This window comes from Poeciliopsis prolifica, unplaced genomic scaffold (genome assembly GCF_027474105.1).
Source record: "Poeciliopsis prolifica strain line A6 unplaced genomic scaffold, Auburn_PproV2 SCAFFOLD025, whole genome shotgun sequence".
In the NCBI taxonomy this organism is placed as follows: domain Eukaryota; kingdom Metazoa; phylum Chordata; class Actinopteri; order Cyprinodontiformes; family Poeciliidae; genus Poeciliopsis; species Poeciliopsis prolifica.
Genome location: NW_026562400.1, coordinates 3685311 through 3757399, shown reverse-complemented (window position 1 = coordinate 3757399; position 72089 = coordinate 3685311). Strand labels below are relative to the sequence as shown.

General features: G+C 36.7%; 2 protein-coding genes across 3 annotated transcripts; both read left to right on the top strand.

The window, feature by feature from the left end:
* The first annotated feature begins 13900 nt into the window (after window positions 1-13900).
* Window positions 13901-51602, top strand: LOC129370891 (ubiquitin-conjugating enzyme E2 E2). The gene is made up of 6 exons (XM_055047150.1): window positions 13901-14100; window positions 17859-18042; window positions 19764-19814; window positions 44691-44823; window positions 48966-49113; window positions 50768-51602. The coding sequence occupies exons 2-6, from the start codon at window positions 17867-17869 to the stop codon at window positions 50863-50865; spliced, it is 606 nt and encodes a 201-aa protein (XP_054903125.1). The 5' UTR covers window positions 13901-14100; window positions 17859-17866; the 3' UTR covers window positions 50866-51602.
* Window positions 51603-54727: 3125 nt separating this feature from the next.
* On the top strand, window positions 54728-69255 carry LOC129370892 (ubiquitin-conjugating enzyme E2 E1-like). Of its 2 annotated transcripts, none has more exons than XM_055047151.1 (6): window positions 54728-54860; window positions 57365-57548; window positions 60712-60762; window positions 62819-62951; window positions 68149-68296; window positions 68962-69255. In XM_055047151.1, the coding sequence occupies exons 2-6, from the start codon at window positions 57394-57396 to the stop codon at window positions 69057-69059; spliced, it is 585 nt and encodes a 194-aa protein (XP_054903126.1). In that variant the 5' UTR covers window positions 54728-54860; window positions 57365-57393; the 3' UTR covers window positions 69060-69255. The 2 variants fall into 2 exon arrangements, with proteins under 2 accessions (XP_054903126.1, XP_054903127.1); XM_055047152.1 differs by lacking the exon at window positions 54728-54860 and adding an exon at window positions 55050-55151.
* The last annotated feature ends 2834 nt before the right edge of the window (window positions 69256-72089 follow it).

Below are 72089 nucleotides of genomic sequence, written 5' to 3'. Positions count from 1 at the left end.
AAGTAATTTGAGCCTGAGAGGGTTAATATCGAAGCAAGACTCAGAGAAACTCCTGTTAGTTTATAAATTGTGGAGAACTTCTCAACCCGGAACAACTGGAACATTTAAAATGTAGTTTTTCTTTTAATGTGCTTGTGTTTCCATGTCTTTTCTAATTCATGTAAAGCACATTGAACTGCCTTGTTGCTCAAAAACTGCTACATAAATAAAACTTCTTCTTCTATTATATAATTGTACGTCTTTGAAAAGCAGAAACGGAGCCTCCCGCACAACAAACAAGAATGCAGCAAGTGGTTTCTGGATGGTTAGTCGACAATAAAACACTTGTCTGATCCAGCAGCCATTGCACAGCTCAGCTTCGGTTGCTAGCTAACGGTGCAGTGCCTGCAGAATGTGATGATGTGACAATTGGAAGGTTTTTGAAACTGTTCATTTTCCAGACATCAAAAAACATCAACTTACTGCCAAAAAACGACCGGGTGTTTTTATTTAAGCTCTTCGGCTGCTTTTAGAAGTAAACAAAATCTGCAAAATGTAAATTTATTATGTTAAAGCATAATACGTCACCTTTAAAGGGCCTTTAACATGTAAGTAACTCATGACAACAGGTGATTTATCGCCTTCTTGAAGCATTGTCACATTTCATAGACGGATCTTTTAGCCATTAATCCTCTTGGCCTCGAGGATTAAGACTTGATGACGGGTCCCCTACCCAGAGATTCATCAGAATCTCTGGGTAGGGGGCCATAAGAAATGGGATCAGGGCCATAAAAAATGGGATAAGGCCTAAATTGCTGCAGTTCAACATTACAGATGTTTTTGCTGTATTGAATGTCACTGTGGTCGGATTCCCGCTCTCAGGAGAAACATTCAGATACCACCGGCCCGTCCAAGTTAAGCACACAGGTCTGTTTCTAACAAAATATGACTTATGTGCACCATAAAGCCGCTCAGTAGACGCCTCAAGATGAGGAAGAAGAAAGAGCATCATTTACTCTGCTAATTGAGCTGCAGGGAAAAGTGGTGAAAATAATAATAATGGTTAAGAAAAACACACGTCTCCAGAGGAGGGAGTTTGGAAGTTGTTCCTCCGGTTTGAATCTTCAGTCGTGACTCAGAGGGAGTTGGACTTTGTCCAGCCCTCTGTGAAAAATGATCCCAGAAAAATCAAGAGCAGCCAAGAGAAGGACCTCCCCTGCAGGCATGGATGGGTTCGGTTCTGGTGTGAGTGGAAAGACACAGGAGTTCTCCAGTTTTCATGATTTAAATGTTTGGTTCTGAAGGGACCCGTCATCAAGTCTGTCCTTTATGGACCCAGATGTTTCAGCATCAGGAAGAAAATGTCTAACAGGCAGAGCGGCTGCTCGTAAACTCAGACTAGACTTCTTTAATTAGCTGTTTTCATTCATCGTAAAGTTGCACAAATTGGCATCACAAAAATAAATTTGTTCAATGGAAACAAACCAATTTGGAAAATAACTCGATTTCTTTGATTAAAGGTTTTTGCACCGGAATGAGGCGGTTTTCCAGCTGCGTCGAAGTTGGTGTATTTTGCAAAATTACAACAGAAACACTTTCTATCACATCACACAAGCTATGACCCAGAACTGAATGTTACTGCAGGTGGAAACAATGAAGAAGACAACAGGAAGTGAGAGGAAGATGATGTTGCAACATGTTTTCAATGACTTATTGTATGAACAAACTTATTCACACATTTCTAATTTAATGCAAAAAAAGTGAATGCAATTTGTGGACTTTAAAATTCCACAAATTGGAATTACAAAATAAAATTTGCTAAATGGAAATATGCCAATTTTGGCAAGTTTTTCTTTTAAAAGGTTTTAGGATGAAGTGGTCTTTGAGCAATATATATTTACAAAACGGCAACAGGAAAACTTCTTTAATATCACACAAGTCATGAACAAGAAACAGATGTCCCTACTGCCGGAGAAGACAAAGAAGAAGACAGGAAGTGCTGGGAGGGTGATGGCATGTGTTTTAACAACATATCGTGTGAACAAAATCATTCATGCGTGATTTTAATTGAGTTTCTCATTTAATGGAAACACTGCAATTACAAAATGTTTTGCTGCATTTCTATTTGTAGTGGAAACTCAGCAATTCCCTCCTTGTTTCATCTGTTTTCATATATTTGTAGATGTGCAGATATTTACTCTTTTTTCCCCACCATTACCTGCAAAATAAAACCACTTTCATGCCAACCTACTGTCGATTTTAAGGAGTCAATCTTTTAAAAGAAATGCCGTAAAAAGCCCATCGTGAGCAAATGCCTTCTGTGACATTTCAGGCGGACGATTACACCTGGTAAAACAATTTAAAGCCTTGAGGGATCACTGAGCATCAAACGTTTCTGGGCCAAAGGTTCATTTTTCCCTGCTTAACGGACTAAAAGGGAAGTGTTTTTAAGAAAGAAATGTCCCTCCCATGACCCACTGCTCAGCCCGTATGGCGCTGATGGATCCTGATGTGCTGAGTTTTGTCTCATCACAAGCAGCGGTCTTGTCTAAAGCAGCTGCTGCCATCTCTCTGTGTGAGAGACGGAAAACAGGACCCTCAGGAATCCACACACACGTACCCACACACCACACCAACACACACACACGCACCCACACACACTCCATCTCAGCTGGACCTTCTTCTCTTCACTGCCATGACATCAAGATGACAGCAGCACCAGAAGGCGTTCAGAAACCCAGGGAAATAAGGTGCAACAGCTCCCCCTGGTGTTCAAGCCAAGGCCAAGATATTTAGTTTTTCTCTGATCAGAAATAACATTTTCATTCCGCAACATTTTGTCATTTGTTCCCTTTCTCACTCCTTCTAAATTGCAAATCTTTTGGGAGATGCAGTTTTTGCTTTTATGCGATTATTCTCTGTTTTACAAGTCAAGTTTATTTGTAAACCACATTTTAGCAGCAAGGCAGTTCAAAGTGTTTTACTTCATAATAACTTCATAATAATAAACTTCACTTGTTTCGTGAAGTTTATCACCAAACAAGTGATAAAGTTCACATTTTTCCAAAAGTTGTCATCAAAATCACAAGCAAATGTCCATCAAAAACAGCAAAAAACTTAGTTTTGGTTTAATTTCCAGTACAAATGTTTTAGTTCACTTGAAAAAACACCAAACTAACTTACAGCAATTCATAAGAGCTCATTTTAAGTAAATGATTCCTTCAGATTTTGCATTTTTGCAGTGCAGATGCTCAGCTAAAATGTTACTTGCAAGTTTTGTTTTATTTAATAATACGTTATGGGAAAATTTACTACCAGTAAAATAATCTGTCAGTGGAATTAATACGAAACGATTCACTAAAAATAAGCTCATATATCTTACTAAAATGTTACTTGCAAGTTAGTTTGGTCTTATTTGAAGTACTCTAATTTATAAATGACTTTTTGGCAAGATACACAAGCTTATTTTAAGTAAATAATTTCTCATTACTAATAAAACAGTTTCGGTGGAAGATTCTGTGATTATTTCACTTATAATGTGGGGGAAAATTCATAAGTGAAATAGTGTCAGTATTAAGGAAAAATTTGCTTTAAATAAGCTCCTATATCTTTAGATCCAAACTGAAAACAAATTAGAACATAATGCAGAAAAATGTGATGTTCAGTGTTACTTATGTAACTTAACCAGGAAACTGAACAGAATCGGTGAATGGGAAGCTTTTTTATTTTCTGTCAAAAATGTTTGCTGGAATGTTTTGAGTTCTTTGTTTATAATTTTCACTGAAACAAATTGAAATAAAAATGTCAGAAATGTGTTTTTCATTTAGTTGTGTAATAATTAACACATGTATATGTTCTCTAAAGAAAGCCACTTTCCCTTCTTAAACACTCTTGTTTGAGGACTTTTAGCACTTTAAATTAGAAACAAGACTTGCTCAATAATTGTGTGTCTATTTATGTATCTATAATCTCCGTGGATAATCGTAAATAAATTTGTTGCCTCAGGTTTTAGTGCAGATCATATGATCTTGCAGAATAATGTGTAAAATTCCTCGGAGCACCAAACAAACATTTCTTTTTTTTATTTCCTCTGTGTCCATCTTTTTATTTTTGTTTTCAAGCAGCTGTTCTCTCTTGTATTTCGCTTCTGAAGGAAACTGCTGAATGTTTTACAGAACAAATCAGATTCTTTCTATTATTGATCACGGAACAGAGAATCCTCGGTCTGGAAGGATTTACAACACCATCCACAGTTACTGCTGCGGAAGAACGATGAAAATTTAACAGAAAATTTTTACTACAATAGTTTAACGTCACACTGTCAATTTTTCATGATAGATTATCTATTTATCTGTTCATTGAAAACCCTGCTTTCCCTATAAACAAGTTAGATTTACCACAGGAATCAAAACAAAAATGGACATTTCCCATCCTAACACAATTTGAACTCAAAAATGTCCTTCTGGTTCACGTAAATAAAAAGCTTTTGGTTTTAATTACACAAAATTCACATTTTCCATGTTTTCCATTTGGGTCTAAACTGCTTCTGAAAACATCAAGCAGTTTTTAAACAAGTTATTTTTTGTTTTTGGTGTCTGGAAAATGAGCCTTTGACCACTAAGTCACATTCAGCGGGTATTGAGCCGTTACCTAGCAACCCCAGTGGAGTCTCACCCATTACCTAGCAACCCAAGCAGAACTCCAGCATGTTTGGTCAGCTAGTTTTACTTCTGCTGGAAAAGAAGAGTGTTTTATTGTTGATTTACAGTCCAGAAACCACTTGCTGCATTTTTTTTCTTGGTTGTGCAGGAGGCTCCACTTCTGCTTTTCAAAGACGTACAGTTGTATAACTGCACATCTGTTTGCAGTCGTTACCATGTGTGAGTGTAAACATTGAGTTGGGGCCATGGTCATCAGAAGCAGATTTGGATTTATAGTAACAAGACGGTCAAAAACAGTTGAAAGGAGAGCAAAGCAGTCTGAACTGACCAGAATAAAATCTCGATATCTAATTAAATTTTTTGCGTAAAAATTGAAGTTAACATGTTTTGTGTTGCCCATAAACCCATCCTAACCTGCTCAAGTAAGAGCAACAGGTCATCTGTAAAAGTAACCAGTTACATTTACTTGAGTGACTATTTGAAAAATTGTACTTTTAGGAGTACTTTTACTACGCTGTACTTTTTACTTTTACTTGAGTAATTTTATAAGCAAGTATTTGAGTAAAATTTCTGAATTTTCTACCCACAGAATGAAAACCAAACATTTTTTTACCAAACATCCATCAGACGCAGACACACACATGCAGGTCTTCTTTAAGTTTCATAAGTTTCATATTTTTATATTAAAGAAACTGATTAGGAAACATTTTTCTTTTGCCTGTTTTTGTTTTATTTTTGTTACTTATTCAAGTTATTGTCATTTTTGTCCTTAAAATCCTTAAACTCACCCATAACTTTATATTTTGGTCCATCTGATGATGTAATTTTTTACATTTTAAATGATTGATAATTTCATCAGACTTTTACCAAATACTTTCTACTCTTATTTGAGTAATTTCTTGGACTTTTTACTCTTATTTTTTGTGTTGAAGTAATGCTAATTTTGGGGTGATTATTTCTATAGAAGTATAACATTAGAGACACATCCAGCTGTTCCAGGATCAGCTATTTGCCTCTGAACTTTCTGGATCAGAGCCGCGGTGACCCCGAGGAACTCGCCAACACGGGGCACCAAGTTTCATTTTGTTGCAGGGTTAAACTTTGTCCACAGCATTTCCATCACAAAAGCCTCCTTAGCACTGAGCAGACGTGGCCCTGAGACCAGTCAGGGACAAACTGGGGAAATGAATTCACCGACGCTTCCCCCATTCACGTGCGGGCCTAATAGGTCGCTGTCTGTCTGTCAGACCAAGAACCCGAACCGCGCCACACCTCCTGCTCCTCTCTGCAGCCGAGTCCCTTTGTTATGCTGATCTAATGACTGTGGAGGGTAATCCAAGAGATGTTCATTAAAACAAGTGGCCTGATTTTATCTGCTGCCACACCAACTGGAATGAGCGCCGGAGAAGACGAACATCATGCTGTCACTCGTTATTTTCACAATTTGCTGGTATTTTTTGTTACTGACTGGATTTCAATGTGTTTATATTAAAATTTCTGCTAATCTTCTTGATCCGGATCCAGTGACGAGCTGAGTTTGAGTTTGAGATGCTTCATTTTAATGTTTTCAGCTCCTGTCAGAGTTTCATTTTGTCCAGGTTTTCCAAGAAAACGCCTCAGAGAGTGAAAAATTCAGACTCAGAGGAAAACAAGGCTCTTTTAATTTAATTAGTACATTTTTTCAGTTGCTCAGTAAATGTAACAAGTCACTACCAAACTCTGTTAAAGGTGACCTGCTATGCTTCCTTAACCTTGTCAGGATCGGTCTGAGGCCTATTCAAAACATGTTCATTATTTTTTCCACAAAATCATTTGATAATGAGAGTCTGGTCAGTTCTGCCTCTTGTTGTATAAATCCACATAAGCTACTGCTGAGCTGTTTTACCTCTACACAATCCCACGTGAAAGTGACTCCCAATAGGTTTGCGATTATGCAGCCGAACATCTTAGAAAAGCGGAAGTAGCGCCTCCTACACACCCAACAAGTATGTGACAAGTGAGAAAACACTCGTCTTGTCCAGTAACAACTTGAGGTTGCTAGGTAACAGGGCTGTGTCTTCACATTTATTACATTACTTTCAGGAGATTTTTTCAAATGGCTCATTTTCCAGACACCAAAATATTTCAACTTACCACCAAAACAACAATAATAATAATAGCTGGGTGTTGTTGCCATTTTGCTTTTGCCATTTTTAAAAGCGGTTCAGACCCAGATGGAAGAATAAAAGCATGCAAAACGTGAACTTGGCATCAAAGATCCCCTAAAACAAAATACTGACCGACAACATACTTGGAGGAGCCATGATCAGGTGATAAAATCTACATTGTACCTCCTGCACAGGTCTGTCCCTGCTTTCGTAACGAACACAAACAGCACAAAGTGAGACATAAGTTTGAGTAGATGCAATAAAAGGAAATGGCAGAGCAGATTAATTTCCTTTGGCAAAAGGAACATGACTAGAAAGATACCAAGCTAATAGAGCTGTGGGACTGATCTGGAGTTGGTACAAATCGACCTGAGCAATATTTTCATCTGCTGCCTCCTCGTACAAATAGCATGGCCTCCAATGTGATGTTAGCACTATTATGAAAAAACCCCAGAATAGAAAAATTGGCTGATATTTAATCATATTTGCTCCAATTTGTTCTCAGTAGTTACGGCAGAATTTATAAAATAAAAGCCCAATATCCCTCTTGGACTATTAAACTGGTCCGTTTCATTGTCATTTAAAGGTTTCAATCTTATTTCAGCAACAAATGTGTGAAGAATGAATTGCTGTTGGCTGCTTGCCATGATTCTGGAGTGTTTTCATTTTCATCTGTATTTTGATTAAACTGCGTTGAGCTTATGTCTCGTCATATCAGTTTATTATTTTGCATTTTGTAAACAACTCTTTTTGCCTCCAGCTCCTCCAGTTTTGCAGTCATCTAGGATTTAAAAGTTTATATTCAAAACATGTTCATTACAGTTTCTGCACAAAGTTGTTTAGTCTGGTCAGTTATGCCTATTTTGAGCTCCTTTAAGGCGTCTTGTCACTTTAAATCCAAATAAGCTGCTGCTGGCCACGCCCCCTTAAACGTGAACATGGCTGCAAACAGATGTGCAATTATACACAAAACACCTTTGAAAAGCAGAAGTAGAGTCTCCTGCACAACGAACAAGAACAGGCAATGATTTGTGACATTACATTCCAGAGAATTTTGAAACGGCTCATTTTCCAAACACCAAATATCATTAAATTGTTGCCCAAAAACAACTGCTTGTTTTTTTGGTTTTAAGTTCTTGAACTGTTTTAGAACCAGTTGAGACTCTGACTTTAGATGAGAATATTAAAATCCTGTTTTCTGTAAATCAAACAGAGGACGGTCTCCTGGATCAGTGATTCTGTTTCATTGTTTTTGTGTGAATGGTCTGTATTCTGGTAGTCGTCCATTGTAGCTTCATTTCCATTGACAATATAATTGTGCAAATTGGAATTACAAAAATAAATTTGCTTAATGAAAATACAGCAGTGTGGAAAAAAGCTGTTTTTCTTTCTTTTTTTTTTTTTTTTGCTCCAGGATTTGACGGCTTTGCAGCTGCAATGATACAGATATAGTTTGTAAAACTACAATGAAAACACTTTTTCACATCACATGAACATCTGGATGTTACTACTGGCAGAAATGACAAAGAAGATGACAGGAAGTGGAAGGAAGATGATGGTGTGTGATGTTTTCTAATGACTTTTTTAAAAATTTTATCACATACAAACGTGTTTAATTACAACGTGTGATTGTAGTTGCATTTCTTATTTAATGGAAACTGCAAATGCAAAATTCTGTTTGTTTGTTTTTTTTCAAATTAGTGGAATATTGACAAAGTCCTGCACACATTTGTAAAGGAAACACAACTATTAACTCCCAATAATCATCCATTTATGTGGTTAAGTGGCCTTGAGACATTATTTATAAATGTGCTATATTTATAAACTCAACTGAATTGAACTGAAATAGCTTTGATAAAAACAAGAAAAACGCATTCCTGGAATGAAAATAAGAGAAAAGGCTGCAAAAGAACATTTCTGAAAGACCTTCAGACAGTCTGAAGAATTATTGATTACTCAAAGGAAAATCAGCAGTTTATCTTCTTGGGAGGAAAACACAAAGAAATCGCTATAGCAACAAAGTGCAGTTGCAACAAGTGACTTTGACTCATTCAAACAATGTTTTCCTGCAGGGATTTCATTTTGTTTACCTTTCATCTGGGCTCTTTTCAATAAAGTAATCCGACCTGTTATGCCGCCACACACCTTAGACCACAAGGCAAACACAGAGGTTGTAAATCTCAGAGAAAAAACTCTGTACTCATCAAATCTCTTTGCAAAGAAAACCTGAATGCAGCCGGTGCCTTTTTTTTGTGTTTTATTGATTTTTTTTCTCAACAATAAATCCCACAAAGATGTTTACCTGTGGAGAATTTTGAGTGATTGTGATTTATTCCTTTTTCTCTTGAGGAAACATTTGGAGCTAATGAAGTGATCTTCACCGAGGAGGACGGAGCTCCTGGTTCGGAGGCAGTTATCGTGCGATTTATGCCTGGTGGTTTCGGTGTGAGCTCGCCCTCAGGCGTTCACACTCATCTCGATGAATCGACTCTTGAAAAGCCCAGAGATAAGAGCAGAGCTCTCAATAAGTCATTTTCTTTCAGTGTGCTGTTATTAATCCAGACAATAAAGGCTGCAGTTCTTAGAAGTCTGTTTTACATTTGCTGTCTGATCCTCCAGCTGAGAGATTAAAAAGGACTCAAGATCTATTCATCTCTTTAAATGAATACATCTAATATTGGTGCCAACATTTTTAACAAGCAGTGAAAAGAAACGCACTTTTAGTTTCGACAAGAAGGTTTACAAGGGATGAAATATTTAACATTTCACTCGGGTTTGCAGTTTAATTTTTTATCATTTAAAAACACACAATGCAGTGAAACAAATTAAAGGAAAAGCAGAAAATTGATGCTAAAAAAAGACAACAACCCAACTCAACCACCGGCTCAAAATGAGCTGGATCAAAATCAAACTTTTGGGCTAATTCAGATAAAAACTGGAGCAAACTTTCTTCATATTGATTTCAGACTCTCCTGGATGTCCATAAAAAGTATTTCTGGTGTTTTTTCAGGCGCTCGACACAAGATAAACACACTTTTTGTCAGATAGAAACAAATTTCAATTGACATCTATTGTTTGATGAATTAAATAAGTTTGGGTTTTACATTTTGTTTCAGGGATGAATGGAAAAATAAAAGGTTTGACAGCATCAAACATGTTGATCCATTTATTAAGGTTCAAAATGTTAACAATTCTTTCAGAAGAACATTTATTCATAAACCACAGCAGCATTCTTTACACTCCACATACTTTACATTTTAAGCAATTATTTGGTTTCTCTTTCGATTCCTGTAATCTAAAACCACCAGACACCACACAATGAGACATCAGTATGGTTTCCCTTACTTTATATATGTGTATTTATATATTTATACTGTCTTGAAGCCATAAAGAACCAGTGTGTTATTAGAGAAACACACTGAAAAAATTTTTTTTCTGTCCGTGTCATTAATTTACAGAAGCGTTTTTTAGGTTTTTCTTCCTGGGTCCTTTTCTCACACACTGGGATGTGTTTGGCTCTGAAAGCTGAATTAATCTTTACGATGCTTCAGCTGCCAGCGTAAGGGTTTAGTTTTTTTTTTTTTTTTTTTACAAACCCAGTGAGTCAAACGGGTTTCTCCTGTGGTTTTGACAAGCACTTAAAACTATGTGGCGGCACCCATAAGCTTTAATTTTATTGTTACTAATGTGAGGTGTGCAATAGCAAAGCTTTATGGGAAAAAGTGTGAATAAGAAGCTTCTCAGATTAGGATTGTATCAATTAAGGGATATGAATCATTATAATAATTAATGCATAACCCTTATATTTTGCAGTTTGTCTGTGTTTTGTCCAATTATTTAAACATTTGTCAGAATGATTTTTTTTTTATTGTTTAAATGGTTGTGGAGCCAAACCAGCAGCAGGGATTGGTTTACACCTGTTTGCCACATAAAAACACATTGATCTGCAATGACATCAATAACCAATGAAAACACGAACCGCCATATTCAAAAACCGCCGGCTTCATTTGTATTTTAAGTAATTGAAGACAAAAACAACAGAGCAAAGAGCTTCAACAATATGGGAAAAGTCAAGTCATGTTTGTATCTATAGCATATTTATTAGCATACCAAACGCTTACACCATAAACCAATAAGCATTGCATATAGTAAAATTACATAATAAAAATCAACAACACACAAATATGTTGATCAATTTTCCACTTACTATTAATCAAAGAAAAGTCAGGTTAGCACTGGAATATTACAATATAATTTTTCCATTTTCCTGCTGTTTGTTTTATTTTCATCCCTTGTAATAAATGGTCAATGCACCACATGTAAGACAATCTGTTGTTGGGCTAATTTGTGAATTACTAGAAGGCAAATATATCTTTTAATCCATAAATAGTTTTGCTGGTGTTTAAAATAGATTTTTAAAATACAGTTTATACAGTTTATCTGCGAAAACCAAAAATTGATTTTAGAGCCAGTTATTCTTTGAAGAAGGAATATTGTGCAAAATTCATATTTTACACATTTTTGTACTTTGATTTGTGTTTCCACTGGTTCTAAAAAAAAAAAAACAACCCAGGTGCTTTAAGAGAACCCAACTGGTTTTTGACAACAACTTCAGGATTTTTGGTGCCTGGAAAACGACCAGTTTCAAAAACCTCCAGAATGTAACGTCACAAATCAGCAGGCACTGCCCCTCCCCTTCTCACCCCATGGAAACAACCCGTTACCTAGCAACCCCGTAGAAGCACCGCCCGTTACCTAGCAACCCCGTAGAAGCACCGCCCGTTACCTAGCAACCCAAGCTGAGTTCCAGGAAATTTGGTTAGTTAGTTTTACCGAAGTATATAAATGGCTCTTTTTTTTAACACAAGAGTTTAGTTACTGACTTTAATATAATACTGTTAATTTCAGTATGTTTAGATTAATTTTATACGATGTAGTTCCAGTTAGTTAAAGTTATACCCCTTAATTATCCTATTTACCTATTTCAGTTCACAAAAATGTTTTTCAATTTCAGTTTTTGTTAGTTTTAGTTAAACTATAATAGCCTTGGTGTAAATGTTGAGTTTGGGGGCGTGGCCAGCAGGAACAGCTCATTTGGATTTAAAGTGACAGTGTCCCTAAAACATGCTTGTCCTGATAGGAGTTGACAATAGGCAGAACTGGACAAACTAAAATCTCAATATAAGAAAAAAATTTCTTCAAAATATTTAATAAACATGTTTTGCATAGTTCAGACACTTATTCTACCTTTTTTAAAGAAGCCTAATAGAACAGGACATTTGTCAGCAGCAAGGATAGTAGTTTAAAAAGTGTTTTCTAAATGTGTAAATATTTATAAGAACACCTTTTTGTCATGACCACAGGACAATTATCATTTAAACGGAAGATATGTTTCAGTTAAATGAGGCACACCAATGGTCTTTTCTGTCTTTTAAGAGTTTTATGGTTGAGTGCGTTAAATATTTTACAAAGGTGCTGCAGTAACACAGACGTATCTGACCTGTGGAGAATCCCTGAACACAGTGTTTTATTCATTCATTGACCTTTTTGCAGCTGAATCAACCCAGAGCGCTGTCTCCGTTAGTAGATATTCAGCTCGGGTTAGTAGGAGAAAATTATATTCTTCTTTTAGTGGAGCCCCAGGTCCTGCCCACAAATGTTTCAGCTGCCAGCGTTGATGACAAGGGTTAATGAAGAAACAAAATCTGCCAGTAAGCCTGGTCTAAAAAAAAAAAAGCAGCTAGCTGGTAAGAATGTGAAATTCAGGCTTTTGAAAGTGTTTTGTAAATGACGCCTTGTGGCTGCCTCATGCTTCCCATTTAATGGTACCTTTCTGCAGGAATTTCAGCTTTCTCATCACAGCAGAGAAGCTGGTAGTCCTGTGAGAAAATTCAGCTTTCCTTGCCTCATAAAGAGAAAATGAAACGTTTAAAAAAAATCCCTGTAGCGCTGTGACTTTTTAAGGTTTACTGAATTGCACCTCACTGCGACCATCAGTGAACCGTCGCTTAATCTTGTCGTATTCATTTGACTACAGGGATGTTTTGCTTCTCTGCAAGCACATCATGCGCTGTGTACTGTTGACTACAACTGCAAGCGAGATACTCACCGTGAATTTCAAGCATGAATGAATGTTCGGTCTTGGTATTAGGAAACAGTGTCTGTAAGAGGATGAAATATCAACCTAATAGCTTTGCAGTTTTTACATTTCACAGACCTCTTCACTGAATCATGTAGCTGAGAGAGCCGCATGAAAGCTACTCAGTGGCTGTGCGAGTTTCTGTTTGACTTCTTTACTTGACTTTATGTAGTATTTTCTCCAATCTGCTTGTCAGTCATCTTTTTTTCTGAAATGCACTGCAAAAACTGAAAATTTTGGTCAATTTTCTTGTGCAAATATCTTAGTGTTTGACATAATACAAAACTAACTTTCAAAAATATTTTCATCAAGATGTAGGAGATTGTTGCAAGTGAATATTTTCTCACTCTTCACAGTGGTTAGATATTTCTCCCAATTCTAATCTTGACAGGTATCGGCAGACCCACTATAACTACTAAAACTACAGGCAGAATACTTTTTTAGTTTTTAAATAAACTATATTTACAAATAAAGAATATACAATTGCAGACAGTAGTATGCTCGAGGTGCTGGGGTAACAAATCCACAAGATTCCACGAGAAAATAAAAAATAAAACAATAACAATTTACAAATCAAATTTATCACTTAAAGTTATAAGTTTTATAACTTTAGAGTTGGTGCACATTTGTAAAGAATACCTCTGGTAAGAACAGGCAAAATACAATTACCAACCAGCGCAGTAAATTGAATTGCAGAAATTCTCCTGCGGGAATTCAAGTGAATGGGAGAAATGTCACAAGAAACGTCTCACAAAAGACAAAACTCCTCACTGTTTTGTTTAATCATAACTAATTAAACCTCAATGTATTCATTTCCCGTTTTCAGTCTTTTAAAGGGGGTTTTAAGAGAAGCATCGCGAAAGAGATCGATGTGTATCGGGTCTTAATCCCCTCACGCGGGCCGCTTCTTCGAGGTCTTCTTCACCCACCTCCATTCGCAGCACACGTGCACATACGGGCGCGCGCGCGCGCGGCGGGCGGGAGCGCGCGCGGACGGGAGGGAGGCGGTCCGGGGAACTGCCTCGCTTTTGCTGTAATCGCTTTCCTGCCGCTGCTACCTCCAGTTAAATAGCAAGGACGACGGGAGCGAGCAGACGGCCGAGTGAGGACATACTTTTCTCTGTACCTTGGGGATTACGACGCCGAATTGCAGCATCGACGGCCAACCGGCGAGGTAAGCTCGACAACCGCCTCCTTCTGGTGGGGGAGATGGAGAGAAAAGTAGCTAAAAAAAACCTCCCGTGGAAGAAAAGTGTCGTTTTTCCAGTGAAGGAGGAGGAGGGAAGGAGAGGGAGAGAGAGGACGGGGGAGGCAGAGGGAAGAGTCTCCCTTTGTGCCGGAGCGGGGTCACCGGAGCCCCGCCGCCGCGGACCGGACACCAACCGGACACCCACCGGACACTAACGCCTCCTCCCTCCGCCCTCCATGTGTCGTTTTATCAATTAGTTATAAAACAAAGCAGGCCTGCTCATCTTCCCTGATCAGCGGCGCAGCCCGCAGCCGTAACCCGACTTTCCGCCTCCTCCCCCGGCCTCGTCCTGTTAGCTAGCTCCCGGTCCGCTGGGCGGCAGTCCCCGGTCCGAGCCCCATTGTGTGGGCTTTACCCCGTAAACGGCTCGGTGGGGAACTTAGCGACCCGTTAAAGGGGCATTTATTCGCTTTTAGGGAATCTGAACCCCCCTTTCAGTTTCTAGATTCTTTAAATCACCGTTTCTGACTCGTAAGATGTTTGTAATTTTGGATAAAACTCATCAAAATGTCTATAAAACAACACATCTGAGGAGCAAATCATTTGCCTACTTCAATAATATCCACTTTGAAAACTACAGCATTGTTTAGTTTATTTGCTGAAACTAAAGAAAATGCATTTTTTAGTCCTAAAATAAACCTGGGTTAAGTTGTTTAGAAGTATTCACTGGAGGTAGGGAGGCACGATACATCGACACCAACATCGGTATCGGCCAATATCAGGCGATTTTCGGTCCGATAAATAAAATTGGGCCGGTATGAACTGATATTTATTTTTATAAATATTGCTTCTGTTTCAGTAGTGAAAATACATAATATTAACTATAACAGCAGTATTGCTTTTGATATCAGGCCAAATTTTTGCATCGGTTCATCCCTAATATTAAATGCGACTTGTTAAGTAAAAACATATAATTGACTTCTTTGTATAATTTTAGCTTTTTGACTACACCTTAGATGAGATCCAGATTGAGAATATGATTTAAACTACATTAATGGCAGATTTTTCAAGCTGAGTTTGTGATGTATCCATTTGTGGAGACATAATTAGGATTTTAATTGAATTTTTTAAAAATCATCTAGATGTGATACTACTTTAAAACTTTAACAAAGGAAAACATTATTCTGTACCGATAGTCTTTTAAGGACACCTTGTCATTTGATAATTGTTTGTTCTATTTGTTACCAAAAATGATGATTTCTATACTTTCTATTTATATTAAGTAAAATGTGGAAACTGTAGGCTGGTAAAACCTAAACCAGATAATCTTCAACCAATGGCGTGAAATGTGTAAAACCTTAGATTTGGAAGTGGCACTTTCAAATCACATTTAATGAATGGTGCATAATAATTCATCTGAGGTTTTTGTAGATCTTTCTTAAAAGCAGTAACATTTCTGCTCACTGGATTCTAGCTAATAATACCACAGATGTATCTTGAATTTTGTCCTCGTCCTTGTTTCGACCCTTATCTGCTGATGTCTTTCCATGAACTGCTCTTCAGGGAAAGCAAAGGGAACCTGAAACCTCATTCAGAGGAACAACCTGCTTATCAGACACTAATATATATATATCTCATCTTTTATTATGCTACAACCACAACATATTTATGTTAACCTGTCTTTTTTTGCGATAGTGATTGAAGACATGAGTTTTTCACAAATTGGGGGTCACTAATGATGCATCCGCTTTAATCAAATTCTAATTTGTTTGTCTGGAAAGTCCGGTTTGTTTTGGCGATGTGAACACGTAATAAAACTGATACGGACCAAAACATTGAATTCTGGTCCATCTTAAACCCTCGGCATCAGGTCAGTTGAAGTGAACTCTGGTGCGTATATCAATGCAAGCTGACAAGAGACTGGTCCAAAAGCAGGAAGTGAACTATAGCGCAGGGCATTCTGGGTAAAAACAACCAAGACAAACGCGAGACTTTAGCGGAGAAATGACTCCCAGTATTTTTTACCAAAGACGAAAAAAAATCCTCCAATCAGACGCCTCTCCATTTCTGGTTCCATTTGATGAGGTTTTTTTCGTTGTTTCATTTGGTGTTGCAGCGCCACCACAGGCGAGGAGGTTAACGGGTTTTTCAAAAGGTTTGGTTTGTTTGACACAGTGAGAAAGCCAACTGCACAAGCAGGAAATGTAACTAATGTAGCAATTTTGGTCCCCAGTTAAACCCAGGTTACCAGACTATCAGGTGTGAAAACACCTTGAGATCATTTGGACGTGTGTGGAGGATGAATAGTGGTTGTGTTGGACAAATGATGTTAAACAGGGAGCTGCCAAAAAGGAGAAAAGGACAGCTGAAGGGAATCATTCCTAAACGTTATTTGAAGTTGCTGAAAAAGCCATTTTATGAGTTTATTCAGATAAGAGATCAAATTGACCTTAAGTTATTCACTGTGTGTGTAAAGAAGACAAATTACAGCAGCAGCTTTGTTTGCCTTGAATCTGGGTCAGTAAAGTCATTCAGTTAAAGTCGTATCAAGGCTCATATTTACTCTTTATACCAATGTTTGCATCTGAAAATACAGTTTGTCTTTATACTTCTAGCAAATCTTTAAAAGGTGACCTATTAAGCTTCCTTGGAAAGGTTAGGATATTTTTATGGGCAATAAAAACAACTTCTGGTGTAAATTTTTATTCTGCTCAGTTCTGCCTATTTTGAGCTCCGTTCAGATGAAATGTTTTCAGGCCTCTGTCACTTTAAATCCAAATAAGCAGCAGGTGGCCACAGCTCCCAACTCAACGCTTTCACTCGCCTGTGAAAATGGTTGCAAACTGATATGCAGTTATACAACCGTACATATTTGAAAAGCATTAGTAGAGCCTCCTGGACAACCAACCGGAATGCATCCAGGCCTGTCAGGATTTAAGATAAATCAATGTGAATATATTCTACCCAGAACTCAACTGGTTCTGGGTAGGATGACAAATTTAGCAATAAATTGTCCCCGAAGTTGTTGTGATAAACAACAATATTTTTGTTTGGGAACATTTCCTGGTAATGTAATAGCATATTGGTGCATGAACACATTGTCAAAGCTCAATAAACTTTAAATTTTAATAAAAATTTATCACGAGAACTGGGAGACATTTTAATTATCCAAAATAAATGGACAAAATGACAGAAACATTAAATAAAATTAATTATGAAGTCTCTATAAACAAAATTGTGCTCGTTGAGACCAAAACACCAGACTGAACACTTTTGTCATCCAGTTTTTGGTAGAAAGGAAAGAGAAAAATGGTAAGTCGTGCAAATGGAAATTATTGAGCTCGTTTTAATTTGTTATGCTATTAATTTATTTATCTTGACAGGCCTAAATGCAGCATGTGGTTTTTGGATGGTAAGTCAAAACACTGTAAAATTAGCTGACCAAACCTGCTGGAGCTCAGCTTGGGTTGCTAGGTAACAGGGCAGCGCCTGGTGATTTGTGAAGTTACATTCAGAAGGTTTTTTTTTTCCAGACACCAACAAACATTATTTATTGCCAAAAAAACTGCTAAGCACTTGATTTGTTTTTAGAAGCAGTTGAGACCCTAATTTAAGTATGAAAAATCTCGTTTAACTCTCATTCACCTCGATGTTAAGTTAATTACTGGAAGCCTGTGATGCTCGAATCAGAAATATGGTGGCGATTTCCTCCATTCACGTTCGTTAGCTTTTTCTTTTTTTAGGGCCCACGATGTCCAGCGAAGTGCAGAGACCGGACGACAGCCCCAGCACGAGCGGAGGCAGCTCGGATATCGAACAAAGGGAATCGGTACCGCCTGAGCAGGAGCGAGAGCAGGCACAGCCCAAAAAGAAGGAGACCAAGATCTCAAGTAAAACCGCTGCTAAACTTTCAACTAGTGCCAAGAGGTAAGCCGAGGAGCTCCAAACAGAAAAAACAAACCAACAACCGTGGCATCATCATTTACAGAGGAGCTGTGTTGTTAGACCAAAGCTCTGCCTCCTCGTACCCCGGGGGTGTAAGCTGCATAAAAAGCCTCCGGTCCCCACAGCCGTTGTTGTTTCAGACGCTGCAGCTCTGAAGTGTCACTGGTGTCATCTGAAAGCGATATTCCCCATTCCCGTCTGTTTGTTCTTTAATGGATACGCCTCATGCTCTGCAACACTTACCTCCAAGTCCGCCGCTCCTTCCCAAAAAAAGACAGATGAGAGTTATGCAACCATGTGAGCGAAGAGTCTGCTGAGGACATGCAGTCTTTTCTTATAAAAGTGACTGATGCTGTGAGCGTTTTCATTTCCTGTGCTTCTCTTGAAAGCTATGAAGGGCTTTCAGCACAAAAATCAGGAAGGTGTTAATGAAACTAATGGTTAGAAAATAGCTTTTGCTCTCGCTCGCTCTTTTTTTGTCTGAAGTACGACCACAACTAGCAATTATTTTAGTGAAACAATTCTCACATTTTATAGATTTTTCACTTAAGATTTTTTATAAAGTATTTGAAATATATTAAAAATATGCAGATAAACAAAAAATGTAAGTTCCTTTTTTATTTTATTGTACAGTTTTGACCTAATTACTGCTCTGAATATATTGTTGTTCAGGAAATTGTCTCTTTTTTTACTGTATACTCCAGTTAACGATTAATCGACTTGTAAATTAGTTGATGATTATTTTAATGATTGATTAATCAGATTAATTGTTTTAACCCCAGAAATTAGAGACAGGAAAAGTTTGCAATCATGACATAAAAATGTGTAGGAAACCTAGTAAAACTTAAGGTTATTTTAGTTAGCGATTAATCTATTGATTTTGATGATTAATTGATTAATTGGAGAAGAAAAATCCCACATTCTGCAGTTTCTCTACCTGATCTTATCCTATACAGTGTTAGAAAAACATTAGGAAGGAAGGAAACAAATAATTCAATTATTTTTAAGTATGAAAACAAACATTGTCTAAAATGCAATAACACTCTTAGTGTACGTTTCGTCTTTTGTAGCAAAAGAGCTTTGAAAAATACTTTTTCAGCCCTTTCTGCTTGATGTGACTTTGAAGCAGTGTTGAGCTAATCAGTTGCTTTTAATCAATAATTGGATTGCAAAAAGTGCTTAGTAGGGATTCTTTTCTCTGAATTTGAACCAGCTGAAGCCAAACCTTTAACAATTGAGTTCTGGGTAGAATATATTTACATTGATTTATTTTAAATGCAAAATATACATGTATCTTTTGTATTTTTTTTTTAGCTTAATTACACCTCTGAGTGTTTCGTTCTTTCAGAAACTGGCCTTTCTTTGAGTCTGTATAGTCCAGTTAATAATTAATTTATTACTAAACTAGTTGATGATTATTTTGATGGTGGATTAATCATATTATTTGTGTCAGGCCTGGAAATGTGCTGTTAACGCACTGTAAGAATGTGTTAACAGCACATTTTATTCCTCTGCTTTCCCTGCAGTCAGGCAACACTAAGATCATTGATGTATAATTCATCTATAACCATGAATAAACATAACTCATAACATCTATTTTCATGTTTTCTGTGCTGTGCCTTCAAAAGACAAGGTTAAAAATATAAAAGGTGCCTTTCTGTGTGTTTGAGCCTTATATTGAATGGGAAATCTTTGCTTTCCAGGATCCAGAAAGAGCTGGCAGAAATAACACTAGACCCACCTCCAAACTGCAGGTAAGGAGTTTCTGCTTTTATTTGTGTGTAAAGCGAAGTGGGAGCACAGAGCAGTTGTAATGTGTGCAGGCAGCAGAAACATGCTCGTTTCATGGCTACGCTATAATGCTCCTCCTTTTGTCTGGGCTCCTATTCTGCTGCTGCTCGTGTGTGTGTGCGTGTGTGCATGTGTGTGTGTTTGAGGGGGTAATCTCAGGTGAAAAAGAGTGACTGCCGCCCATTCTTGCATTGTTGTTGCTGCACAAAGCAAACAGAAAAAAAACAGGGTTCCGTTGCAGTCTGGAAAAATCTGTAATGTGTTTTCCAGATCTGGATGCGTGTGGAAAATTTAGATTTCCAGACTTTATTTCTTCTACAAGGTCTTTTCATTGTCTTGTTTATTGGAGATTGAGAGCCGTAGAAATATCTGGTAAAAATTCACTGCAAGCTTAGTTTCAGTATTTAAATATCAGATAAAAGGAATGAAGGCCAAATGTGACCCAAATACGCTTTTCTGTCCTAAAGTGACCCATGTTGAGCTTCTTTACGACAATGTGAAGAGTCCAATTCTAATCTTTTCACAAAAATAATCTGATTTTTGCCACTTCCATATGTGGATCTACTTCAAATATCTTATTACTTTCAAGCCTTTTGGAGAGTGAATAGTCACTTTATTTGACTTTCATGTGATTGATGTGAGACATGTAACATAAGTCTGCACCTGAAGAAGGCAGACCAGGTAAATTCAGATGTAAACAGTGGCTGAAAATTATGATTATGAAATTAAGAAAGAATTATGGGTCACTGAAGTGCATCAGATCACAATCAGGCCTGGTTCTGAATACACATCCAAACAGGCCTTCCTGCGTCGTATTTATCGTTTCCACCAGTAGTAACATCCTGTGGTTGATCATGTGACTCGTGTTTCCATTGCAGTTTGGCGCCGTCCATTATTACTTTACAAAAGGCGGTTGTGTGACGTCAACCTTCTTTTATGTTTTTGGGTTGTTTTGGAGTCATAAATTCTCATTGCAGGCATTCACACAAAAATATATCGAATTTCAGGAAAAAATCGGAATTGAGCATCAAGACTTTTTGTGTGAATGTTGTGTAAGGGTTATTTCACAACAGCCCCGTTTAGTCTGCTTTAGTCCAACTCTAGTTCGTTTATCTGAAAAGTGCAGTTTGTTTAGATGTGAACGCATAATCAAACTCTGAGGACCAAAAACAAAGACTCTGGTTCGCCTAAAAACCTCGGTTTCAGTTCTGTTGAAGTGAACTCTTAAGTGATTCGAATGCAGATGCAGATGCCAAGCAGGAAGGATCTCCAGCGCAGTGCATTCTGGGTAAAGTCAATCAAAACAAACGCGAGAGTCTGGCAGAAGGAAAGGCTCTTTTACCAAAGACCACAACAACTAAAATCTGACGCTTTTCCATGTTTCCATTTGTGAAGAAGGAAGTTGCGCTCATGTCTTCTTTGGAGGTTTTTGTGTCATTTCCTTCAGTGGTTGGTACAGCGCCACCACAGGTGAGGAGGGGAACAGGTTTTTCAATTAGTTTGGCTTGTTTGACGCAGTGCAGTGTTAAAGTGAACCACACAAACCGAAAATGTAACAAATGTTGCAACTTTGGTCCCCAGTCGAATTTAATCTACAGGGAAATCAGATGTGAAAACATCCAAAGAACTGTAGGTTTTAGTCTGGAAAGGTTAGAAAAACACTCAGGAGTCCTGTGTTTTCTGGCAAGAGAGCTCGGTTTGTACTCGACGAGTGTTTTGGATCAGTGGAAGAAAACAAGCAGCAGTGTGACTTTAAAACCCAGTTTTGATTCTGGTGTGATTCCACCCCCCACCATTACCTCTCTGTGTGGGGACAATGGTTATTGTGTGCGAGCGCCGCGGCTCTGAGCCCTCTGAGGAAGAGCAACGCTCATGATGTGCGTCCTTCTAAAGCCAGGGTTACTCAGAAACTGGCCTTTATTAACCCAAATAACACAGACTGACACGCTGCCGCTGACCGTAGCTCTGTTTGGCGGAGAATAATGTCACTCTGCGTCTGCGCTGTGATGGAAAATGGAAGCTTTTTTTCACCTGCTTAAAATGATTAAGGAAAACGGCTTTATGTGACTCATCAGGCGGTTTGAGATGACTACACCCTAGACGGCCTTCTTTATTGCCTGAATTAATCACCCCTGCTGGCTCCCGTCGGAACCCCCGCCATCATTAACCATAAACATTGAGCTAACCTTTTCATTTGAGCTCATGGCCCAGTTTTGTTATTCTGCTGACGGCTGGAGGAGACGTTGTTTTCCTCCGCGACTCTAATCTTTATCTTTCCCACCTCCCTCAAAAACCCAGGTAGGCTCACATGGAGGATTTAGCTGGAGGACATAAGTAAGTAATTTGAAAGTAAAATAATCGCCATCGGATATTTCACAGCCGTCGTCTTGGCGGGGGAGCTAGTTGCCCGGGAAACAATTAAGCTTCTCGGGGATTATCCTTTTATTCCTGCGTGTGTTCCCTTTCCTACGCCCTAAAATGATTCCTGGATCTAACGATGTGTCTTCTGTGATGTTTCCTCCAATCGATTAATGACTACAGGGGTCAGACGCATAAAAATATCACACGGCACATTTTCCACATGCTCACATGAGCGAGCGCGGACCGCAGATGCCTGTGCACCACATGCTCGCCGTTAGGTTAGTCTGAAAGGTTATTCGTTTCATTTACTGTGACAAATGGAGACGCAATCTGTCCCCCCACCTCCCGCCCTTCCTCGAGCTGCGTTCAAGAGATGCATGCGTTTTCATTGTGCTGTTTTGGAGTATTCTGCCGCCTTGAGACAGAAAGATAACCAGAGTAAATAGAAAAATCTGTTTCAATTGTTTTTTTTTGTCATTTTGTAATGAAAAATCAACCTGCTGCCATCCAACATTTCTAGTAACTTGGTAATGGATCTTTTGGGTTGTTGTTGAGTTTTGATTCTTTATGTTTTGCAGAACGGTTTTAAATTGGCTTCGTTTGCAGGTAGGAATTCAGCGATAGAGAAGCTTCATATTGTGACAATAAAGGTAAATCTATTCAGTCTAATTCTATGCTTTGGGCTCTGAGAGTAACTTGCTACGTTACTCAATTACATTTACTTGAGTAACTTTTTCTAAAATTATTACTTTCAGGAGTATTTTTACTATGTTGTACTTTTTACATCTTCTTGAACAATTTTATTTTGAAGTATTTCTACACTTGAGTAAATTTTCTGGATTTTCTATCCACTGAATGAAAAACAGACATGTTTATTCAAACCTGCAGTTTTTGTTAAAGTTTCATCATTTTTTATTAAAAGAAACTGAGTTGGAAGAATTTTCATTTGCCTGTTTTTTTTGTCATTTTGGGCCCTAAAATTCCCAAAATTTCATGTTATGTTAACTGGTCTGTCTGATGATGTAATGTTTAAGTACTGAATGGTTGATAATTTGATCAGTTACTTGGTACTTGATGAGACTTTTTATCAAATACTTTTTTACTAGAGTAATTTCTTGGACGGCTACCTGTGGTTGTCTGTGGTTATTTCTGTCACGACAACAAATTTTGCTGAACAATTATTGTCAGATAAGTTATTTTAATAAAAGATAATATTGTTTGGAGACCAAGCATTAATGACATAATGCTAAGATCCACAAACTTTAAATTGTAATGAACAACCGGAGCTGTGAGATATTTTAAATAACCCAAATAAACAAACTAAACAACAGAAGCAACAAATAAAAATTAATCATGAAGTCCCTGGAAACAAAATTGTTCTTCAGAAAAAGAGCGAGTTAAGACCAAAACACCAGAAGAAGAACTTTTGGAAAGAGAGAAAACAGAAAAACGATAAATCATACAAATGGAAATTGTTGAGTTTGATTTAATTTATGATGCAATTAATTTATCTATTGCTTATTGCCATTGGCAAATATGCATACAGTGGTAACTGACCAGGGGTTGCTAGGTAACAAGCGAAACTTCACTGGGGTTGCTAGGTAACAAGCGGAACTTCACTGGGGTTGCTAGGTAACTGGTGGTGCCCTTATATTCTTAATGGTTTTGAAATGATTGATTTTCCAAATACCAAAAAGCCTTAAATTACTGCCAAAAACATCAGTTTTGTTTTTTGTTTTTTTATTGTTTGTGTTCAAAATGTTTAAGGTGTTTTTTTCAGAGCAGTTAAACTCAAATGGAAGCATGAAAACATGCAAAATGGGAATTTTGCGTGATGGATCCATTTCCATATTGCTAAACATAGAAGCCCACTATTTCCGTATTATTTTTAGTTTAATTTTATCACCTAAACGATATTACTGGCAACAACAAAGCATTCAAATGGAAATTAATGAGCTTGTTTTAAAGAATTATGGAATTAACTGATTTATTGCCACAGGCCTAAATGTGCTTGGAACCAAAGATTTAAAAGGGTGAAAATACTTTTTGGATGTTCTGTGCAGGTTCTCTCCTCTGAATTGAGCTGCTCTGGTTTCAGCTTCCTCATACTGTTGATAAAAGCTCTAATGAATGGAGAGTTTTGTTGATGATCTAATTTAAAGCTTGCCAGACAGGAGCTGCCAGGGTAATAAAACTCTAATGCCTTTTCATCAGGCCTCTATTTAAAGTCACTGTGATAACACTTAGCTGCATTTAAAGCCATTATTTCCTCATTACATATGCTGACTGTTTGGATAAACTGAGCACAGTAATACATTGTGTAACATTTCCAAGCATCAAGTCTGTGTAACAAAGTGTGGTGTCACTTACCTTAAAATCACAAACAGCCGTTTCCACTTGACAGCAGGTTTTATCTGCCTCTCTCGGCTTTGTGACGGCTTGCTCGTCACCTTGGCAGTTGTCACGCATCAGAAGAGCAGGAACACGCCGAAGCCCCGGAGGATTTGACACAGCAATTATTCTTTGCTGTCATACACTTCCAAGTGAATTGCACAGGCAGCTTGTGCTTCCTCGCCTGTTGAAGTGTACCAAGCTGCTTTTTAGTGCTTTTTTTTTTTTTTTTTTTTTGCTGGATGTGCAAATATTGCCACGATCTTGCAGGAAAATAAACTTTTGCAGTGTTATCTGTAGGTCTGTTGCAATAAATCAATTAATCGCTTGATGAATTAATACAAATTCAGTAATTTTCACTTGCTTGATCTGTCGTTTTTCTCTTTTTCACTTTAGTCCTTTGCTTTGGTTCCAACTAGTCCTTTTTGTAAAGAAGAATACTTTTTTGTTTCCAGAGGCTTCATATTTCATCTTATTTGCTGTTTTTGTTGTTTTGTTTGTTTATGATAATTAAAATGTATTTCAGTCCCAGTGTCAAATATTCATTAGAATTTAAAGTTTATTCATTTTTGAGAATGTGTTCTTGCATTATCATGCCATTACTGCCATGATAGTACTTTAAAATGGTCTCAAAACAACAATATTATCGATTATCACAATAACTTCTGGGACAATGTATCGTCCAGCACCATTTGTTATTGTGACAGGCCTTATCTCTATTGCTGGATGTCAACAGTTGGTTTCCCAGTATGTTATTTTAGTTTCATTCATCACGGTAGAATAAAAATTGTCTGGTTTTAATCAGGTTGAAACAGAATTTCACCTCTGGTCAAAGCGGACTTCTCTCTTCTTTATCTCTCATCTCTCTGCCATCCTCCCCTCTCCTCGGTTTGTCATAAAAATACACCTTTCCGCCTTCCAGTTTGCATTTCCTCTACTATTATCTGCGTGTATTATTTGCATGTATTTCTGCAGCGCTGTAAGAGCTCTGAATTCATCGTCTGCTGATTTGCAGACGATGACATTTCCAGGCTATGATCTAAACAGACACTTTGTTAAAATAGTAGCTAATAGTGATGTACCTTTCTGGTTTGAACTGTTTCATCTCCTGCCGCGGATGGTCAAATGAACACCCATTATGTCTGCGGAGAGGAGGAAGCAGAGTAATGTTCAGCAGCAGAGATGCGATGGTAAGTGGCAGGTTTTTGGCTCGGCTCGTCAGATTGAAAGCGGAGGGGAAAGGGCATTTCTTAGAGCTGCTTTTGTTCACTGATATTCAACACTGACAGTAGAGGAATCGCTGAATGTTTTCCAGCAGGAACTCGGAAAAATTAAATGCAACGAGGCTGCAATTTGCTCTGCGCTTTGGGAGCAAGTACAGCCTCGTTTTGTGTTTTGTCAGCTCTGGTTGAAAGTAGAGGAAACCGGTAGCTGAAGTGAAAGTAGAAAAGGGTGTGGGAAAGTTTAAGCAGCTAATTTATGTGACTTAATCAGAGAAAGGTTTTGGTTTTGCGATAAAGTCAACCAATAATGGAATTAGTATTTTATTTAGATTTGTTTTACTTTAAAATATAATAAATATTTGTGTTTGCTGTTTTAATGCTGGATTACCCCTTTCTTAATATAAGGTAAATTTTTATTAAGTGTTTTTTTTTCTGTCTAAAATATCTTTTGGAAAGAAAGTGGTAAAAATATTACTTTTGGATCAATATTTTAGGAAGGTGTCAATATTTGGTAATAACCAGAGTTTGGTCGTAACTGGTTACATTTACTCAATTACTTGAGTATTTTATTATGTATTTTTAGGAGTATTTTTACTACACTGTACTTTTTACTCTGGAGTAAAATTTCTGGATTTTCTACCCACTGAATGAAAACCAAACATGTTTTAACTAAAAAGCCACCAAACTCAGACACATACCTGTAAGTTTTTGTCAAAGTTTAATTAGTTTTTACTGAAAGAAACGTATTTGGGAAAAGGTTCTTTTGCCTGATATTTTTTTTTGTTACTTATATGAGTTATTTTCATTTTCATTCTTTCATTTCCACTTGAATTTACATTTTTGTCCATCTGATGATGTAACTTTTAAATATTAAATGATTGATAGTTTGATCAGTTACTCAATACTTGTGTAGATTTTTTACCAAATACTTTTTTACTTTGGCTTTAGTAAGACTTTTGGATACTCTGCCCACCTTTGGTCATAGCAAGACTTTTGATTTAGTGTCAATGTTTTGAAAGTGTCTTAAGCTTTCCAAAAATTCACAATTAAACGATGCATATTTAACATCTCCATTTGAATAATATATATCTTTAGAGCAGCTTCTGCTCGGTTTTTTTTATTCTGTGATGTGAAAACAAGTTGTAACATTGATAAGGTGAAGTTTTAATGTATGAAAGTCACTCATTTCTTCTTCCTCATCTAAACCTGAGGCTGTGCGGTTGAGAAAATGACCCAACTTTCAATCAGTGCAGAAATCTGTGCATAAGTTGAAATAACAGTTGATACACAGTTTTTATGACTGTGTAAATTAGAATAATTTTGTCTTTAAATGTCTTCTAAAGAACCTGGTTCTATTAGCAGTGTAAGATTCTGCCCAACAATATTTAGCATAATTCCTGCTGCGTTTGTCACTTGTTTAAATGTCAATGGAAGTTTCAACGATTTTAAAAATAGAAAATGAAAAGACTTGACGTCTTTGTGTTAGAAACCTCAACCACAAAGTCCCTTTTAAAGAGTTTCCCTTCATCTGTCATAACTCCTACTCTCAATTTTGATGTTTAAATGTTGATTCTGGTGCCACTTACTGGTGTGGCTGTAACATTTCAGCCTTTTTAATTGTTTGTGATTCATCCATACAAAGACCTCAAATTTGAAGGAAGTAAAATCTGGCAAAACGATCCCAAGTTGCTGTTTGAGTTCATGTGTTCTCCTGTCTTATTTCAGTTTTATTTTCTGGTGCAACTTTTAGAACCAGGATTAACAGCACTCATATGTTTGAAACTGGTTTTATTGTTGAATTAACCATTTTCCATTAATGTAGTGATATTAGCATTTCAGAGCTTCTTAGAGGTGCTTTTTACTTCCATTTGAGTCTCAACTGCTTTTAAAATCAGTTAGATTAAAAACCCAAAAAACTTTTAAAAAAAGCACTGCGCCATTTTTGGCAACAAGTAAATGTGTTTTGATCTGAAAAATGATCCCTTTTAAAAACCAACAAAATTTAATGTCACAAATAAGCAGGCGCTGCAGCGTTACCTAGCAACCCCAGCTGAGCTCACCCTGTTACCTGGCAACCCAGAGCATCCTGAGCTCCAGGATGTTTGATCAGCTAGTTTTACCGCTGTATCTGCTGCACAATGGCTGCTGGAAAAGACGAGTGCCTTTGCTTTACCGTCCAGAAACCACTTGTTGGTTGAGCAGGAGGCTCCACTTCTGCTTTTCAAAGATGTACAGTTGTATAATTGCACATCTGTTGGCAGCCATTTTCATGCATGAAAGTGTAATTGTTGATTTGGGGGCATAGTCAGGAGCAGCTTATTTGAATTTAAAGTGACAAAACGAGCTAAAACATCTCTATCTAAGAATGACTTTGTTGCAGAAATGACTTCCCATCATTTTTGTCTCAATGTAGTAAAATATAGCTGTTCTCCTTCAAATTTGTGCTCTGCCCGGCCCAGATTTTGCTGCTTCTCAAATTGTGTTTGTGTTTTTTTAGTTGTTGTTCCTGTTGAGTTACGTTTTTGTGAAAGCATGACTAATTTCATTAGACGGCCTTGTTTAATGTGAACAAAATGAATCAGCTTGGTACTTAGCTTGCTGCTCATGAATGATTTGTATCTCATTGAGTTTGTGCTCAGGTTTTCCATTTCATCTGGAACTGTTTGGATTAGGAGCGAATTGTCATTTTCGAAGCTGTTTGCATTTGATCCCATGAAGCCTCCTAAATGTGAGGATTTGCTCCCTGACGGTAAACTAAATAATCCTTGAGCCTTTTTCACTTTTGTTTGACAATTCATAGATTACAAGATTAACCAAAAAAGGAAATGGTCACTGATTGTGAAAATAATCCTGTCTTGGAGCGCCGCTTGGTGCTTTGTTTTCGCTCTGGTTGAAGCTTCTTTGTTTGCAGTTTCTCCTTTTGTTTGGTTACAAAATACAAACATGCTGCCAGGAAAAGTCAGGAATAAAACACAAACTGCTTTGAGTATTTCTCACGTCTGGATACATGTGGAAAAGAGAAAATATAGAACTGAAGATTTTTTTTCCCCCTAGCATGTCAATTTCCATACACCGTATATATATATCTGTTAATTTATTGATTTGTTCATCTGTTTGCCTGTCGTCCATGAATTCATCTAGTCACTGCTGATCTATATTTAAGGAATAAAAATGAGGTTGTAGGACAGAGAACACTGCAAATTATTCTGGGGAATAATCGATTAATCGCCTAAAAATTTGGCATATACTATGGATTTTTCATTTAATCGCATAAGACATTTTCACACAATGTAAAAATACATTAATTATGCAAATAAACAAATCAGTTTCTTTTAAATAACAACTATACATTTTATTGATTAAATTACAATAACACATCATTCCTTTAGTGAATTTGAACTGGGATAAATTAAATTAAAAAGTTTTGTGTTTACAAAAGTATTTTTATTTTAAATGTATATTTACTTTAATTACTGCTTTGAAGTGGCTTTTTTTTGAGTCAGTATACACTAACGATTAAACAGAGGTAATTTTATTTGTCAAGTTGTGTATTACTTATTTGATGTGATTGATTTATTTTGATGTTTTTTATGATTTTCAGCATTCTGTTTATTCATTTAGGATGGGTATTTATCGTATCGTGTATCGTTTATTGTGAGATTTCTCATGACAAGAAGTTTTTGCTGTCATGTTATATTTTTGTTATTGATGTTGAATACAAAAACTGAACTGACAGTATTTGTTTATGGCGCTACGAATGCTGTGCCATGTAATTGCAACCAGAGGTGGGTTAAGTACTCAAAACCTTTAGTCAAGTAAAAGCTGTACTACTTCAACATATTTTTACAAAAGTACAAGTAAAAAGTAGGCATCCAAGAAATTACTCAAGATTAAAAAAATATATTTGGTAAAATCTCTTCTCAAGTACTGAGTAACTGATCAATCATTTAACATTTAAAAATTACACCATTAGATGGATCAATTGAGTAATGTAATTGAGTAAATATAATTAGTTACGACCCACATGTGATCACAGCCATACAGTCACCTAAAAGTTAAGTTTTTTTTTATTTTTATGTCATAATCTGTATCGCTATCACAATAGTATCACAAAATATCATGATAAAATCGCCTCGAAACCATTCGTCTAAGACAAGCTCGCCTTCGCTCCGGCAGATTTCCAGGTGTGATGCAACGCTCTAAGAGTTGCTGCATACTGCAGGCATCGCATGCTGCAGGCATCGCATGCTAACCGACTCCTAGCGGCGACATGATACGCTTCTCTGATCTTCATCATCATCAGGAGAGAAAAGGCTCTTCTTTGTTGTAGGTTCTGACCTTCAGCTGTGATGGGATCATCTTTGTGTCTGTCATGGCTGCTTATTAGTTTTGTGCACGGCCCTGGGGGGATTATGTGTGAGTGACACAGCCGGCATCGTTTTTCACAGAGTTACCATTAAGCACAGCAGGGGGTGGAGGCCATGAATATTCATGAGGGGGGGAGGAAGAGGAAGACTTGGGGTGAGAGTCAAAAATACCTCCTGGTTGTTAAAGGTGTTTGCCGTGTTGTCAGAGGTAGAAGCTGTGAAACAAAATGAGTGAAGATGTCTGGATGAAGCCTATTTGTGCAAACATGAGCCAAAATATAAAACATTTATTTAATGTTTTTGTTCTTCCATTTGGTTCTCTTCCACACTGCAAAAACACAAAACCTTACTAAGTATTTAGGTCTGTTTTCTAGTGCAAGTACCTGGGTACACTTAAATAAAACAAGACTAACAAACTTTTCATCAAAATAAGAGCTTGTTTTAAGTGAATTATCCCTTAATAGTTATAATGAAAAATAATTATATTGGCAGATTATTTCTCCATGTTTTAAATAGAATAATCTGCTAATGGAACATTTAATTATTATTAAGGAATTATTCACTTAAAACAAGCTCCCATGTCTTACTGAACAGTTGCTTGTGAAGAATTTACATTTGAAAATAGCAAAAAAAAAAAAAAATACTATATTCCATATATATGTATATATATATGGAATATATATATAAAAAATACTTTATTCCATATTTTCTGCTTCTTTTGTTTGGGGCATGTCATTTTTGTTATGTATTTATAAGCAGTCACTAGATTTAAAGACTATTCACATATGGATTCATACAAAATCCCACTTTGCATTTAGTACGTAAAAGAAAGTGCAAAATAGGTAAATAAATAGAAACGTATCCTAATTTGGCTAACAAAAACAGTCTGAAATCAGCTGCCAAATCTAAATAAAAATATTTAACTACACAAATGAAACAAACTGTTGTGGTTGAACAGAACAAACAAGGTGTTAAAAAAGTTGCTTAACTAACACAATGAACACTGGTAAACATTTTGCCTGAAATGAAGCTAATTTTATACATTTTCCATGAATTAAATTAACCATATTCATATTCAACTGACTTAAATTTGACTCATTTCTGTTTCTCCACATCATTTTCAGAAGAAATGGTCCAGTTTTGGTACCTTTTTGTCTGTTTATGTGCATCGAACGAGTTTCTTCTCCAATAAACCGGACCAATTTTCTTCTCTCACGCCTTCCTGGATAGAAAATAAACGAATGTTCCCCGATGGAACGAAGCCGACCCGCGGACAGGAACCTGCTTTTTGATTGATCCGCAGTGATTTTTGTTGTGGCAGTGAATGCTGCCCGCCTTGATTCATGCGTGACATTGAATTCTCTGTTTTCTCGTTTGTGAGGTAGTTTTCCAGCAAACATTTGTCGGCGGCGTTATTGATGAGTCTGTGGAGAAGCGTCACTTTAAGCCCTTCTGGAGGGACTGAATGGCAACCTGAGGCAAATGTGAGAGCAAATAGTCGAGTCTTTTGGTAATCCTAATGGATTCTGACTCTTAAAGTCTTAAATCGCACTTGGGCTGAAGCGATTAATTGTGATTAATCGATTATTGAAATAATTGTCAACTAATTTAGTAAATGATTAATTGTTACCCGGAGTATACAGACTCAAAAAAAAGATGGAACAAAACATACAGCTGTTCAAATATAGAAACATTTTGCATTTAAGATTAAAAAAGCTTATTTGTCTATATACATATATTCTATCTATATTTAGCTCCCTTGATTCAACAATTCTCCTGTTAATCACATTTCTTATCCAGTTATTGATTGAGAAACTGGAGTAGCTCTTCGTTATGTTGATCATTCAAGTAGAAAGAGCTGAAATTGTTAGATATATTGTTGTTAGAATATGCAGAAAAGAAAAAAAAAAACATTTTGTTGCTCACTATGCAATAACATTTCTGTTTTTTAGTGCATTTTTACCAGATAAAGCCAAAAATTGGCCTCTTTAGGTGTTCTGTGGAAAACATATTTACACAAAAAGATGTTTTCACCTTAAATGCAAAATGTATCAACATATTGACAGCTTAATTACTGCTGTCAATATGTTTTTATTTAAGCAAATTACCTTTTTCCAGTCTGTATACTCCAGTTAACAATTAATCAATTGCAAAATTACTTGATGCTTATTTCAGTAACAGGTTAATTTGACTAATCGTGACTAATTAATTGCATTAATCATGACTATCCACCATTAATCACAATTAATCCAATTAATTGTTTCAGGCCTAATTTCTCATATTGTGTAAAAAGCCTTAAATGAAGAATCTGTAGACAGTGTGCAGTGTGTTTTTTTTATTTTTTTATCCAATTAATCGTCAGAATAATCAATAGATTAATCACTTGCAGTACTAATTCACACCTCCTTCTATAAATAGGTTTAAAAATATCTTAATTGCTCATTTACCATGTGGGGTTTGAATCATAAATGCTCTTAAATGACTGCTTTTAGTAATGTGATCAAAAATAGCCTGTGAACATCCCGGACGACCAGCCGCTTTCTGTGTCTGGCAGCTCAGGAACCTGCAAACCTTGGGGCTAATGCAGCGCCGGGGGAAAACATGCGGCGCTCTGCAGCGGATCTAGCAGCTCAGCTTGTTCTGATCACTGACCTTTTTGTTAATAAGTCCATTCCCTCGGTCACAACACCAAATGGCTGCACAGATTGCTCTTGCAGAAGCACCAGAGAGACTGAGAGGGCTGTTTGTAATTATGGTGGAGTTGACTTTCATGGAAGCCTGTAAAATTAAAAAATATTAACATCCTGCTTGTGGCTAATTTAGCTCATGAATCGTAAGAAGCTGCAGTTTTGTCTCTAAGGTATTTTGGAGGTTTTTCTGCCTCCAAAATGCAGAAAAACCAGCATTTTTCTGCATGAGGTCTGCCTCATTCTGTAAAACAGATTCCTGGTCTGTAAACCATTTAACATATCTGCACAAATACCAGCTTGTTTTACTCTAGGAAAGAAAATTTGTGCAATTACTCACTGACAGAAGCAGGTTGTTACTGCTTTCATCTTTCTACAGGAAGAAGAAAACTCTACTGTGCGCTCATTAATTATGATTTAGACCTAGAAAGCAGAGAAAAGTATCTGCCTCCTCACTTAGTTCTCCTATTTTTGCTCTTTCGTCACACCTAAATGTTTCAGATCAACAAATAAACGATAAGCGGATGTATAATGCAAAAATGTATAATTCAATGTATAATGAAATGTTTTTTAAAGGGGAAATAACATGCATATTTGCTTGATTTCTTTCCAGCAATCCAATTGTAGCCCCACAAACACAAATACTAGTCTTTGACCATTTGTATCATTTAGTTAACTAATCAGTACTTTACAAATTAACTGATATTTATTCATGCTCACTGAAAAAGCAGCTGATAAAATTGTAAAAATTAATCGTCATTAATTTGAATTTATTGTGATTGACAACGATGAATCAGAATTCCTACCATGAAAGCATTTATCGCGATAAACGATAAACTATACGATAAATGCTCACATCAAGTGGCACAGCTGATTAGATTCTGAGAGTCATTTGAAAAGAAATCATTGATCAGAAATTGGTGCGAGGGAAACTTAAAAAGATGAAGCAATTATCATGATACATGCATTTTAGATCAGTCTATCAATAATTATTGATATATATTTTTTATTTTAAATATCGAAAATACTGCCAAACTGGAATCATGACATTTCCAGTTTTATCCACATTTTTCATTCCACGCTGCTGTTTTATTTTTTTTTATCTCAGCAGTTACGGTGGGGAAATTTTAAACTGCTGTTACTCAGCAAGTTGTTGCGAGGCAACCAAAGAGTGAGAGAGTTGGTTGATTCCACCATTTACTTAGCTAGCCTAAGTGGTTGAGCGCCTAAAGCCTTTCTTCTGCCTACATCTCCCAGAATGCTGTGCGGTTCTGGATCAAAGTTCAGAGAATTTTCAATATATTGGAATATATTGAAATATATCAAATGTATTGTCTATTGATACTGATATTATCTCTGTTGTGATACATTTTTCATGCAGCTCTACGTTGATACTTCATTTTTGTTTATATTTCGTGCTCATGTTTTGTTCTGAGGCTTTTTGCGTCATTTCCTTCAGTGGTTCCTGGTGTAGCGCCACCAGAGGTGAGGGGTGGAACAGGTTTTTAAATTGGTTTGAGACAGTGCTGTGAGAAAGCAAAAACCAGCAGCTGAAAATGTAACAAATTTTGCAATTTTGGTCCCAAATGGAACCAAATCTACCAGAGTATCTGATGAGGTGAAATTCTATTATTTCTACTACATCATAATGAATAAAACATTAACAATTTCAAATTTCAAGTGCTGTTTTACCAGCTTTAGTGACTCTAATGGAGTTGTGCTTTCTTCATGCTCGCCTTGTGTATTTTTTCTTTTTTTTTATGGTAATGATGTGTATTAAATGATTAAATCCCAGGCTGGAGGCCTGCTGCATCAGACGCTGGAAGCATTCAGCTGCAGAGGAAAATGCTTACCGCAGTAAAATCTGTTGTAACTCCGAGTTGCAAAAGAAGCGCAAAGGATAACACACAGATCCTCTGCTCTATTTACAGCTTGACTTTAAACCTCTCTGAATGCAAACTTCCTCAATAAAAGGCTGCTTCTTTAAATTCTATTACAACACATTCTGCCTCAGTTCAATACACCCTGCTCTTTAGATTGACTGAGCCCAGCGCACAGCGCTTGTGGGAATGAAATTGTCTTTTCCCTTTGGCTCAGGAAGCATAAATCCACCTCTTCAGCCATTTCCCTGGAAGCTGGATAAACTTTCCGGGCTGTAATTGCGGTATTCATTGTGCTGTTTAACAGCAAAGGCCTGATAAAACAAACCGTGTCATTTCAGAGCACAAGAACAGAGGAAGGAGGTGTCACCTCAGCTGTTGGGCTGCACATTAATTGGTCTTAGGGAGAAGAAGAAGTAGAAGATTGCTTCATTAAAGTTCCTCTTTGATGGCCGCAGCTGCCGCCACACTGATCTGAGCTCTCAGAAAGACTGAAGGAAACCTGCAGGGAGCAAACTGGAATTGCAAATAATGCAGATAATGGCTTGATTTGTGCTTACAAGCTGCAGGACGTACTGATCCGCTGTATGTTTTATTTATCAGGGTGCAGTGTTTGCTCTGGCAGCTATTTACCCATTATGAACGGCTCGCTGATGAGGATTTATCAATACTGATTCCATGATCGATTTCACTTATCAATTCTCATTGAGTTAGGAAATAAACTCTTAAATTCAAAATATGTTGTATTCAATTGAAACAAAACTTAAATTAAATCTCTCGGTTAAATGAACATTTAACATGAAATGCAACTTTCAGCACTGGAAAACAAAACCGTACCGAGTAATTTTGGCCAAATTTTCACGTGAAAATTTGAAATAAGACAAAAGTAACTTAGAAGTAACGTTTTAGTAAGAGGCTTGTTTTACGAAATAAGTCTAATTTAATATATTTGTTGTGCTTTTAATATGATAATTGAGCCTCAACATAAAATATATTACAATTTGTTGACTCTAAATGTTGGAGATTATTTATGCAGTATGGCACTACTGTTGATAATAACAACCAGGAAGTGAAACAGTGCTGGAAGCTGCCCACTAAATGAAAAACAAAGATGTTTTACCCAAACAGAGACACACCTGCAGTTTTTGTTAAAGTTTATTTGTTAAAAGAAACTGATTTTGTTTTGCTTGACTTTGTTACTTGAATGAATTATTGGAATTTTCATCCTTAAAGTACCAAAATTTACTTAACTTTATGTTTTTAAGTATGTAATTTTAAAATATTAAATGGTTGATATTTTGAACAGTTACTCAGTACTTGAGTGGACTTTTACCAAATGCTTTTCTACTCCAGTAATTTGTTGGATGGATACTTTTTACCTTTACTTGAGTGAAAGTGACAGTGGTGCTCTTACTGATTCAGTACAATCTCTGCGTTCTCGACAACCTCTGGCATTTACTCCTTTTATTGTGAAGTTCTGGACATGTTGCAACTGGCCCTGGTTTGGTCTTTTCTGTGAAACATAGACATATTTTAGAACCTTTCTGTCACGACCCCATCTTGGATATTTTATAAAGCAAAAATATAAAGAGTGTTCAATATGTTATCATGTAAATATGTCGCATGTAGATTGAAGAGCGCATCAGTTGGACACTTTTAGCTTTGGTGTCTGATTAAATGAAAGTAACGCCATCGTTTTAGTGTCACTTCAGTGGCTATTTTCATTGCATTGAGACGACCTGAATGGGCACTGTTAGGATTGATGCGCATTCGGGGGAACGAAGCGGATGTAGCGAATGTAATCTGAACTGGGAATGATTCAAATGAGTCATCAGCTGTTTCTGATCAAATCTGGTGCCAACGTGGACTCGTATGACGGACTGGCCAGTTTCCAGATGCAATAAAACGTTCCTGATACCCTCAAACTGGAAAGTAAAAGCTAATGAATATGGGATTTCTGTTTTTTTTATTATACAGTTACTTTGTAGGAATGCACAACTAGCTGATTTCAGATCTTTGATTTTTGTGAAGAAATACTAGTTGCTTGTTTTTCTGACTCTGGGAGTTTTTATACGAGGATAATACCCAACAGGAAGAGGAGGAACGATGGCCTCAGGGGTTTAATCTGAATCTCCACCTTGATGAAAGTTTGGACAGTCTGTCATCCTAACTAAGCTGGCTAGTTTGGGTAAAAAATAGTTTTCTACATTTTAGAGTTAAAAATTTCCATCTGCATGGTTTATGTTTTTTCTCTTCCTACCAAAAACTGGATGATAGAAGTCTTCAGTCTGGTGCTTTGGTCTCAACTCACACTTTCTTTGAGGAACAGTTTTGTTTACATATACTTCATAATTAATTTATATATCGTTTCTGTTACTGTGTTTACTTAATTTGGACATTTAAAATGTCTTGAGATCGGACGGTTGTAGGTTCGATTCCAGCTTCCTCATGCCACATGCCTGGGCAAGGCACTTAACCCCAAATTGCCTACCAATCTGCGTATCGTTGTATAAATGTGTGAGCATTTGTGAGTGCGAACTCGGTGAGTGTGACTCCAGTGTAAAGCGCTTTGAGTGGTCAAAATGACTGGAAAAGTTCAGTCTATTTCCCATTTATAACTGTAACTAATCTCCCATAAAAACACAATTTATCCTCACTGATGGATGGTCAAAAATAAAAAATAATTTTTTTTCCTGCCATCGGCTGGTTCTTTGTCATCGCTGTTGGTTTTGTGAGGTTTCATTTTAACTTTGTATCTCAGCATTCCTAAATTGAATCATCTTTCCCCCTAAACACATTAAATTTGTCTTTTCTTTGAAAATTTGATCACAGGGAATGAATTCATCCAACCTCATGACTGCGTCCCTGCAATCGATTTAACCTGATCCGTGTTGTCTGGGGGAATTGGTTCAGGGTGACAGTAACGCTGAGATGTGTCGGCGTTGCGGCGGAGATTAGATAAAGGTTATCTTTTGGAGATCGGGCTGACAATAAAATAAGACGGCGTGGATGATTAAACGAGCGAAGGACCTTTCAGTCTGGGATACAGTACTGCATCAGGGAAAGGAAAGGTCATTTTAATATAAATGGAAATTATTACTGCTGTCTGTGATTATGGAGCATGACACGGAAAATTTAGAGACTGGAGGTAAAAAAATAACCAAATATGACAATGTGAGCCAGGTGAACAACGTTGGTGTGACATGAAATTACTTACTTCCTTTACACACACATTGTATAAAGCTGGCTGCACAAAATGATGATTCTCCTGCACATTGTTAAAAAATCTGACTTTTTTTATATCTTTCATTCACCGCAAAGCAAGTTTCACAGTCGTAGTCACAAGATCAAATCTCAAGAAGAGATAAGTAAATAAATAAGACTATTTTCATAGTGATTAATCGTGATTAACCACACTGTTGGTGTGATTAATCTGATTAAAGCTTCAAATTTATTGACAACACTTTTAAGAACTAATATAAAGTGCCTTTTATAAGAGAGGGTGTTTTTTTTAGCCTTGTCTCTAAAAATAAAATTAAGCCAAATCTGTACAAAACAAATATACATTTTGCATTTAAGATAAGAAAAACCTAAATATGTTTTAGCTAAAACTCCTCAAGCGGCAATAAAATTTTTATTTGATCAAAAATAGGAATTAAAAATTTGATTTGCATATTTTAATATATTTCTACAAAAAGCTAAAGTGATTCAATGGAAAAAAATCTGTTGAGCACAATTTTTTAATCCGATTAATCGATAGAATAACCGATGGATCATTAGTTGCACCCCTGATTCTGGATGAAGATAACAGACGTCAGAGGAAGGCGCAGAGAAAGGAGAGCAGTGTGTGTTTGTGGTTAAGCTCTATTTTTGGTGCTCTGCTGTGGAGGAGCCAGCCCAGCTGTCGAAGTGGTTTCCTGCATGAGTGTAATCTCAGAAGACAGGGTTGTGGTGAGATTCTCACAGACACCCGCGCTCTAATGCATCCCCGACCCCTGAAACAAATGACCCAAATACTGGCTGAATGAAGGCATTGGGCTGAACATGAAGCTCCATTTACACAGAGGTTATTGTCTTTTTGTTTTGAGCCGAAACCAAAGTCTTTAGTCCGCATTAATCCAGCTCATGGTGTCATGGATTTGTGAAGAAAGGAAAGCTGATGGATAATAATCATCAGTCTCCTTCAGATGGTAGATTTTTCTTTGGTGTTTGACTTTGGACAGATCTTCACTTTCAACTAGCAGAAAAAAGGACTGTAAGCGTTTAGTTTTAATTTCCCACTAAGTACGTAATCGGGAAGAGCATTTATCATATTGTTTCTTATTTATCGTGGCAAATTTCTTGTCATAATAAGAATTTAAATTTATTGTCAGGTGCTTAAATAAAACTACCCGGGTTTGTTGAGCTGGTTTTTACCGCTGTACGCATTGCGCAATGGCTGCTGGACAAGACAAGTGTTCTGTTGTTGACTTACCATCCAGAAACTACTTGGTGCATTCTTGTTGGTTGGGCAGGAGGCTCCACTTCTGCTTTTCAAAGATATATGGTTATATAATTCTGCATCTGTTTGCAGCCATTTTCACGTGTGGGTGGAAATGTTGATTTTGGAGGCGTGGCCAGCAGCAGCTTATTTGGATTTAAAGTGACAAGATGGCGTAAAACATCTAGCTCTGAAAGGAGCTCAAAGTAAGATTAAAATCTCATTTTCTAAGAATGATTTTGTGCAAAAAGTGCAACGAACATGCTTTGTAAAGCCCACACATCTATCTTAACCTGTTCAGGAAGCATAACAGGTCACTTCTAATTTTTTTTATGGGTGTTGTGTAATAGATGAACAATAAAGTATCTCATAATTATGACTAAAATAATTATCTGGCGCTAAACAGTAAAACATAACAAAACCTGGAGGCAGATAATTGGCCTGTGATTAATCATTCGATGAATCATTGCAGCCGTAATAATGATAATCGCTGCTGTTTTTTTCCGGAGGAGTGAATACTTTCAGAATGCACTGTAAATTTGTAATTTAGAAGAAATGAATGATTTTGAGGAAAGAAGGCGTGCATCAGAGTTTCATCTCCAGGAATCCTGAGCCTAAATCTTTTCCAAACATTTAGAAGGGCTGACATTTGCTCTATTTGTGCACGTCTCCCTAAACTGTGAGCCAAGTGGGAGGCCGTTGGAGCGTTAATGAGCTTTGAACCAGCTGCAACAAATCATCAGCCGGTTGCGTCTCTGAGCAACGGTTGGCGATGGCGTGAACGCTCACTTACTGACTTGGCGTTTACTCCTGTATGGCTGAGATTCCTGCAGCAGTCAGGACGTCTCCGTCTTTTCTCTGCATGTAAGTTTTAGTTTCTGTTTAGTGGTGCTGAATGTTTTAACTTCTGGCTGCGAATTGCATGTTTCAAGACAGCGAGACTGAGTCATTAGCTGTCGTTCAGGGTAGAACAAAAATGGGTAGTTTGATTTTAAAAAGTTTCCTTTCCACATAGAGAATTGGGTTGGATCAATTTTTACCAAATGAAATGAATGTTTTGAAAACTGCTTTTTGTATTTATTAAGGATATTAGAATCTGTGCAACAGATTTTAGAATTTTTTTGCAAAACTTTCAAGAATAATCGATTAAAGACAATAGATGAGTGGTAGGTAATACATAATTAAATTGATTTTGTTTTTTTTTACCAAAGACATTACAAAATTACACCAAGAATCCTTGGTCCATTTTTATCTAAAATTTTCTTACAAGTAGCTTCTCCTTAGGATAATTAAATAATTTTTTTACATTGATAGGGAAAAAAAGCTTATTATTTTTGCTTTGCACATTTTCCCATGTTATAAGAGCATTAATCTGACAGAGGAAATGGTATTTTCCTAATCAACATTTAGTAATTATTTACTTAAATCAAGCTTCTCCATCGTGCTGAAACGTTACTTATAACCTAGTTTTGTTTTATTTCAAGTTTACAAAGATATTTGTACTAGAAACCAGACAGAAACTACTTGGTAATGTTTTGTTTTCTGTGGATTTAGAAGGATTTAGTTTAACCGATTGCAGCGCCTGATGCTGCCTGGCCTGTCATCACACGCTGAAGCTGCAGTGTCTTTCCAAAGTTTGGTTTCTTCTTCTTATCTGTATTCATGGCTGCGTGCCACCAGCTTCATTTGCTGCAGCTTTATTCTTCCTGCTCTTGAACGTCTCACAGCATGTACTGTGGTATGTGGGGAGTGGCCGACGGCGCTGCAGAGGTTAGTGAGCAGTTTTCATGCATCGGTGCTGCAGGGAGACTTTGCAGCGCTTTAAAAGCCGCATGCGTCAACCATGATGGCGGCTTTTAGAGGGAAGTATTATGTAAAATCTGCTTTTTTGAGCTTTACCTGATGCTGTATTGTGATTGCCTTATCAAAAATATACCTCAAGTGTTACTTTGATTCTTCCATGCATCTTGGAGAGAAATCCTTTAATCTCCATAGCAATCATTCAGCTTTACAAAACGAGTTGTGGGACTTAGCTCCACCTTCAAGACAAAACTCCCCTTCTGAGCTGCAGCTTCCAAGCGGCCCTCCCCTGCTCCTTCAGACTAGCCATCTGCAATTAGCAAATACCTGGTGGAACTGAGCATCAGTTAAGCTCTTTATAGGAGCTACTTTTCAGGTAACACTGGTAAAAACTGTTTTTAAAGGATTAATAAAGGAGCCATGTTGTGATGACGTCCTGAAAACGGAACTTCAGAAAGACGAGAAGCTTCTTAGAGACATTTCAAGTGCATTTGTTGGTGCATTTAAGGTATTCCCATCCCTTAAACCTTTCTAAACTGTCATGTTTCAAACAAAAGAATATCAATGTATTCTGTTATGACAGAAAACCTGGTCAGTTGATGGACTGATTGTTGGATAAATACGGGACAGTTCTAGAAGAAGCTGCAACATGATGAAATACTTCGAAAATGTTGAATACCTCTTCTAAAACCAGAATAAAAATATGTTGGAGTTTGTCCTTGTAACTTAAAGTATAAAAATAAAAGCTCAGAATCAGATGTGTTTGGTCATTAAGTTTTGCGGCGTCCTGAACGTGAAGTCTGTGAAATGTTTGGTGAGGTTGAGGTAAATCAGAGAGAAAGACGCGGAGTCATGCTCAGCCTCCTTCGCCATCGTTTGTCTAAACCCAGCAGATACGGCCGACAGGAACAGCCTCCTGCTGCGAGCTGCATGCGTGAAATAGCAACTCCTGATAACACCCGAACCTCATCCTCTCTCTATTGTCCAGCATCCATGTGTGAAAACGGACAATAACAGCTGCTTTCATGTGTATCTCAGATGGGTAAAATACGCTGGAAATGAATAAAAACCAGAACCAGTTGGACTGAATACATCCGAGAAAGTTCAGTTTCCGTGTCTGAAACGTGGAGTCATCAGATATCAGAATAACGGGTAGATTTATTGTCATGGCTCCTTGAACAGGTTAGGAATGATCTATTGGCCTATTCAAAACATGTTTGCTACATTTATTTTGATAATGACGTTGTTGTCTGCTCAGTTCTGCCTGTTTTGAGAGAGCGTTTTGTTTCTTTAAATTCAAGTAAACTGCTGCTGACTACGCTCAAAAAGATCCAAAATTATACAACCTTGCATCCTTGAAAAGCAGAAGTGGAGCCTCCTGCACAACCAACAATAATACAGCAGCTGGTTTCTGAATAGTAAATCAACAACACTTTTTTTCCCCCGCGGCAGCCATTGTACAGCACATACAGCTGGAAAACCAAATGGAAGTACAAAAATCCAGATCCAGGGCTGGACAATATGGCTTAAAATTATTATTTTTGCTTTTTTACAAGATATAAGTTATTTGAATTTTTTTTCTTGCTTTCTTTTATAAAAAAAAGACTAAATGAGAGAAAATATTTTCACAAAGTGGCTTTTCTTTCAATCATTCCTTCTGTGATAGTTTTATAAACCCCATAAAACTATCACAACTGAATGTTTAACTTCAACATTCCTCGTTTTAATTTAGTTTTTTATGTTTTATTCTCCTAATATTACAACTGGACTGTGGTAATATTATGAGTTTATTCTAGTATTAGTTCAACTTTATTGTTATAGGACTTTATTTCTTGTATTATTGCGACTTTATTCTGGTAATATTATGACTTTATTTTGGTAATTAAAATAAATTGTAGGCTGGCTGTAAAATTGTGTCGTAAAGTTGACCTGGATTCAAAGTCCAAGTCAATATGGCCGCTCCAGGCATCCTGACACCAATCATTGGTAAATGTATAATCCAGACTTTCTAAAAAATTAGATCTTCAAAAACCAAAATTTGGTTTAATCGACCCAGATCCACAACGTCTTTAATCTGAATCAACCCAAAAGTATCCAAACATCTTCGGTTGCTGGGGAGGAAACTATGGCCTCCCTCTGCTAAAACCAGCAGAATCATGTAGGAACAAGAACACTAGGAGTAGCTCATGAAGCGGTTTGCTCCTACTTTATGATGTTATGACAGGCTCAAACTGCTGGCTATCAGATGTCAACATGCGCCCGCAAATCCTTTCATTCGGAGGTTCGTTTCCGTCGCTGCGCTCAGATGTTTCTCTCTGTCTGGATGACATACGGCAGCGCATGTTTGGAGGAAAAACAAAACATGCAATTATGGAGTTTATTTGGCGACTGTTCAAACAGAGTTTTGTTCTGCCAAAACAAATTAAATCTGTGATGTAAAGATCTCGTTACCCAAATAAACTTTCTAAACTCTGTGTGTTCTCGCTGTGTTCTTGGCTCAGACGTCTTTCCTCAGGCTTATGTTCACACATGCATAGTAGAAAGGAAATGCTAAGCTTTTTATGCAACACTTAAATGTCCAACTGTTAATGTTTATTAAATAAAAATAAGTGTAAAGTTTTGCTTGGAAAACTAAGTTTGCAGAATCACCTCAAGCTTTAAGACATGAAAAAAGTCGATAATTCTTGGCAACAAACAAAATTATCAGGTATTTTTGTCTCGTCTTTAGTGCAAATATCTTTGTACTCTGAAATATAACAAAACTAATTTGCAAGTAACTTTTCAGCAAGACATAGGAGCTTGTTTTAAGTCAATAATTTCTTAATATTGATGGAAAAAGTATTAATTCACTTATATTACGAGAAATGTTTGTTACAAGTGAAATAATCTGCCAGTGGATCTAGTACTTTTAAAAATCTGCTGCTTATGTTTCAGGATGGATCTAGATGATATATTTAAAGTGTTGTTTTTGTAAAGTAGATTAAATTGTAACCAATCTAAACAAGGAGACGTCTTAATTCCTGATCACAGAGGGCGATGTGTTGCCAGATGGTCTCATTCATGAAATATCACTATTGGTTGCAGTGAAGCGGGAACCTTGGCTGAAAGCAGCCCAGTGTGTCCGCACATCTGGCCACAGGCGACGCTCCGACATGAACACCAGCCGTTGTAGTTACCCGACGTCGGAGGGATTGTTTATTGTCTTGGTTTTTTTCTGGCTTTACACCAGATCAAGGTCTCACCACAAACTACAGGATGGGGGAAGAGGACATTAATTTCTCATCATATGTAGCAGATGTGGCCTTCAGCTTTACAAAGCGTTAATATTCTGTGTCATAATTTAGTAGCCAGGCAGCTTTTTAACTACTTATTGTTTTTATCTTAGTTGTTATTAGACCTACTGTAGAAAACAGCCACAAGACATTATCAATAACCGCAATAATTGATATAATAGTGAGTTGAGTCTAACTTTAGTGGTATTGTTTTGATCTTGAAAGTGTGGTTCTGCTGCTTGAATTTTATTGTGGGAAAAACCAGGAACAAACCCTGTTCCTGGTTTCATCTTTCTACAAATCTTACATTTTGTCCACACAAACCTCTGGTTCTCTTTTCTCATTAATATTAACTAATGTCTTGTTTCAATTTCACAGCGCTGGCCCCAAAGGAGACAACATCTATGAGTGGAGGTCGACCATCTTGGGCCCTCCGGGCTCGGTGTACGAGGGAGGAGTCTTCTTCCTGGACATCGCCTTCACACCTGACTACCCATTCAAACCCCCCAAGGTCAGAGGACACCGACACGTCCTTCTGTTTTTAATTACATTTAACAACTTAAACTTGTTTTATGATCTCCAGTCAATCAAACAGATGAGTTTTGTTCTTCTTGTTTTCCTTTCTACTGTCACCACATACATTGCTGCAAAGTCTGTGACTCGGTGAAGTTGACTTCCTTGAACTGGTTGGGGCTCTACAAAGCATGTTCATTACATTTTTGCACAAAATCATTCTTCCTTAATGAGATTTTAGCCCGTTCAATTCAAGAATGAGCTGTTTTAAGGCATCTTGTCACTTTAAATCTAAATAATCTGCATCCGGCTCCCAACTCCACATTAACACTCACTTGTAAAAATTGCTGTTAACTGATGGGCAATTATTGTTGCATTCTTATTGGTTATGCAGGAGTCCCCACTTCTGCTTTTCAAAGATGTGTGGTTATATATTTGCGCATCTGTCTGCAACCATTTTCACGCGGCAAGCAGCAGCTTATTTGAATTTAAAGTGACAAGACATGCTAAAACAGCTAAGTTAGTTTATTTTGTAATGTTTTGCTATTATGAAGTGATTGCAGTGGTAGATTAGCTACCGCTGCTATTAGCAAACCTAACACGGCGGTGGTTGGTTTGCTAATTTAAATACCTGCTCTACTGATGATCTGTCAAAACTGTTGTTAAGTTGCTGCCTTGTAACTGAACTGAAAACCAGCAAATTCCACAGTACATCCAAATTAAGGTTGTCAAAGTCAAGCTAGCATAACTAAACTACTTCCCCCTCCCTCACTTCTATTTTTCTTAATTAAAACTTATTTCTGACCTTGTTATCTAATTGTCATAGAGTTGACAATTAGACCCAAAGCATTGAGTGACTTTTTCCTTTAAATATCAGGCATACATTTCATATTTAGCGAGTTATATTTATAATTTAACAGTTAAAATAAATGCTAGTCATTATCAGTCCGCAGATTTTTGTCCTCCAGCAGCGAGATCTTTCTATCTCCCAAATGGTGCTGGAAAAGTTTGAAAATTTCCCTTGAAAATGCTTAAAAAGTGCTTGAATTTTACTGAGGGAAGAGTTAACAACCTCTGGTTATAGTTAACGAGGAACGTGTGAATCTGTTCGGTTTATGTTTGTAGCTTTTTGACACAGATCTGTTTCTATTAGCAAATCAAACTCCGTTTATTCTTCGTACGCTTCTGAACACATTTGCTGTCGGGGAAAGTCTCGTAGATATTTTCAATGTGCCAAAAAGAAAAACAAAAAAACCTGTCGGGAGGCTTTCCCCATACACACACACACACACACACACACACACACACACACACACACACACACACACACACACACACACACACACACACACACACACACACACACCTCCTTTTCTGTCTTTGTGCTGTGTAACCAGCAGCTCTGTGTTTGACAGAAGATTCAAACAAATCCACAGGCTCCGACCCAGCTTTCTGTGGCCAGAGGGATCGAGTGTTTCCGCCCTCTTCAATACCTCTTACCCCATCCAGCACACTGTGATCTGCAGCCAAACCCCCCTTCAAAAACACACACACACACACACACACACACAAAGCGTTTGGTGTGGTGCAGCCAAACACACCTTCATTGCAGAAATGAATGTGTTCTGACGGGAAGCTTGGTTTTAAAACGAGGAATCTAGAGTTCTTTTCTTGGGGGATGCTGGGCCTACCTCAGGGTCAGGAGGTCGGATCCTGATTTCTGTGGGAGGTGATTAGCTGGTTGAGCTCTCAGGAAGGAGTGTGTTATCCTTATGATTCACCGCTGGAGGCCGCGCCGTCACAGGAGACTGTTTACAAGTGGAAGAACTAATTGACACTTGGGTGCTGGAGTCCAGTTTTTCTAAACAGAGTGCATATTGTTGAGGAGTCATGCTTTTTAGAACACGCTGCCCTCTGGTGGTCAGGTTTTTAAACGCAACAGATTTAGTAATTCTATGATATACAGAATTTAAAGGTGACCCATTATGCTTCCTTGAACAGAACAAGTCTATTCAGAACATGCTCATTGCATTTATTACACTAAATCATTCTTAGATAATGAAATTTCAGTTTTTATTCTGCTCAGGCTCATTTCAAAATGAGCTTCTTTAGAGCTGATCGTCACTTTAAATCCAAATAATCTGCTGCTGGCCACGCCCCCAACTCCACGTTCACACTCACAGGTGAAAATGGTTAAGAAGAGATGCTCAAGTATGTAACTGTACATCTTTGAAAAGCAGAAGTAGAGCTTCATGCACAACTGACAAGAACGCAGCGAGTTCAGCTGGGGTTGCCAGGCAACAGGCTGAGCTCTGCTGGAGCTGCTTGGTAACGGAGGAGTGCCTGCTGATTTGTGACTTTAAATTTGGCAGGTTTTTGAAACGGATCTTTTTTGGCAATAAGTTGATGCTTTTTAGTGTCTTGAACTTATTTGAGTGCTTTTAAAGTGCTTGGTCTGTTTTCAGAAGCAATAAGGATCGAAAAGGAAGAACAAAAAAGTGCAAAATGTACATTTTCTGTAAACCAAAGAGGATGCAACAAGTAGTTCAGCAATAAAACACTTGTCTTTTCCACCAGCTATCGCAGCCAAAAAATCAGCTGACCAAAAGGTAACAGCGCTGTGCCTTTGGAAGGTTTTTGCAAAAGCTCATTTTCCAGATTTCAAAAAATGCATAAACGTATTGCCAAAAAAACAACTGTGTTTTTTTTTAATTGTTGCTTTTTGTCTGTTTTTAAAAAGCAGTAGCGATCCGGATTAAACCATAAAACCACACAAAATGTGAATTTTGCATCATCCCTTTTAAAGATTTAAGTCCAGATAAAACACAGTCGTTTAAAGACCTGTAAATTTGTCAGCTGCATTGACGAATGGTGCAAACGGCCCTCAGCGGAGCTCTCAATCAGCACTGATGCTGGAAAGTCAGCGGTAATGTGAAGAAGCTGAGAAGAGCTTTAAGCCGTCCCAGTTGTCTCACTTATTACTGCTGCCAATGAAAACAAAACCCTTCACCTGACAAACTACCAAGAACATGTCGCAAAATGTTGCTTAGCATTTCAGGCCTGTTGTGTTTTTCTAAGTTTTACATTTCATTGCTAAATTTAATTCCTTAATTCCTGACGGAAAATGTCGAGCAAAAATAATATGACTTCACAGATTATCTATAATGTAAAGAAAAATTTAAAATTATTTTATTAATTTATTTGACAGGGACAATGCACATAAAAATGTATCCAAATGTACCAGAATTAGCCAGAAGGTCATTTTCCGTCCGTATGACGTAATTTATCCTCCTAAAAACAAAGATTATATGAAAAAAATTAATATAATTTACTAATTTGTCAATAAAAACAATCAGTTCAAACAATAAATACAAAACAAAGGAAAGTACAACAAAATTGTCATGAAAACTATTAAATCCGAGGAATAAAAAGTTTTAAATGTATTCTTTGTTTTATTAAGTTAAGCTGCCAACTGTCATTTAGTTAAAGATGTAATCTGAACATTTATTTTGTAATGCATTGCTTAAAATTTATGACATTATTATTATATAATCATTTATTTGGTGCTGGTTTTATGCACCTTTTGCAAATCAGGTTTTTATTTACCTGGAAAATCTGTAATTTTAGGTGATTTCTGCCATTTATTTACTGTTAGTTTTTGAGTGCAATTCATCAACATTTTTTGACAATAAAATGGGATATACACAGTCTCATTTATTTAACTTTGTATTATTTCTAATGCAGATATGTTGCCTTAACAAGCTGGTGTGTCATTATGGATAATTCATATTTTACATGTTTATTTTTCTATTTCCTTTTGGGTCTCAGCTGCTTCTAAAAACAAAACGCTTAATAAAAACACCCAGCTGTTTGTTGGAAAGAGAGTTAATCATTTCTGGTGTCTGGAAATTGATCCATTTCAAAATCCTTCAGAAAGTACCGTCACAAATCGGCAGGCTCTGCCCCGTTACCAGTGAAACTCCAGGACTTCTGGTCCTCTAGTTTTACTCATTATTGAAGGATGATTTCATGCCAACAAGTGTTGGTTTTGTACAGACCATAAAATATCCTGACCTGTTCAAGGCAGCATAAAATATTTCCTTCACAAGTGTTTATTTTTCTGGGGGGTTTTTGCTGCAGGTAACGTTTCGCACTAGGATCTATCACTGCAACATCAACAGTCAGGGCGTGATCTGTCTGGACATCCTGAAGGACAACTGGAGCCCCGCCCTCACCATCTCCAAGGTGCTGCTGTCCATCTGCTCCCTGCTCACAGACTGCAACCCAGGTAACGCCACCCTCTGCACGCTAAAGTTGAAGTTAATTCACTTTCACAAAACAAACTTGTGACGAATGCAAACCTTCAGCAGAACTCTGTGGAATAAAAACGGATATTATCTTGTCCAATGGGGTAAAAATAGCTGTTTTATTGATTTCTCTGTTTGGCTTGGACTTAGGCTACATTAACTCAGCAGGCAAATGCAAACCAAATCTGCTTTTTTGGCCCAAATATGACCCATATCCAACTTTCTCACAGCAGTCTCTATGGTTTTCTAGTTCAGCCCCTTCATAAAGCCTCCATTCGTTATTACTTGTGTAAACAGTGTGCTGCTTTGTGACATCTTTGTTCTTCTGCACATCCGGTCGTAAACCGCTCACACAAAAGTGTCTTTACGCTGAGGTTTAATTATCAGTATGAACAAACACTCAAAGAAAACTGAATTAACCATCAAGACCTGCTGTGTGTGAACGTAGCTTTTGTTCTTTTCCCACAGTATTCACTGTGTTAAGGGTTTTATTCTGAAACTGCTGCAAATATAACAGGAATCGATGGGAAATGCTGCAGAACACAGCAACTCAAAAAGCAACACTCTTCAGTTTTTATGCTTCTGTAATCTGGAACCAACGTCCAGAAAACTGTATAACTGCTGGAAGACTGAGTTAATTTAAATCAAAGCTGAAAACCAGCATGTTTAGAGTTGCCTTTGATAAATGGAAAATTGATTAATACAACTTTTCATCCCTTCTATTTATTCCGCTTCAGTAATGCTCAAGTTTTCTGATCATCTGAAACACTTTGAACCTTGTTGTTGCTGTACAGGTGAACTTGACGTAAAACCTACAAAACCCTCTTCTTGAAGCAAAATGTTGTGGTTTTCTAAAAGATTTAATTTCAAAGCCCGGGTCATAAAAAAGTGCTGGCTTTAATCTCATTTTATTTGTTTCGTGAACTCATTCTTTCATAACTTCTGTACTGCTCCTGGAGGATGTCTTTGCTGAATCAATTTCCAGGCGAATTTTGATTTGATGTCGCCTGGTTTGAAACTTCCTAAACATGAACCAAATAATGATCATTTTGATTTTTCTCTGATTTGTTTCTGCCGAATCTGTTTTGGTCCATTTCCTCACTGCAGCAGCTGCAGCTCTGTGTTTCTGTTGCTCTTGTTTTGGTTAGCAGAGGCGCCTGAATGCAGGTGGATGTTTTTCTCCAAGCTGTATTTACATCTTAATGAAGTCGGGTCGCGGTGTCCGAACCCATTACAGTCATGATTTCTATTCATTTGCAGCTGCGGCGGCGTCGATTACTCTGTGAAACCGATGCAGATTCTTATCAGGCAGGGAGAAACATGCTGAGGTTAAATGGGAACACATTGCTTCAGTCAAACCAAGTTTGTTCCAACCTCTGGGTCCCTTTTGTTACATTAAATAGAACGAGTTAAAACCAAAGTACTTCCATCAATCCAACATGTTTATTTGTATCACCAATTGTGAAACCAGCAAACATTAAACATCATCAAAATCAACATCATACATCAAATATGTTTATCAGTGTTTTGTTTATATCGTTTCAAAAGCAGCTCTAAACAGTTCAGGTTTTCTTTATTTTTGCTGCACTGGTTAATAGAAACGAGTTGATTTGGTGGTTTTCTGTCTCCTTTCAGCTGACCCCCTGGTGGGAAGCATCGCCACACAGTACCTGACCAACAGAACAGAGCATGACAGAATAGCTAAACAATGGACGAAGAGATACGCTACATAGAGCTGCTGCCGCTGCTGCTGCTGCTGCTGCTGCAGCACCTGCGGCGCCCCGTCCTCCCTCCTCATCTCTGAACCTCTCTCTACCTCTCATCCTTCGTACGTCAAAGCACACTCACTAAGTGCAACGGTGAACCTGCCCTCCTGTTACCGCCCTCTTGCTCTTCCTCCCCATTTTATCTACCTTTTCTGTGCAAAAAACAAGAAAACTTTAAACAAAAAAAAATGTTCTTTGTTCCTTGTTGACTTGAAAGCTTCTTTTTTATACAAAGAGTAGATTGGGATTTTTATTTTCCAATATCTGAACGTTGGAAGTATTGTATTGGAGAAAAAACAATATTATCACTTGCATTGTCCTCTGACTATACAGTATGTATTCTCATTTTTCTTAGTGGCACCTGGAACAAAACTGCAGAGTATGCTTTTAATTTTTTATTTCTTTGCTCGTTTTTGGAAGTTTTTTTTTCATAATTGTCATCAGTGAAGTTAACTGCATGGAAGAAGTTTAGCCCCAGTCGATTCTTCTTGCTTTTAACCTCTTCTGATTTTGTTTGTACTGTATGTATTTTTTCAAAGGCTTTTGAGGCAGACCACTAAAAGTTTGGGTCTGCCTGTGAAAGAGGCAGGACTTGTATATTTACTGGCTACCCGCCACCTCTGCCATGTGCAGAGTGGTTTGTCGTGCACTTGTATATCTGAAGCACCCAATAAAACACTCCGTGGTTGGCTCGTGAGAAAAAATCTGAGTTTTTTTTTATGTGTTTAAACATTTACACACAAACACACACGGATGGTTATTATCTTAACGACCGACGTCGGGAGACGGGGTCTTATCTGTCTGATCGTCTCGGGAACTCGTGAATGGATCTCCATAAAAGACTCGGGAATAAAATGGATCTTTGTGTTTTGGCAGCGATCCATATCGGGAAAGTCTTTACTGTTATGAGGATTTACAGGACTGGAGATAAGAGGGTGGAAAATGATTCTCGACTAAGATCAGCACAACTCAGAAGTAAAATGCAGCCGTCCAAGAAATTACTGAAGAGTTAAAAAGTATTTGGTAAAAAGGCGACTAATGTTCTGAGTAACTGATCAAAACATCATTTAATATTTAAAGATTGCGTCATCAGAGGGACCAAAATTGGAAATTTTAATATTTTCAAGATAAAAATAAACAATTTATTTAAAAACAACATTTTGACGTATTTAGAGTGGAAAATTTACTCTGGAGTAGCGATACTTCATAATAAAATTAAAGACTATTCTTTTCCAAAAAGTTGCTCAAATAAATCTAACTAGTTACTAAAAAAAAATATGAAACAGTAGAAATACTATTTTTCTGTGATGACAGAAAATATTGGCCATAATAAGGATAAATAAAAGAGAAATATTGCATGAAAAAAGTCTAAATAGTACAAAAATAAAGTTCTAATAATGCGAATGAAGTAACATTTTGATAATAGTCACAAAATACCAGAAAGTCATATTTTGATTTTATTCTCTGGGTTTTTATCAATTATTTTCTTAGTGTGGTCCTAACACTCTGTTGAACCTTCAACTGAATAAATTAATTAATAAATAGGGTAATTATTACAAAACAGACCAATTAATCATATGCTTATTTATTGAGCTTATATTTATTTATTCATTTATTTATAATTATGTCAGTTTTGGCCCAATCGTTTCTTCATACAAAAAGCAGAAATCAGTTGAAAGAAAAGTTACAAAAATTATTTTAAAATATGATTCCTCCAACAGATTTAAATATTATGCTGTTTAATCTGATGCAAATCAGATTAAACTGTTTCTATCTGCTGATTCATCACATGAAACTAAAACCACACTTTCAGGATGATGAGACGCGCTTTGCTGTTTTTCCATCACATGACCTTATAATTAAACCACATGAGTAATTTTCAGATCAGTTTGCTGACATGTGGTCAGTCCTTCTGTGTACATATTTATTATTATTATTGTGGCTGAGGAGAAAAAGATAGTCATAACTGAAGATTTTTTGGGATAATTGTTATTTTTTAAGCCTTCCAGTTTCTGTTATATAGACTACCATATTTTATTGAAGGTGACATTTTAAAAAGTGAAATTAGGTTTATATTTTCTTTTCTACAAAGTTGCAAGAAGTTTACAAATATTTGTGTGAACCAGGGTGAAAATTACACATTTGAACTGGTGGCTTTTCAGGCTTTCAAGCTTAAATTTTCTCCAGCTTTCATGTCTATTTCATGTATGTTAACGTGTTTGAATTGACGTCATTAGAATATAGTGTTAAGAAATTACTACTAATTTGCGTAAGTTACAAACCACTGACTCCATTGAGATCCTCAGACCTTCCCATTGTTATGAATGTTACAAAATCCAGTAAGGATTCTCAAGTAAACCCTTTCTCTACTGGCAAAGAGAAACATTTTCTGAAACAAAATGGAGCCGTTTGACTCGGGATTTTTACCGCCACCGTGTTTTCTAACTGGTTTAAAATAATTTTCTATAATCCACTCAGATCCTGCTGTGTGATTCCTGGACAATAAATCATTAACAGTGATATATATTGTGATCAACACAGTACAATTAATATTCCATGTGTAGAATATTCACTGAACTGCAGCAAATTGGTGGAATCTACTAGCTCACTCACTCTTTGGTTACCTAGCAACGGCCTGCTGAGTAACTGGCGCAGCAACAGTTTAAGGTTTCACCACTAGGCCTCATAACTAATTAAAAATTTAAAAAATAACAGCTGGGAGTGGAAACTGTGGATAAAAAAGGAAAAGTCACACCACCAGTTTAGAAGTATTTCAGATATTTAAACCAAAAACTAATCAATAATTATTGATATCGACTGATATGAAACATTTGTAACAAGATATGTTTTTAAGTCATTTTGTCCAGACCTGATTCCAAAGATTAATTTACACCAACAGGAGGAAGCCTTGTTATTTTGGTTTGAGGGCCAACCAATCTCTTATATTTCAGTTAAACTGGAATAAAAACCAAAATATGGTGTAATAATAAAGTCCTCGAAAATTTTGGGATTTGGCCATTTTATGACTATTTATGTTCACAGTTTGATTACAAGAAGAGTACAACATGACCTCTTTTCAGAGTGGAGGTAAATTGGGAGGGAAAGGAATTAAATGAGATTATAAATGGTAAATTGACCCAGATTGAGTGAAACTAATAGCTACAGTCAATCTAAATTACTCACTAAAGGCTGACAAGTCTGATAGTTGTGCCAATGTAAGGCATTATAGAAACTTTAACACAATTTATTACATGATTTGGGTAAATACATGTTTATATTTGACATAGCAAAAAGCATACAGAAGTGGAAAAAAGTGAAACAGTATGTCATAAATCTAAAATTTGGAGACAGTACTTACTTGTACTGTCTTACTTTTGGACAGTAGTCATGATGTATTACTATGGCGTGTATTTTTTTTACTACGGGGGCAACTGATTAGCATTTGGAAAGTTCAAATTATAAATGAACTACGACCCCAAATCCCAGAGGAGTTGAAAAGGAGGTTTCATTCAACCAATGGTGTCATTCAGTATAGAAGACTGTCAAAGTCTTCTATACTCTCTTCAGATTCGCTTCAACACTGACTGCTACCGGAGATCCTCCATCTCCAGTGACCCCTGGGAGCCACTTGGATGAACCAGTCACATGTAATGCCCATTTTTGATAAATAATTTGTAATGCTTCCAGATTAATATGACATTGATTCATATTAAACTTGCCTTCTAAAATGCTGACCTTGCGTCCTGGGGTCAACGTGTTAAGGACCCCGAGGAGGATTAATTGAGTTAAATGAGCGGTGCTCAACGTGAACTTTGTACCAGTGCGGTAGGCTGGGCCGATCCCGCGGTCGGACCGGTGCAGCACTGCCTGCTGCAGCCGCGGGAGGCTACTTCCGTTCCGCAGAGGGCGACAGGCAGCAGCCAGCCTCGACTGTGGCGGAGGTCCAGACACAATAAGACTGGGTAAGTTTTGTTCGCTACGCCGACGCCGTGTTTGGCGCGTACATCCAGACATTCCGTGTCGGTTTCTTCGGGCGATCTGCTCGCTGTTTTTGTTTTCGGTTGGTGTCACGGTCAGCTGCGCAAACAACCGAGAAATGAGACAAACAAAACGAGCCTGCCGCACGGGGGGAGGGCTACGGCTACGTGCTGGAGAGTGGAACCGGTCCCGTATATTTCCTGGAATGAATATTGTTTGGTTTTAAATATTTTACGAATTAGTTTATATTTTTATGAACTTGGCGACAAAGTGAGGTAAAGTTACTGTTTATATTATATACATGTCATCTCAGAAGTGCAGTTTTTTAAGTCTTTGCTAGCAGTTTGAGTAGAGTAAGCTGCTTTCTTGAAGGGGGTGTTAGCATTAATAACCGCTAATGAAGAAAGTGAGGCTACACCGGCAGTTATCTACACTTATCACCAACTAAATCCCGATGATATACGCCGAGGATTCAGTTGTGTAACGGGTTACTTTAATAAATCTTGAAGCTAGCTCTTCGGCTACTTCGTCAACCGTAACGGAGGACGTTACCTAACGTTTAAAAAACCGCAGAGGCTAATTTTGTTAACAAATCTCGCGAGAGAAAGGGAGAGAGAGAAACCACGCACTCAAGAAGTTTTGAAGAAAGGTGTGAAATCTGCATACTTGTCAGCGCATTGCATCATTAGTTGCACTGAATTCAAATTAATGCAGGCAAACACCTGTAGCCCTTTTTGTTAAATGGAGCTGAAATCAACAAATGTTATCCAAATTCACTTAAAAACAGAACAGGTTGTGATTTATCAGTGAGTTTCGTAAAGTAAGATGAAGGTAAAGATATATGGAATTTGGTTATAAAAGTATTTTGGGGGCACTTTCTATGAAAAGAATAAAAATCAACACTAAGTGGCTGAAAATGTTGCATTGTCAGGGCAAAAAGTAGTAAAAAGTGATTTGCATGTTACAAAAAGCATTAAAGTATTCTGGAAGTTAGACAAACTTTGCTCTAATGATGGCATTGTCATTAAAATAGCTTATTGAATATTTTCTCCCACTTGTCACCAAAAACCTCCACACATTTTGGGTCAAAGTCATTAATTTATGACATTGAAGTGCAACCAGTGGCGTCTTTTTTTTTAATTAAGTTTTCAATTCTTCTCACAGTCCAATGAGAGATAAAGTATCACATTTAGTCAAATAATTAAAAATATTGAGTAGAGTAAAACACTTTTGGAAAATAATTAAATGTAAGAGTCTTTCAATCCAAACAGAACATTCAGGTATAAGAAAGGTAAAACAAAAATGGCATCGGGACTGATACTTACATCTATTTAGAAAGGTAATTGTTAAAGGAAGCTACTTTTAGCTGTCCGTTGAGGTGGAAGGTGAAGCAGCAGCAGCTTTTCTTTCTGTGTCTGCAGATCTGGTGTTTGATTGACAAAAGGCTGTTAGGCCTTAATGCGTTTCAGACGTTTACTATAATACTGTGTCGCTTACAGACACAGATTATTGTCCTTTTAGTCATTTTTAACGTCAAAGTGGATTCGACTGCACAGTGTGTATCGTCACTTTGTGTCATATTTACATGGTAAAAAACTGTTTGGCATGCAACAGTTGTTGCAGGGTTGGTACTGGTGCTTGAAATCCTTGGAAATTGGGTTTGGAAAGTGGAAAGTCATTGAAATTGCTTGATTTTCAAATTGAACATTTTTGTGAAAAAGTGGAAATCTAGCCAAATTTTGGAAAATGTTTATAGTTGGAACCAGATATTTTCATCACATTTTTTCTCTCACTGTCTGAAGTTAAATCAGACTAAACTTTCATTATTTAGTATCAGTTTAAATATAAAAAAATTATTTGCATTCATTAAATGCAAGAGCATCTTTTTTCGTAACTTTCCTTGTTTTGTTTGAGCAGGAACATAATTTACCTTAAAATGTGTTTGATTGTTTCAATGTAATGAATATTTATTGTTCCTAATGGCTCAATGACTTGTTGATCTGTGCTACTGAAATAAAAGGTTTTTCTTATTTTTTATATTCAACAGCTTTATTGAAATTGAGGGATTTCTTTTGTTAAATTAGTGTTTCGTTCTCAAAACAGTAGTAGGGTATGTGTGAGACATTTAAAAACATAAAATTTAGCTATATTTCAGGTCACTTTTTGCCTTTGTAATACAATCCAAATACATGACTAAATACAGTAATAAATGACATTGTATAATCATGAATTGAAACAGTTTTTAATTATATTTGTATTGTTTTTATCTCCAAAGTGTGACGCTGGAAAAGTTTGAAAACTTGCCTTGAAAAGTGCTCCAAACCCTGTTATTGGCTAATATTTTCCAGGTGTTATAAACTTTCATTTCACGTTAAAGTGATGGAAGGACATATATTAGTGGAAAGATTGAGATTTTCTGGTAGAAATGAACTACAACAAACGTTTACCCTGGCTTACTTCCTGTCTTTTTTTTTTTTTATATTCTCAGGTTGCGCCTCTTCTCCAATCCAAACCGGAATGTCGGATGAGGATTCCCGAGCCAGCACCAGCTCTTCCTCATCTCCGCCTTCCTCCAGCCAAAGCAGACATCGGGACGCCCAGGGCAAGAAGAAACGGGAGAGCAAAGCCAGCATGAGCAAGACCTCCAAGCTGCTTTCCACCAGCGCCAAAAGGTTCAAATGACACGACAGCGTTGTAAAGTCGCTCATTCTGAAGGATATTTCTAGTCCAACTCAGTCATGTTGGGTATAAATCTGAGACGTTAATGTTGCAGACGCCAAGAAAAGTTGTAAAATTTGATTTATCCTGAGTAAATTAGAAAAGAGTGAGAGTTTTATTGCACTTTCACCCTGCATTTGTCATCTATTTGGAAAATATGATGTAGATTAATATTTGCATAAATAGCAGCTTCAGTAAAGGTATGTCAGTCATACACTGCGAAAACACAAAATCTTAGCAAGTATTTCTGATTTAGTTTCTAGTGGAAATCTTAGTTTTGTCTTATTTTAAGTGTGCTAACTTGCAAGTCACTTTCCAGCAGGATAAAAGTTGTTTTAAATAAATAATTAAAATTGGTGAAAAAGTACTTCTTTCAGATTGTTTCACTTGTGAAAAGACATTTTCTCATGTTACAAGTGAAATAATCTACCAGTGAAACCAGTAGTTTTATTCATTTAAGGAATTATGGACTCTAAAGAAGCTCCTATATCTTGCTAAAAAGTTACTTGTGAGCTAAGTTTGTCTTATTTTAAGTGTACTAAAATATTACCAAGAAACTAGACAAAAATACTTTGTAATATTTGATGTTTTTGCAATGTGAGATCTGTGGTGTTTTTAAAGGAAACGGAGAAGTTTCCTTTTCAGATAGAAAACGTAAAACCGATCACCACTTATTTTCTCCATTGTGGTTTTTGTTTCTTTTTGCACAGAGAGCATTTTACTGTTTTGGTTCTGACTATTGAAGTGTTCAGTGTATGGTTAACACAGTTGTATTTTGTGGCTTTTGTTTTGTTTTTTTCTCTACCATGAAGTGTGTGTGTGTTTTTAGATATATATATATATACAAATATATTTCTCTTTACTCTATCTTCCAACAACTTCTGTTCTTGTCATCTTGGAGTTGATCCGTTTGTTGGCTTTAGTTTCTTCTTCATCCTTCTGAGAACCGAACACAAGTTCTCTTTGGTGCTAAAATTTGCACATTTTTCCCATTTTTTTACGTTCTGATTGTCAGACAGCTTATTTTCAGTTTTAGATTCATGAGAAATCATCACCAGGTTGTTTCTGGATCCATATCCGATTTCTGGCTTTATTCTTGGTGATGTCTGAAGAGCAGAACCGGGAGGAAATCGGATTTCTCTGTGGAAAAGCAACACCACACATGGATTGAATCAGGATTGCAGATGTTCAGGAGGAAAATCGCAAAAAAATAAATAAATAAATAAAAAATGTCGCCAATCTTTGTTCTGGCCCCAGAACTTCAGTATATCCTGAAGTTGATTTGATTGGTGACCTTCTGTTCACACTAAAGTTGTGCTTCAATTATTGTTGCAGCTTATTGATTAACGAGTTTATCTAAAGTCGACTGATCCTACTGATAGACTATTTTCCTAAAAATCTGTTTTCTCTTAAGGGTGGACCGTTATTCCCATTAAATACTTAATAAAAAATAATTAAATTTCAACATTTTCTGTCAGGCAGCCCGACATAAAAAACAACAAACCATGCAAATGGAATTTGAGCTCTTTTCAGTTTATCACGTGACTAATTTTATAGTGACTGGCTGTATTACATACTGACTGAATAATAAGAAAGTTGTGGTTTTTTCACATTATTAAACTTGGACATTTAAAAACTATAGCAAAACAGAAAACTATCAGGTTGCTGAATGGACATAAAACACTGAAAAGAACAAAAATATCGTCACCTTTCTAAAAATAGTTTATTGTTTTTTTTTTCATAAAGTGATTTTGCCACAAAAAAAAGAAACGCATTTGGCAAAGAATGACGTTACCGCTGTCGTTTTAGGAAGGTGACGACAGCATTACCGTTAAAACATATCGCCATCAAAATCAGCCGTTAATGGCGGATGTTTTGTTTTCTGTTCCCTCCGCTTGTATCCTTTCCTTCGTAGCTGGTCTGTAGGTTTTGCATGACACGTTGGAGTCTGAGTGTTTTTTGTTTTTTTTAACAGAACCGCATAAAGTGCATTTTGAATCCCACACAGAACTCTCTGGACTGCTCTTTACCGTCCTGGCTCCGCCGCCATATTTGTTTCTCTATAACGGCTCCGGTTCAGGATGAGCAGCAGCGCCCTCTGCTGGACGGCGGCAAAACTACAACTTTTAGAAAAGGTCTAAGCGGACGTTATTAGTTAATCGTCCGTTGGAACTAATTTTAGTCCAATAAACTGTTGTAGCTATTTCTTCTTTATGTCTTTATCCATTTGAATTTTGTCAGTTTATTCTTACATTTCTATTTTTTGTATTATTTTTCATGGTTTATTTGCAGGTCAATAATTGCTGATTTTATTTATGTTTTGTTTTATTATTTTAGTTCTTTATTTTTGTTGTTTTCTTTCTCAGTCAGACAGGAAGTAAGGTGGGTGAGTCCACTTTCTATAAATGTAGGGGCCTGGTAAAGGTTCAGCAGGCATTTGGGTTTGGGGCCTATGGTTTTTACCAGTGCAAGAGAAGTAGATAGGAGAACAAAGGAAAATTTGAAAGTTGTAATTGCTTGCTGAAAAGGAAAATAAAAGCAACCAAGACAGCCAACAAGCTTGGACATTAAACTTCTTTTGCCTGCGTGAAGAATCTTGACCCCAATGCCTTTTAGTGGCTGATGGAACTTTTTATTAGATGTTTGGTTTGACAAGCAATCGCCTCTACATAAACTATTAATTTCGATCAAGATTCTACTGGTTTCTTTTGAACATCTTTATGTCTTCGTCTTGCTGGACTTTTCCTCTTGAAGTTATTGATGAACCAGAACGTTTTCTTTCAGCTGCGGCGTTTTTAGCTGCAGCTTCCTGCATGTGAAGCCATTTTGATGTAAACGGATAATGACTGAACACTTTTCACCGGAGACAATTCCTGATGCAAGAGGACAGTGATTTCTTCCTCATGTTTAGAAACCAGCTACTGGTTTCACAAGGCAATCTGTGCTGAGGATGTAACCAAACAAAGATAGTTGATAATTCAGTGCAAAAATACAGTGATAGTAGGTTTATGTTTGTTTCTTTGTAATGACTGAATTGGTGCAAAAAAAAAAAATGCAAAGTTTGCAGAGCAGCGTTTGTAGTAAATCTGAAGTTATTGTTATGTCTTCTGTGTGCAGGATTCAGAAAGAGCTGGCTGACATTACACTGGACCCTCCACCAAACTGCAGGTACGTTTCTTTTTCTTTTTGTTTTCAGTTGTTTACTAATACTTACCAAATGAGTCTGAATTATTTGTGACTCATCCTCACACATCCATCTACTTAAATTTCTAAACTGATTGAAATGTGACAGAACTGCAGGAAAATTTCAAATATAAAGTCACTGAAATCATTAAAGGTTCATTAAGTGTAAAGTTTTGGTTGTAAAACTTTGACGTCTTCATGTTTGCATTTATCCACCTTGTGCCAATTTCAAGTTACATTTATTTCTACCAATAGATTTTCAAATAAACAATTTAAATTAAACTGTCTAAATGTGAGGGAAAAATACTAAAAATTGATTTAAAAAATTTGAATCCATCAATTTTAAAATTGTAATTATTTGCTTTAAACTTCATTTGTGAATGATTGAAAGTTTTCTCAAAGTATCTTCTTTTTTGTTCTTTATTTAGTGCATCTGAGACAATGAACATCAAATTAATTCATTGTTAGTGTGAAAAAATGTCATAATGATGAATAAAGTCATATTAAATATAAGCAATCCTCTAAAATACATGATCTTAATATCAATTTGGCATTATCTTCACCTAAATAATCTTAATCCAAATAAAATGACTGTACTTGAGCTCTGGCTTCAGCTGTGTATTTGAAAGAGTTGCGTGTTGAAATTTCCAGACATTGTTAATTAGAAAACAGCCAGAGGTCAATGTCAACATGATCAAAAACGAGGAAATCAATATGTTTGATTGTAATGATCCCTCCTTCTCTCCCCCATCGCTGTGATCAAAACTAGCTTTGAAGAGGAAAAGATCAGTACAGATTATTAAGGATCACTAAACCCAGAACACAGGACTTATTTTGAACTTCAGCAGCCATGATTAAAGCTCAGATGGGATACCAACATCCATATTCCATTTTATTTAAAGGACACATACAGTGGAAAAAGTCAATTATTTCTTAACTCTAATTACTGATTGGAAATATTAAATGAAAGGTGACATTTATAGTAGCAGGAAAAATACAACATTACTATGAATTTATTGCTTTCAACAGATTTTAAATGTTGGATTCACATATTTTTATATTTTTGTCTCCTTGTTTATTTTTTTTTATGAATTATTCACCTTATTTTCAAAACGGTGTCAGATCAAATTCGACATTTAAGGTCACATTTCCTATAAACTATGTATTGGCGCTGAAATGGAAAATCAAATTAATCATTATGAATTGATTATTGAAATAGTTGTCAACTAATTTAGCAATCAATTGTTAACTGGAGTATAAAGATCAACACCCTTAAAACAGTAATTAAGCCAAAACTGTATAAATTTTTTTTTTACTTTTTGTATTTCAGAACGAAATTTTCTTTGTAAATATTTTCTACCTAGAATTCATCAAGTGGCACTTTTTAATTCATTTGGTTCAAATTCTGTATTGCCTAAAAAATATCTATGAAATAATCTTATTCCATTGCATATTTCTTTGTTTCTTCAGATGTAATTTTTTCTACTAATTCAAACCTGGGCTGAAATAATTAATCACTATTAATGGATTATTTAAATAATTGACAACTAATTTAGTAAATGTTTAATTGTTTTAAATGGTCATTTGCTAAAAGAATATACTCAAAGCAGTCACTACACCAAAACTTTACAAAAGTATACACATTTTACATAAAAGATGAAAACATTTTGTGTCTGTAAATTACTTCATACTCATGTTGATGTTAAATATTATTTTAACTTCAGCTGCAATCTTTGCTAGAAATAATCAAGTGTGCACTAAAGGCAACAGAATGTGTTTGTCATTTAGAAATGGAATTTATTTATTTGTTTAAAATGTATTTTAATTGTATAAAAAAGGCTTAGATGAGAAATCCACAGAATGTTCCAGTTTTTATCCGATTAATCGATTTAGAAAGATAATAGTTAGTTGCGGCCCTAATGTGAACAGAATGAGTATGTTCTTTTATTTATGTAGCTGATAAACACCAGAGTTAAGAGATGGAAACCAAAGTGCAATTTGATTATCTGAATACTGGTTCTGATCATCTCTATGACTGCAGTGCTGGTCCAAAAGGAGACAACATCTACGAGTGGAGGTCGACCATTCTGGGACCACCGGGCTCCGTGTACGAGGGAGGAGTCTTCTTCCTGGACATCGCCTTCACACCTGACTACCCATTCAAACCCCCAAAGGTACAAACAAAATCGTCCGCCACTGACAGAACGACAGTCCAGTTAGAGGCATGAAAACTGACAAAAACATTTCAAATAATAGAACTCCAGAGTGAAATCCTCTTTAATAAGCTGATTATTTAAAAAACAAATTGACTCAAAAGCAAGAAAAGTTTGAATCGAGGTATCCAAAAATAGCTACAGTGTCGACAGAATTGCATCTTTAAACACCCCTGTGCAGATTTGTTGCAGACGGTTCTCAGATAAGGTGAAACTGTGTGGTTATGTTTGTTTGAAAAGGGCACTTCCTGCATGACTCACTTTCTATTGCCATTCCTGTTGTGTAGCTGTTATTTTCCCCTGTTCAGTCTGCACAGCCTCAAAAAAACCAAATTCTCTATAGTAGTTTGTAAATTACTTTAGCAGCATGAATGTCAATTCATTTTGTGGACAGGAGGATTTTAACATGTCGCTAAAACTGTAATGGACTGTTACGAACTTTACTTTTTTGCAGTAACGGTGCTTAAAATCACATGACACATTCAGAAAATACTTACTTCAGCATTTAAATATAGTTTTGTCAATGTGTTTACAAAAAAATAGCTAGTTATCGCTTCAACTGTGTACTTTTATTTGTAGTTCTTATAGGTCCTATTTTTAAAATATTGAAAATGTTATAAATTTAAATACTGAAATTTTAAGAAATTTGATGCCTATTGTCATAGTCTACTCCGCTTCTATTACATGACTAAATCCTTGCATTAGCCTGTTTGTTCTGGTGTCTACAGGTTAATCTAAATAATTTAAACGGAACCTATTTAGGTCTCAACTTCTTCTACCAACAACTCAAGAGCATAAAACAGAAAATTTAAAAAACAGCCAGCCGTTTTTTGGCAGTAAGTTCATGTTTTTAGGCATCAGAGAAAAATGAAAAATGATTGTTAATTCATATTCAAGCGCTGCGCCGTTACATAGCAACTCAGGTGGAACTCCAGCACATTTTGGTAAAGCCGATACATTTTTAATCACTTTAAAAATGTCCTAAATACACACAATTTCAAGACTATATAAGAACATGTGTAAGGATTGCTAAAACTGCGTGAAAAGAACAGACATCCCAACTCTACAGAAGATTTTAATGTCACATTTTAAAGTCACTTCATGACCTCCTGATCTTTAGCCGCGCCTGAGCTCTGCAGCTACAAAGCTTGCTGACAAACCCATCAAAAGTATGAATATCATCAGGATCTTGGCGCATAAACGATGCATACATTAATAACATGCATATAAACAGGTTGTTTTCTATGCATCGCGGTTGCTCTGAATTTTATGTCGTCTAATTAGCCACTTGCTAATCTGAGGATCTGTTTCCACTATCTGATCATCAGGCAACGTTTTACAAACAGAAAGAAAGTTTCATCTCAAAATCAGGGCCTTTTTCTTCTGTTTAGATTCCTATGGTGTTTTTTTTATGTAGAAAACATTGATCACTTCAGTTGTACGTCTGATATGTCTTTGCATAAATTACATTAAACCATTAACTTCCTCTAGCTTTTCCATCTAAGTAATGTATTTTTCTTTGGTGCAATGCCAGCAGACACAGCAGCTTTTTAATAATGCATTTAAAACTCATTAACTTCTACATCTAAAGCATGAAATCCAGTTGAAGGCAGTCGGTGATTGTTTTGGACTTGTCCCTCTTCAGCAGCAGCTCCTTTCATGGCTCCTGATAAAGGTTTGTCAAACACTGAGGTGGAGAAAATGGGTCTAATCTGATAAAGCTTTGAGCCAAAACGTGACACGCGAGAAAGAAAACACTTACTGTACGAGCCCCAGTTACAGTCAGACAATATGGAGATAAAAAACTGAAATATCAATTCAGTTTAATAAAAACTTCACATTTCTGTCCATCTAAAATGGGGTAGAAAACATTCCAGGGTTTCTCGCAGTGTATTATAAGCTTGGCGGGCCACCAGACTTTACTTGTGTCTTAGCACTGCTTGTACTTTTAAGTCATTTTAAAATGTTTGCTTTTTTTAAGGCTGTATAATTGGTGTTAAGTCTTTCAGTAACACATAATTATCAAGTGATATTTTCAAATTTCCTGTCAACTTTAAACATTTTTTAACCCAAAAACACGACGGGCCGCTGAATGAATGCCTGACCCAGCGCCAACCACAAGGCTTTGCCAGTTTAAAGGTGCTTCAAATCCTTGAAAATTCTTGAAATTCAAGTCCAAAGTTTGGAAAGTCCTTGATTTATGCATGAAGTCCTTGAAAGCTCTCAATATTCAAACAGTTTTGTAACAAAATGCAATTTAATGTTTGATTAAAAGGGAAACATTATTTATGGTTGAAACTAGAACTTTTCAGAAAACCAAAAGAAACCAAAACAAAGTTTTATTCAGACTAAACATTTGCCGCACAAGTCACTTTTACTTTCAGAGAAAAATAAAAATAAATAATGCAGAAACAATTATTATTCTGATTTAAAAAAAATCAGATTCTGCAGATTTCTTATTTATCAATTTAAGCTTATTCTATGCAATATTAGACATGCAAATAAATAATTCAGTTAATTTTTTCAATCAGAAAATAAACATTTTATTTCAACATAACATTAAAGTTAATTATTTTAATAAGCACTTAATCACAATAACTTGATTGTTCATTTCAGCCCTACAAAAAAAAGATGTCTTTTTTTAAATGTATGCTCACAAACAACACCTGTAGTGATCTTAGTAATCTAGTTGTTGGCATCTTGCTCAAACTGTCAGCAGTAGTTGTCAGAAACTTTCCTCTTCCGTCTTATTTTATGTTGTTCCTTCTCTTTAATCCCAGATTACAGTTCTTTATTAATCCCAGTGTTAAAATATTTCCCCATCAGACTGGTGGGTGCCCTCTTAACCCAGTTACTTTCACAGCTAAACCACATTTCCTGCATAGCTTATTTCTGCACTTAAAGTGCTCACTTCATTCCACTTCTGCATCACAAATAAGCAGCTTCACATCCGTTCAACATATTTCTGTTTTTATTTAAATCAAGATGAAGATGCCCTAAGCTGGACTACAGAATGTCACAGTGGAGCCAGATTATTATTTACAAGATTCACTTCCTGCAGCTTTGTGTTTAAAAACAATTCAAATGGTAATCATGGTTTATTTACGCTTCAAAGAGTAATTTGAGCTATAATACTTCCCATTAACAGAGTTAAGTGACATCTGCTTTTCCCTTTTATTTAAACCCAGAAGGATTTAAATAAAAATATGTATCAGGAAGAATCTGACAGCAGTAATCGGATCTTTGAGTTTTTATTCGACTCCAAACAGCAAACCTGAAACCTTTTGAGAAATTACATTTTTAGTTTTAAAAACTACTTTTGAGTGAAGAAAGGCAGATTTTGTTTTGTTTCATTGTATTTTAATAAAAAAAAATTCAAAACTAAACTACACTTTTTGTTAACAAAAAAAACAAGAATTTTTGTAAAGTAGGAGGAAATTTGTTCTTTACTGTTTGAAATTAGACTAAATAATTTTTTAACAAACCTGGAAACTCTTCTTTGACTAATGCTCAACCTCCAATAAACATTCATCTTAAATTCCCAAATGGGGGAAAAACATTTAATCTTTACAAAATAAACCGTTTGAGCTTCCTAGAAACAAGTTGTTTGGTGTGTTTTTTTTCTAAATATTCTTACTTTTTGGGCAGATTGTTTGTTTGGTTTGGTTTTGTGCTTCTGGTGGTTTTAGTATCGATTCTCATACCGCAAGAAACACCTTTTGGCACGTTGATGTTGCTATGTCAACAGAAAGTTGTGTTAGTGTCATAAAAGAGTGATTTGAAGAAGAAAAACATAGTTGACGCTAATTTATTTAACATTTGTGTGGCATAATAAAAGGATGTGTTGTATAAGCAAAAGAACAATAAAGTTTATTGACACATTCTAAGGACTGGGTGGAAACATAAACTCATGAACCTGCTACCTCAGTCGCATCATCCAGTAAATTACTGTTCTTCGTTAATAATAGTAGTATATTTTATTTGTAATGCCCTATATTTTTAGTTCTCAAAGGACTAAATTTAAAACATGTTAGTATTTTCTATGTCAAGGATTTCAAGGAATTTTATTGTTATACCAGCTCATGTTTGCATGTTTATGGTACAAAATATGGATGTCAGAAGCCTCATAAATGAATAAATATAAACAGCAGCACCTAAAAAAAGACTGTAGATATAAAGAAAAGAGTTAAAGTGAGATGATTAAGTGTGACTCAAGTTCATTTATATTTACTGTGGATGAATCATCTGCGTTTATGGTGGAGTTCAGTCCTGATGAGTAAAAACCTAATTTATTATTTTAGAATGACTGTATGTGAAGTTCCTCTCTGTGGCCACTAGAGGGCCTTCCAGAGCGCAGTGAAGGCCTTCCAGTGTTTCTCTACTCTGACTGAATTTCAAATGTAATTTACAGACATAAAAAGTGTTGGCTTTAGATTGAATGATGGAAAAACGTGAATGATTTCCTCCTTCTTACTGAATGCTGTGTCTGCAGGTGACGCTTCACATGAGGATCCATCAGTTTTTATGCCAACTGATGCGACCTGAAAACAATTATGAGTTACATTTACATTGTATTAGTATTGGTACCAGTCAGTTATTTTATTTATCTGGAAAATCTTTAATTTTGGGAGATTTCTGCCTTTTATTGACTCATCGATAGCCTTTAAGTGTAAAAAAAAAAATCATCATTTTTGTGTGATATTGCTCAAATAAAATGAGATGTACACAATTTTATTTAACTTTGTATTATTTCTAATGCAGATATGTTGCCTTAACAAGCTGGTGTGTCATTATGGATAATTCATATTTTACATGTTTATTTTTCTATTTCCTTTTGGGACTCAGCTGCTTCTAAAAACAAAACGCTTAATAAAAACACCCAGCTGTTTGTTGGAAAGAGAGTTAATCATTTCTGGTGTCTGGAAATTGATCCATTTCAAAATCCTTCAGAAAGTACCGTCACAAATCGGCAGGCTCTGCCCCGTTACCAGTGAAACTCCAGGACTTCTGGTCCTCTAGTTTTACTCATTATTGAAGGATGATTTCATGCCAACAAGTGTTGGTTTTGTACAGGCCATAAAATATCCTGACCTGTTCAAGGCAGCATAAAATATTTTCTTCACAAGTGTTTATTTTTCTGGGGGTTTTTTGCCTGCAGGTAACGTTTCGCACGAGGATCTATCACTGCAACATCAACAGTCAGGGCGTGATCTGTCTGGACATCCTGAAGGACAACTGGAGCCCCGCCCTCACCATCTCCAAGGTGCTGCTGTCCATCTGCTCCCTGCTCACAGACTGCAACCCAGGTAAGTCACTGATTAATTGTTTTTTCATTTGTACTTTATCTTGGGTGAAAGCTGTTAAATTAGCATAAACTGATTTTAAGCTCACAGCTGCTTTGGTTCAACGTTTTCCTGCATCTCAAGAACTTTTGTTGAACGCTGTATTGTCCCAAGAGATATTATGATAAATGATGATATTATTGTTTTGAGACCAAAGGTAATGCCATAATAATAATCTCTTAACAATGAACAAACTTTCATTTCTGTCAAACGTTTAACTCTGGAGCTGGAAAACATTTTAAAAATCCAAAATAAACAAAATAGAAATGACAAATAAACTGAATACTGAAGTTTCTGCCTCCAGAAAAATACCTTTGTCCTCCAGTTTTTGGTAGAAAGGGAAAAAAGAGAAAAACAATCAATCATGCAAATGTAAATTATTGTGCTTGTTTTAATTTATCATGCAATTATTTGATTTATTGCTTATTGCAACATGCTTACTCCTCAGTTAATGATGTTATTGAAATGCATGCTGATCAAATTCACACAAAAGCAAACTGAAACTTGCAAGTTACAGGTTCTGTATCTCTTGAACTCTCATCCAGAGTTCAGGAGATACTCTGAATGAGAGTATCTCCTCAGAGGTTTTAATTTAACAAATTAAATTTATTTAAATTGTTTCCTTCCAGCTGATCCACTGGTGGGAAGCATCGCCACGCAGTACACGACCAACAGAGCCGAACATGACCGAACAGCCAAACAGTGGACAAAACGATACGCCACATAAACCCACCGGACGCCAGTGGGAGGAAGAGGAGGAGCAGGAGGAAGAGGAGGGTTGGGGTGGGGGGTGATCTGTGTTGTTTGTGACGGGGGTTATTTTTATCTCATATTTTTAGTACTTTGTCGGCTATATTTTTTTTGCTTCCTGGTTAAGTTATCGTTGTGAACATGGTAATAAAGGAACACAATGGAACGTCTCATCCAGGGTTTTATTTATTTAACCTGAGATTTTAATTCACAGGCCTCAGGAATAAATGTTGCTTTACATGAAATTGGTTATTTTAGAATTTATGCGAAGGCTTGTTATACAAGTGTTATCATTCTAGTCCACAAAATATGTTTACATTGTGGCAGTTTTGCTCCAGATCACATTACTGACACAGAGATTTAAATTTACATGTTTAACATTTTAACATAAATTAGCAGATAGTTACACTAAAGTAGTTTTAATATAAGTTTGTCCTAAACTAGAGGTGAAGCTATGAAGGTCTAACTCAGGGATTCACAAACTTTTCCAAACAGCATTGAACTCTGCAAGGCCACTGTTTGGTCAGTTTTAAATAATTATTTACATAAAACAAGCTCATATAAATTGCTGACAAGTTACCTGTAAGTTAGTTTTGTCTTATCACACCTGCACTAAGATATTTGACCTAGAAACTGAACCAAAAACGCTTGGTTGGATGTTGTGTTTTTACAATGATCAATTTAAAGTTTGACCTCTGAACCAATCGCCTTCACAATATTTGGTCCGTCCAGCTGGGATTCAGTCCAGAATAAGTTCATAAATGGCAGTAATGTAACGTTTCTTCCTATTTTTAGGTTTGACCTCATGACTCATTGTGCTAGTCAGGGCTGTTTGGCCCGGCAGCGAGTTTAGGAGTGTTTATAGCTTTGTTTATCGGAGGGTGAGTCATCTGTCAGGGATAACAGCCACAGTTAAAGGGGATCGTTACCAAATATAACCTCGCTGCAAAGTCAGCAAACGGATATGAGATGTGTAGGATCAGAGAGGTCAAACTGCAGGTCACTGCCGGGGCGTCCAGAGGAAACCCGCTCTGCAGAACCGCTACAACCACTGCAGAACCGCTACAACCACTGCAGAACCGCTACAACCACTGCAGAACCGCTACAACCACTGCAGAACCGCTACAACCACTGCAGAACCGCTACAACCACTGCAGAACCGCTACAACCACTGCAGAACCGCTACAACCACTGCAGAACCGCTACAACCACTGCAGAACCGCTACAACCACTGCAGAACCGCTATAACCACTACAGAACCGCTACAACCACTGCAGAACCGCTACAACCACTGCAGAACCGCTACAACCACTGCAGAACCACTACAACCACTGCAGAACCGCTACAACCACTGCAGAACCGCTACAACCACTGCAGAACCGCTACAACCACTGCAGAACCGCTACAACCACTGCAGAACCGCTATAACCACTACAGAACCGCTACAACCACTGCAGAACCGCTACAACCACTGCAGAACCGCTACAACCACTGCAGAACCGCTACAACCACTGCAGAACCGCTACAACCACTGCAGAACCGCTACAACCACTGCAGAACCGCTACAACCACTGCAGAACCGCTACAACCACTTTCCATTTACTTCATTTGAGGAAATCTGGTAGACGAATGGAAAAACTGAGCAGATAACTTATTTTACTTTAAGTTACAGATTTAATTATTCCATATCCTACGATTCAAGTGACAGTGTGACTTATAAACTGAGCAAAGTTTAAAGAAGAACTGTTTGTCTGATAAATCACAAAATCTGATTTTTAAAAAGACAATAATCAGTAAGACTGATCACAAAGTAAGACTGTTTACGTAAAATGAATGTATCTCTGTAAGTATAATGCAAAAACACAAAACTTTACTAATCTACTTTTTAGTTCAAATACTTTGAGACACTTGAAATAAGACAAACTAACATAGAAGTGGCTTTTTATCAGGAGCTTGTTTGTAATTAATAATTCCTTAATAGTGATGAAAAAGTAATATAGAAAAAAAATTTAAGTTAAAAATCCTGTGCCTTTATATTAACTTTAAGCAATTATTCACTTCCATCTTGCAGAAAAGTTATTTGTAAGGTAGTTTTGTTTTATTTTAAATGAACTAAGATATATCCAGTGCAAGCTGGACCAAAATGATTTTGTAAGATTTTGGTTTTTTGCAGTGTAAAACAGGAATGCATCCTGCTGATGTCTGGAAAAAAGACACAGAAACGCCAGAAAACACAAAAGTGCAGAAGAAGCAGCCATGTTGAAAACACAACTCAGCAGCATGCATCATTTCCTGCAGGAGTTTTATTAGCCTCCTCTGACAGCTCAGTAATTCATGGGGTCACTCTGGAAATATGTTGAGCTCTCAGATGGAGTACGTGATGTGAGCGGCTACGCCCTGCCAAGACTGAATCACTCGCTCTGAGCTCTGAACTCCCGCCAGCAGCCGAACCTGGGAATTAAACCACTTTACGTTGGTGCTGCTTGTTCTTAGCAGAAACAGATTCAAACCGGTTTCTAGCAAGATTTATTTTCTTTCTGGAGAGGAGCCATTCATGGAAATGTTGTTTGGAAACATGAGAGTGGATAAAATTAATAGTTAACTTGTTTTATAACCACAGACTTGCATCAAATTCCACACAGAAAGAGAAACTGCAGGTCAATGGGAGTGTTTGTTAATGATTGATGGAGAGCTTCAGATGTGGTTGTCCTGCTGATCAGATGTTACTACATGTGATGTTAGTCAGTCTATCAACACGTGTTAGTCTGTTGTGCAGAGTAAAACCAGGCGGGTTTGAAGAGACGCTTTGTTGTCCGATCAGAACTTCAGATTTCTCTAAAGTAAATAAAAGGTGAGGCAGCTGACGCGCTTCCAGAGTCACGTTCACAACTTTCTGCTGCTGGCAGAGAAACTCCTGCAGCTGCTGGCTTGGTTTTAAGTTTATACATTAAAGTGTAAAACAAATAATGGTATATTTAATGCAGACATGACAGATAAAATGTTGTAT

Bases quoted from the DNA above. Each gene is read 5' to 3' on its own strand.
- LOC129370891 (XM_055047150.1), top strand. From the start codon at position 17,867: ATGTCCAGCGAAGTGCAGAGACCGGACGACAGCCCCAGCACGAGCGGA. The intron at 18,043-19,763 runs GTAAGCCGAGGA...TTTGCTTTCCAG, and splicing joins CTTTCAACTAGTGCCAAGAG to GATCCAGAAAGAGCTGGCAG. The intron at 44,824-48,965 runs GTCAGAGGACAC...TTTTTGCTGCAG, and splicing joins ACCCATTCAAACCCCCCAAG to GTAACGTTTCGCACTAGGAT.
- LOC129370892 (XM_055047151.1), top strand. From the start codon at position 57,394: ATGTCGGATGAGGATTCCCGAGCCAGCACCAGCTCTTCCTCATCTCCG. The intron at 57,549-60,711 runs GTTCAAATGACA...TTCTGTGTGCAG, and splicing joins CTTTCCACCAGCGCCAAAAG to GATTCAGAAAGAGCTGGCTG. The intron at 60,763-62,818 runs GTACGTTTCTTT...CTATGACTGCAG, and splicing joins GACCCTCCACCAAACTGCAG to TGCTGGTCCAAAAGGAGACA.